This window comes from Eutrema salsugineum, unplaced genomic scaffold (genome assembly GCF_000478725.1).
Source record: "Eutrema salsugineum unplaced genomic scaffold, Eutsalg1_0 scaffold_12, whole genome shotgun sequence".
Lineage (NCBI taxonomy): Eukaryota > Viridiplantae > Streptophyta > Magnoliopsida > Brassicales > Brassicaceae > Eutrema > Eutrema salsugineum.
In genome coordinates this window covers 82,632-154,720 of record NW_006256895.1, presented here as the reverse complement: position 1 = coordinate 154,720, position 72,089 = coordinate 82,632, and the positions used below count along the sequence as shown (strand labels likewise).

Here is a 72,089-nt window from a genome sequence, read left to right as displayed (position 1 = left end):
TGGTTATCATCATCGATTTTGTCATTATTCCCTCAAAATGTATTTGACCTTTGAAAACACTTTTTGAAACTCAAAGAATTTGAAAAGTTTTAATAAAAATCGAAAAATTTGAAAAATTTTAAAGAAAATGCAGAATGCAAAGGCTCATGCAAGAAAAGGTGGTTAGAAAGGGATGAAATACCCCCCCCCCCCCTCAGACTTAAATTACACTACCCCCAATGTGAAATTAATCAGGCAAAGATGAGAAATAGAGTATGTAAAGATTAAAAAGATTGGGAAAAGAAAACTAACCTGGTGGTGGTGATGGATATTGAGGTGGTTGTGGTGGTGATGCTTGATCAAACTTGGATGCTAGGGATCCAAAACTGATTTGATCAATATGGTGGTGGTGGAAGTGGCCAAGGTGAATGGAGGTGGCCAAGGTGGCCGGCTGTGCTGGCCGCGGGTCAGAGCATCGCGGCCACGGTGGGACGCGTGCTGGCCGCGGGCCAGATCTTCTTGGCCGTGGTAAAACGCCTGCTGGTCGCGGCTGAACCTCCTTTGGCCGCGGTCAGCTCCTTTTCTTCTTATTTTTTTTTATGGCATACTAAGGCCTGTCTAAAATGAAAGAATCAAAACTTTAATAGAAAAAGAAAGCTAAACAAAAACAAATAAGTACCTAAAATGGGTTGCCTACCATCAAGCGCTTTGGTTTATAGTCCTTAGCTAGACTTTGCAAAGAAAAAGACTTAGTTCAAATAGGATCTTGTCCTAAGACAAGTACTTTTCGAAATCCTTCTGTTCTGTCTTGCAGGTTCTTCATCACTCCAGAGTTCTTCTGGTTCAAATGCCTGGGTTTTATGCTCTCCTCTTTTGCTCTTAAGTGGTGTAGCTTCGTAGAAGATGTCCTTGTCGATATTGGCAAAGGAAACTCGCCTATTGGGCCAATCCATGATGGCTCTAGCAGTTGTTAAGAAAGGCCATCCAAGAATAATTAGATAAGTGTCATCTTTGGTCTTCACTATGTGTAGATCGACAGGTGCAATGCAATCTCCAATCCTTAGAGGAATGTCTCGGGCTATCCCTCTTGGTGTTGCACTTGAATCATCTGCTAAGCTAATCTTTGTCCTGGTACTTGAGATGTGCTTAATGCCAAGTCTCAAGCAGTTGCTTTGGACATCATGTTAATGCAAGTTCCAGAATCACAAAAAATATTGAGGAATATTTCACCTCTAATGTCACAAGAAATAAGAAACTGACCTTTGTCTTGAACTTTGTGCAGAGTTCAAACAGGTCTTTCCTGTGGATGATCTGGTGCCTCAAATGAAAAATAAGAATTACAATAGAACTTTTCAGCATCGAACTCGATGATTGAATCTATGTATGGCATTTCGATCCTCTTAGGTGATTCATCCTCCACATCTATGACATCTGGTTCTTCTTCTGTGATCTTCATGCATGGGATGTAAGCTCTTCTAGGTCTGCCGAGTCTTGGTGATGTGAGCTCAGGGAGGGATGGAGGTTTCTTTCGGATGGGGAAGTTGCTCCCGTGGACAATTCTCTTCCTGCCGCGGGTGAAGCTCTCGCGGCTGAGGTGAGGATGGGCCTGGCCGTGGCTGAAGTCCTCGCGACCGCGGTGAGGAACTCCGAAGGTTGCTCAGCTGCTTCTCCTTCTTGCTCTTCCAGGATGTCTTCAGGGTTATTCTGGGTGTCCATTGTGGGATCTCCTGCATCAGAATTGGTTGGTTCTTCTTCTTTTTGCTGACCATTAACAAGAGAATCCTTCTTATGATTCTCAAAGATATTCCTCACAACAAGGTTTGTGTCTCCTTGGCACTTAGAGAGATGCTTGATGTCAGAACGGGTTTCCATGCTCTTGTGCTCAACCTTGCTCAGGCGAAATTCAATCACTTGAAGTTCACCATCTGTCTTTCCTCTGTACCATGAAGCGATTTCATTGGCCTCCTTGATCTCTAGATTAGCAGCCTTGGCATCAATGGATCCTTGAAGGATATCATACTTCTGTCTTGGCTGCTCTTCCTCAAAAGCATCTATCTTCCTCTTTAGGGCAGCAATGTCTTGAGAGTGCAGATCTTCTAGCGATTTCACATGGTGAGTGAGGTCATCGATCTTCTTGTACAAGTTAGCTTCCGTAACAACTTGAAAATCAAGGTATTGATTCAGCATAGCTCCTAATAGATTCAGTTGGAACCTAAATAGATCAGCCTCAGCGTTTTGGTGCAGAATCTGATGAGGAAGAGGATGAGATGGTCGACGGTTCACCAGGTGTGGCGAATAGCGCTCATCTCGGTGGTGTGGAGGTTGCGAGTCTCCATGGTGGTGGTTCGGATTAGGGTTCCGAAGATGATAATCAAAATCTTGCCTGGAGGGTTCTTCACATGCGCAGAGAGCTTCACACAGGTCGCAGGACCTTCACTCGGGGTTAGGGTTTTTTCTTGGATGATCCATGCTTCAAAGGTTTCTGAAACTAGGGCAAACAGAAGAGAGAATAAGCAGAAAAAGAAAAAGTTAGGGTGTTTATGAAGTTGGTTTACTTCCTATGTTGCTTTGGCAGAAACTCGACATATATATTGTCGTCTACGGCTTTAACCTCCCAGGTTTAGACCTCCAGGGACTTCATGCCTCCCCGGCAACGGCGCCAAAAACTTGATGGGCTTGCGGGCCTATGGTTGTTTTTTAACAAGCCCGTTGGTCCTCTAAAAGTTTTAAATTTATAAAACCCTAGTGTCTGCAAGTGCACAGATGTACGTTGTAGGACTTAGGGTGTCGATCCACAGGGAGGAGGTCTAATCTGCGAGAAACAACAAACTGGGAAGTAAGCAAACTCATAAACCAATAAATTTTTTGGGGTTTTTGGTTAAGATCCTAAACTAAACCTAATCTAGTATTCACAAGAAATGCAATGCAGGATGAATTGTTAAAAGAACATCTAAAGCATATCGACTCAAACTAAAGACTCTTAAACTCATAGGTGGCGATTTAGAATTCTCCGGGTTACTCTAATCGATGTATGATGGCATTTCCAATTAGCTTCCGGGCGATTTATCTTCATCTGTTTCTGGGAATCTGCATTGAACTAGAATATACATATGTATGATTAATCAACTGTCGTCACCTTAATCAACTAATCGCTTAGATCTAGCAAATAACTCTCGCTCTCATGCTAAACTTAAGATCATGCACTGGACATTGAATTTGTCTGCTCACATCTTCTCTGTAGGTAGCTCTCAACTCCTATAGCGACTATGTTCTTCTCAAGCTAGGTACGGATGATCTGATACAGCACTCTCGTGGCTCTGATCGATCCTAGGCTCAGAGAATAGGTCATGAGTCTACTATCATGCTTTCCGAACAACTTAGAAGAGATGAGATCCAGAATATGGCTAAGAACAATAGAAATCCTAATCGATATATGTGCTTACCGATATCTTCAAACAACTTGACTCTCTGGGACTAATCTACATGATGCAATGAATGATAAAAGACATAGAAGAATGCAAAAGAATGAAACAGTAAAGTTAATAAGATAAAAAGGAAAAAGAACAATGGATCTGGGGACGAATCCCCATCTCCGTCGCCTAACCCTAGAAAAACAAATTTTGGTGGCTCAAAATCTCATTACAGGAGCACACACCCGTTTAGGGCTGCTAAACAATGTATTTATAGGTCCTAAGGTCTTCCAGGTTTCATTTAGGGCTTCTCTGACGAGAAATGGCAAAGTGGGCTTTGATGTTGGGCCTTGTGGCTCGTCCTAAGGTCCACCGGGGGTGAGAGTCTTACAGGGCAGGTAAAACATGTGTTTCCCACGGGTGAGAGTCATCCGGGACTGGTGAACTGGGTCAACTTGTTCTCCATGTATCTTTTGATTGCACCGTTGGATCTTTTTGATGTAAAGTGCTATCGAAATCTGGTTGTCTCCTCTTGATTGTCTCCAAATTTGAGCTAGATCGGATGGTGAGAAAGTCTTCATATGGGGCTGAACTTCTGACAGTCTGACTCTGAGCTAAAAATGTGGATTTCTTCCATTTTGCCATCATATTCCCTAAGTTTCCTGAAAAGAGCTTTGAAACTACAAATACATGAAAATCATAATAAAAGTTCCTAAAACTAAGTAAAACCTTTGAAAAAGCATTTGAAATCAATGGTGAAAAGTGGTCAAAATCAGGTGTTATCACGAATCCCAGCTTAAATCCATTAGAACACTTGTTTACTTTTACTTTTCTTTTGAATTTTGTAGGTATCTCTGCAATGGGAGACCGGGAACATGTTCCGTGACTCTTGGTGATCCGCCATATCGTGTGGATGGTGACCCAAGGGATGATGACCTGAGTGATGAAGAGCTTGAAAATCTGATCAATGATGATGATGAGTTAATCGGATCAGCAAAACGTGAAGATGATGATGAACTAATAAGAAGTTTCGATTCACTCAAGAAGTTTTTGGGAGATCGAAGAGCCATTCAACCAGCCTTACCAGAGGATGGTAAACCCGAAATAAAGGTACCATATCTCAACTTAGTTCAACACCCGATGGACCATATCGAGTCGTTCTAAGAATTGTGTGCAACCATTACATCAAATGGGGATTACCACAAGTGCAGTTTTTTCCCATTCTCTTTGAGGGACAACGCCAGCTAGTGGCTAAAATCTTTGCAACCTGTGTCAATAAAAATGTCCTGTGTAAGAACACAGATAATTCCGAGGAGGAGCCAAGTGAAGATTCTTTCGAAAGCTCAAGCGAAGCCGACCCCTCTGATCATGTGAAAGCTATCACAGTTAGGAGTGGTTTAGCTTACAAAGAGCCTGAATTTCTTAAAGATCCCGAAGATGAGGAAAATGGTAAGGAAATGGAAAAAGAAAGAGAAGAGTCACGATTGAAGACGTTGAAAAAGAAGTGGTAGGAGAGAAGGATGGAGAAGAAGTAAGAGAAGATACATCCCAAGAAATCCTCGGAGAAGACCCGATCCCCCCTCCACCAGCTCGTGTCTATAAACCTAAACCGCCATATCCTAGAGCCTTAAGAGCCCCGAAGAAAGAGAAAGAAAAAAGCTAAGCTGAAAGAGTTAATCGATCAATTAAATGTGAGATTACCTTTAGTAGAAGCTTGTGCTATGATTCCCGCTTTAAGAAAATACATGAAGGGTATTCTAACGAATTCTGTAACTCTTGAAGAAGGTGTTATCATGATAACCCATGAATGTAGTTCTATCCTGCAAAGCCGGATTCCTCAAAAGAAACACGATCCTGGGAGCTTCGTACTTTCGTGCACCATCAATAATATGGCTTTTGAGTGTGCTCTCTGTAATTTGGGATCCAGCATAAACATGACGCCTCTTTCAGTTGCAAAACTTTTAGGATATCCTACTTTCCAGCCCACTAAAATTTCTCTAGTATTAGCTGATCGTTCCATTAGATAACCCGTAGGTATCTTAATAGATGTTCCCGTCGAAATCAAAAAATGTTCCATACCAACTGATTTCGTAGTTCTAGAACTAGAAAGAGAACCTAAGGATCCACTTATTCTTGGAAGACCATTCCTATCTACAGCCAGAGCCATAATCAATGTCCCAGAAGGAAAAATTGACCTTCATCTAGCCGGTCTAAGTATGCAGTTTGACATGAACAAAAGTTTCGATAAACTGACTTTGGATGGCAAAATTTGTTGGATTGATGAGATAGATGGAATTATTGAGGAAGTCTAAACCTTAATCTCATGAATGTTGTCAAAGGAGACTAAACCCTAATCTCATGAATGTTGTCAAGAATATGAAGCTTTTAGAAGCCAAAATAATATTTCATATCTCAGATAGCACTTGGGTTAATCCAGTTCATGTTGTCTCGAAGAAAGGAGGAGTCAGTGTCATTAAAAACGATAAAGATGAAATGATCGCTACAAGAACAGTCACTGAACTTCTTATGTGCATCGATTACCGGAAACTGAATGCATCAATTAGGAAAGATCATTTTTCCACTTCCATTCATATATCAAATGCTAGAAAGGTTATCGACAAATGCCTTTTGGATTGTGTAATGCACCTGCTACCTTCCAGCGATGCATGGCGTCGATCTTCACAGACTTTATCGAAGACTTTATGGAAGTTTTCATGAACGAATTCTCGGTCTATGGATCATCTTTCGAAAAATGCATGGCCAACCTTGGTAAAGTTTTACAAAGATGTGAAGATAAGCATTGTATTAAATTAGTAAAAATGTCACTTCATGGTACGAGACAGAATTGTGCTTGGGCACAAGATTACGGGAAAATGAATTGAAGTTGACAAAGCAAATATCAAAGTTATGACAAGCCTACAACCCCCCCCCCCAAATATGAAAGGAATTCGTAGTTTCTTAGGAAACACAAGATTCTATAGGTGTTTCATAAAAGATTTTTCTCAAATGGCTAGACCTCTTATGCGTTTGCTTTGCAAGGAAACAAACTTCGAGTTCAATGATAAGTGCTTAGCCGCGTTTCATAAATTCAAAGAAGCCCTTGTGTCCGCTTTAGTCGTGCAAGCACCTGATTGGGAACTCCCATTCGAAATCATGTGCGATGCAAGTGACTATGCAGTCAGAGCAAGTCTTGGCCAACGAAAAGATAAGAAACTGCACGTAATTTATTACATAAGCAGAACTCTAGGCGAAGCTCAATGCAATTATGCAACAACCAAGAAAGAACTTCTAGATGTCGTATTTGCATTTGAGAAATTCCGTTCTTATCTCGTAGGATCTAAGGTTATAGTTCATACTGATCATGCTGCAATCAAGTATTTAATGTCTAAGAAAGACGCTAAAACGAGATTGATAAGATGGATCCTCCTACTGCAAGAAGTCGACATCGAAATTCGTGATCGGAAAAGAGCAAATAATGGAGTCGCAGACCATCTTTCATGAATTCAAGTTAAAGAAAGATTGCCTTTAAATGATAGTTTGCCAGAAGAAAACATCTATGCAACAGATACGGTTTCCGCCAATGCCGCACCTCCATGTCAACTCATGCGACGATCAGATGCTTTTAACACCCCATGGTTTAGGCATATAGCGAATTACCTAGCAGCTGATGTAGAACCACAACAATTTTTTGGATATAGGAAGAAGAAGTTTTTGCGAGATGTAAGACATCATTTTTGGGACGAACCTTATCTCTACAAGCGATGTGTTGATGGTTTATTCTGAAGATGCGTGGCTGAAGAAGAGATGGAAGGAATCTTATTCAGATGCCATGGCTCGTCTTACACAGGACATTTTGCAACTTTCAAAACTGTTTCAAAAATCTTGCAAGCATGTTTTTGGTGGCCTACTTTGTTCAAAGACACTCGAGCTTATATATCGCGATGCGATAAATGCCAAAGGATGGGTAACATAACCAAAAGGAATGAGATGCCTCAAAATTTTATTCTCGAAGTCGAAATTTTTGATGTCTGGGTAATAGATTTTATGGGACCGTTCCCGACTTCTTACGAAAACCAATAAATATTAGTAGCAGTAGACTACGTCTCTAAGTGGGTAGAAGCAGTTGCTAGTCCCACCAATGATGCAAAAGTCGTCATGAAGTTGTTTAAATCTATAATATTCCCGCGTTTTGGAGTTCCTAGAATTGTAATAAGCGACGGAGGATCGCATTTCATCAACAAGGTTTTCGAAAATCTTCTAATAAAGAATGGTGTTACGCATAAAGTTACTTTTCAATACCATCCCCAAACTAGCAGTCAAGTAGAAATCTCAAATAGAGAAATCAAGTCGATTTTGCAGAAAACAACTGCAGTACATCGCAAGGATTGGTCTACCAAGCTTGACGATGCATTATGGACATATTGAACAGCATTTAAGATGCCATTAGGAACAACACCATTCAACCTAGTTTACGGAAAACCATGTCACCTTCCAGTAGAATTCGAGTATTAAGCGCATAAAGCGCAATGGGATATTAAAGAGATGAACATGAACCTGAAAACAGCTGGACAAAGAAGATTACTTCAACTTCACGAGTTAGAAGAAATCCGACACAATGCTTACGAAAACTCAAAGATCTACAAAGAGAAGACAAAACATATCATTATAAGAAGATTATTCATCGAATTTTTGCTCCTAACGATAAAGTTCTTTTTATCAATTCTCGTCTTAAGCTTTTCCCAGGAAAATTACGTTTAAGATGGTCCGGACCCTTCACGATAAAGGAAGTCAAACCATACAGAGCCATTGTCCTATGGGATAAAACTGGAAACTCATTTACAGTGAATGGACAGCGTGTCAAGCCATCATCGGCCAAGAAAGAGATCAGGGAGTGTCACGACCCCAGAAAAGTCTAACCGAGCAACAATGTCAAGCTAACGACTTAAAACAAGTGCTTAGTGGGAGGCAACACACTCGGTATCTTATTTATTTCCCTTTGACCTTTATTTTCTATTTTACTGCTTCGTTTTTTTGTTTCATTTAATTTCAGGTTTTTACAAAGAAAAACGACTAAAAGACGCACAAAGATCATAGACCGGAGAAGAAACAAACACCGCGATTACATAGAGATCTGCCGTGGAACATCCCTTTTCGACCAAGGTCAAGAGGTTTAGACCAGCGGGCATGTTTTCTATAACCACGGTAACATCGTTCTATGTACGATATTCTCCGGCAAGATAAGTACACTAAAACATTTCTATTTTATATTTTATTTACCATTTCTTTAAAGATTTATCACACTGAGGACAGTGTGAAATAAGTCTAGGGGAGGATGTTCATCTGTTACTAACGAAATTTGATTTGTTTTGAGTTTGTTTTGGACACACAAAGCCTTTCACAAAATTTTTCAACAATGTTTTTCAAAAAGTTTTTAAACCAGGAACATAAATAAATAATACTATGATGATTTAGACCAGTGTGCTTCTACGCTATTTCCTCGTTTTTTTGCTTTTTTGTTATTTAGGCCTAGACTAGGCAGTAGCTAGAATACTTGCACTACGAACTCCCACCAGAGGACTTCTATTCATGGAGATTCTTTCTGACTGGATATACTAGCTCATTTGATCTTGACTTAATTCTGACTTAATTTTGTCATTAAAGCATTGGATCAGGGACACAAATCATACATTCAAGACTCCTTTACCCTTTTACTACTCTTTGTTGATCCTGAATGGCTAGTTCCCTACCTTCACCCAACCTCTTTCGAACCACATGCATTCTTGTTTTTCATTGTCCTATATGCATATATGTGCAAAAACATCGGAGAGAAGAAGGATCAACGCGGTTTTCAGTCACTGAAGACGGAGACCTGCGATTTCACCAGAATGATACAACAAAAGAGAACACTTGGTTTGCCTCAGAAAAATCGTCAAAATCTTGGTACAATCTCGTCCCTTAGACTCTCTCTCTATAAAAGGTTGTTTCCCCCTTCTTTTAAATTTCCTTTCCCTTAATGCCAAACGCCGTCTACCCTGAATAATGTCCTTGATGAGAATTCACAATTACACTTAATGAATGTAGAGAGCTAGTTGACTGGAAGTTAGGTCCAAGTGTGGAGATTTTCGCATGACGGATTAACGTACTAGTTTTGCTTGTATTTTGGTGAGATTTTCTAGACTAGATCCAAATAGATGTTCCACGATAAGTTATGGTTTAGAAGGACGGTCACTGAGATATTGATTAGTTCCTGCGATTTTTAAAATTATTTCCTGGCTTGATCTAAGTTTGTTTGAGGACAAACGAAGGTTTAAGTCTTGGGGAGTTGATAACACCGTATTTTGACCACTTTTATGGATCATAATGATGTCTTATGCAGGTTTTAACTCTGTGTTCAATGGTTTTTAAAGGGTTTTCAATGTTTTAGAGTTTCAAAACACTTTTCAGGAAACTTGGGCAAGCGATATGCAATTTGAAACAAATGAGAAATTTTGGATAAATGCAGACCGTCAGAAGTATGGCAAGCGATGAAGACCTTCTCATCGTCTGATCACCCCCCAAAATTTGAGACAACATAGAGGATACAACCAGCTTTCTTATGCACTTTGTTTGGAAAAAAGCCAACGGTTAGATCTTCAGATACTCCCGATGCAATAAAGACAGAAAATGCAGTCTCAAAGGAGGACATTAGCCGGGACCACGGCCAAGCTATATTTCCCCACGGGTACAAGCATCGCGACCGTGGCCAGACAACGTTCACTTCTCAGATGACCTAATTAAAGCCCAAGTCGATTCCCTTTATTATTTTTGAAGTCCTAAGTGTCCAGGACAACTTCAGAAGCTATAAATACCCCATTGAGGTCATTTCTAAAGGTGTGGAGAGTCTGTGTACAAACTTTACAAAAAACCTAGAGAGTAGCCGTCGATTCCGAAAAAGGAGCTGCCGAGGGAGAGCATCATCGCGCTTCCACCTACAACTATGTTCTTCGTTTTTCTTCCTTGTTCTTTTTAATTTCCAGCAATCTCAATACTTTCATGATGCTTTGTTACAATATGTTTGAGTAGTTTCACATTTGGGTTTAAAGGGATTTTTCAAAGGAAATTTCATGTGTCTTCTTCTATGAATCGATAGATTTAGGATTTATAATCTTTTAGATATTCTTTGTTGGGGTCGGTTTCACCCCAAGGGATAAAACCATCTCAAAAATGACCAAGTACTTAGAGAAAACAGATTTGGCAAGAAGGAACAGCTGCCCGCCGAATATGGGCCGAGCCGTCCCACAAAAGAAGTGGGCCGAGCTGTGCTCACCAAGACGAGTGGGCCGAGCTGTGCTCACCAAGACAAGTGGGCCGAGCCGTGGAAGAAGATAAATGGGCCAAGCCGTGAGAAGAACAAAGAGTGGGCCGAGCTGAGCAAGAGGAAGAATGGGCCGAGCCACTTTTCTTCGTGTTGGACCAAGCCAGTCCTTCTTCAATGAGATGAGTCAAGATCGTAAAGGACCTAGGCCCATAAAAACCCTAGGCAAAGTGCTATGGCGGCGGCCGCACAAAGCGATAAGAAAATATTCTGAAAATCTTTCCCGAGATTTTCGGCTAGGCGGTTAATAGGCTCCATATAAATAGTCGCTGTAAACAATTCATGAGGTAATTTTTCACAACTCGAGAGCAATAAGACTAAAACACTTTTCAGAAAAAACCTTCTTTCGATCTTACTGTTCTTGCGATAAACCCTAGAAATTTTGGATCCCTTAAAGTTTTCCTTAACAAATTTTTGGTTGTACGAGTTTTGGCTCACACAATTTGGCGCCGTCTGTGGGGACTCGAAATTTTCTTACTCGATATCGTCAAGAGCTAAAGATCCGAAGAACATGGCAACCGACGCACCCGGAGACGACAACAACAAAGGGTACGTAGGGAGCCTGTCCTCGGACGGGTTCAGCTGTCCCCCTTCCTAAAAGGGGGGGGGAGTAGTTTTCATTCACTTGCTTTCACTTCGGCTAGTCTTTTATTCACTTGTTTTAGGTCGGCTAAACATTTTACTTGTTTTACAAAGCACTTTATTTTCATTGATCTTGCATTGCTTCGCAAAGTTCTACTTTGGTATCCAAACACCGTACGCCTCGTCTCGTTGCTGGCCACAACGGGACAACAAATACAAAGTTCTCTAAACGGACTTTTACCACCTTTTCTAGGACGAGGGTGCAAGTTACATCCTCTATGAATAAAAATTAAGCGCGCTATACAAATTTCAGACCAAAAACGTATTGGTCGCCACAGTTCACTATCGCACACGAGATTATAAGTCGAGACTACATCGCTTTCTCTAAAACCGAAGTGAACTCTTAAAACCCGGAAAAACACACTCACCCTCTCGGGAACGCCGGTCTATAGTCATATTCCAAAGAGAACACTATATCCTCTTGAACTTTTGCCTCGTCAATGAGAAACCCTGGGCTAACGCCTCGGCAAGAAAAAAAACAGGCTCAAGCTAAACACTTTGGCTGCAATGCCCGACTCTTCCTCATGAACGATCAGTCTCTCAAAGAGAAAAATGCCTATAAAACACATCACTTACTTGAAAAATACTTTGGCGTAAGTTGGAGATTCTTTCTCAAAACAATCTAAAACAGCTCACCTCAATGAGGACCTCTCTCAGTGATAGAATGGATAAATCTCAATGAACGGCCTGAAGTCATCTTTGGTTAATAAAAAACAAAACGCCTCGTCATTATACACGACTCGACATCATATAATGAAAACGCCTCGTCGTTATCATTAAACACGGCTCGGCATCGTCCAATGAAAAACGCCTTGTCGTTATACACGGCTCGGCATCATCTAATGAAAATGCCTCGTCATTATGGGGGAGACACGGCTCGGCCTTGCCAGAGAGGGATTTCCTTGTCGTTATTATTAAACACGGCTCGGCATTGCCAATGAGAATCGCCTCGTCGTTATCGCTAAACACGGCTCGGCGTCATCTAAACGAAGACGCCTCGTCGCCGATGCATTATCTTCGATCGTCACCTAGGCATCATTTTACTGTACTCATTGCCTAGGCATCACCTCGCCTTGTCGCCAAGGCATTATCTCGGCTCGTTGCCTAGGCATTATTTTGGCTCATCGCCTAGGCATTATCTCGGCTTCTCGCCTAGGCATCATCTTGCCTTCTTTGCCTAGGCATCATCTTGCCTCGTCGGCTAGGCATCATCTCGTCGCCTAGCCATCATTGGCTCGTTGCCTAGGCATCACCTCGCCTTGTGTCGGTTCGTTGCCTAAGCATTATATCGGCTCGTCGTCCATGCATTATCTCGGCTCGTCGCCTAGACATCATCTTGCCTCCTCGGCTAGGTGTCATCTTGTATCATCACCTAGCGATCATCGGCTCGTCCCCTAGGCATCATCTTACCTCGTCACCTAGGCATCCTCATGCCTTGTCGCCTAGCCATTAACTCGGCTCGGCAGCTAGGCATCCTCTTTCTTTATCACCTAGCCGTCATCTTGTATCATCGCCTAGCCATCATCGGCTCATCGCCTAGGCATCATCTTACCTCGTCGCCTAGGCATCATCTTACCTCGTCGCCTAAGCATCCTCTTTCCTTGTCGCCTAGCCGTTAACTCGGCTCGGCAGCTAGGCATCCTCTTCTTGCATTGTCGCCTAGCCATCATCTCGGCTCGTTGGCTAGGCGTCATCTTGGCTCGTCGCCTAGGCATCATCTTACCTCGTCGCCTATGCATCCTCTTGCCTTGGTATCCTCTTGCATTGTCGCCTAGCCATCATCTCGGCTCATCGGCTAGGCGTCATCTTGCCTCGTCGCCTAGGCATCCTCTTGCCTTGTCTCCTAGCCATCGTCTCGGCTCATCTTCTAGGCACTGTCTTGCCTTGTTGTCTATGCATCTTTTGACCTTGTTGGTTTGGCATCTCCTGACTTAATCCAGTAACAAGCCGTATCTTGATCACGTGCATCGTAACACTCTCCCCTGACAATATCTAACACGCCTTGGCATTGTAGTTTCTGGAAAAGCTTTAGTATCAGTCTTTATGCGCACCGTAGCACTATGGGTGTCTTGTCATTAAGAACAGTACAGTTTTCGCAAAACGCCTCGTCGTTTATTCGGCTCGACACAGTTTTCACAAAAACACCCCATCATTTTAAAAGAAACTCGGGGAAAAACGCTTCGCCTGTCCCCGCTATCAAATCGCCTCGCGTACAATCTCTTTCCCAAGGATATCTCATCAAGCAGCACAGTCTGCGCCACGCCTCGTCTTTAACAAAACGGCTCAGCATTATCTTTTATCTTGAAACGCCTCGTCACTAAACATATCTCGGCACTACGTAAACACCACGTCGTTGAAAACAGCTCGGCGCTATCTTTGTCAAAGTAACCTCATCATTTGAACGGCTCGGCATTTTCTTTCAAACAGCCTCGCCAAAAAAAGGCTCGCTATTATGCTTCATTGAAGAACGGCTCGACATTTTTATTCCCAAAGCGCCTCACCTGAAATTGTTTCGCAACGGCCTAACTCGATGGTTTATCCTATGGCTCAGAGCAATGAACCTCGTCACTCTCGTCTCCGAAACTGACGAGCTGGGGGGCTAACTGTTGGGGTCGGTTTCACCCCAAGCGGATAAAACCATCTCAAAAATGACTAAGTATTGGAGAAAACAGATTTGGCAAGAAGGAACAGCTGCCCGCCGAATATGGGCCGAGCCGTCCCACAAAACAAGTGGGCCGAGCTGTGCTCACCAAGACGAGTGGGCCGAGCTGTGCTCACCCAGACGAGTGGGCCGAGCCGTGGAAGAAGATAAATGGGCCAAGCCGTGAGAAGAACAAAGAGTGGGCCGAGCTGAGCAAGAGGAAGAATGGGCCGAGCCGTTTTTCTTCGTGTTGGGCCGAGCCAGTCCTTCTTCAATGAGATTAGTCAAGATCGTAAAGGACCTAGGCCCATTAAAACCCTAGGCAAAGTGCTATGGCGGCGGTCGCACAAAGCGATAAAGACTTTTTCTGAAAATCTTTCCCGAGATTTTCGGCTAGGCGGTTAATAGACTCCATATAAATAGTCGCTGTAAACAATTCATGAGGTAATTTTTCACAACTCGAGAGCAATAAGACTAAAACACTTTTCAGCAAAAACCTTCTTTTGATCTTACTGTTCTTGCGATAAACCCTAGAAATTTCGGATCCCTTAAAGTTTTCCTTAACAAATTTTTGGTTGTGCGAGTTTTGGCTCACACATTCTTTGTTTACCTTTAATCTTACTGTCTAATTCTCTGTTGGCCACTTAGAAGCCGATCTAGATATGATTTATTGCAAAATCTTTCATTGATTGTTTGGCCTAGGGTGAAACGATCAATTCTAATATAGGAGTGGAAACCTACCTATAGATGATTTATGAATGTTAATGAGTCTTGTTCAAACTATTGAATCTACTTCGTTCAGGATCAGAGGGGAAACCTACTGATCAGGATTGCGAGAGATAGTTGTTTAGTGCTGCGAAAGTGGGACATTTATACTTCTTTGCCTCGAGTTCTAGAACATACGTAGTCAATTACCTTTATCATTTACTTATTTTCGTCATAGCTTTAGTCCATGAACCCCTGTGATACCCTTGAGCCCAGCAGTTGTTTTAAATTGTTTACAACCTTCTATTTTCATTCGATTTTTACCTGCTTTTACTTTGCTTTCATTTTCAATTGCTTTTTACTTGCACATCTTAGTTTAGATTTAGTGACACCCAAAACCAAAAATCCAAATTGTTTAGTTCTAGTATGATTTAAGCATTAACGTGAATTCGTACTGAAACAATTAAGTCCCTGTGAATCAATACCCTAAGTACTACAGCGCATATCTGTGCACTTGCAGACATTTAGGGGTTATAAATTTAAAACCTAAAGCTTAGTAAAACAAACACCCCGCTGTTGCAGCATCACATTGGCACCAATCTTCTTGATTATCTTGAACGGTCCTTCAATTCTTGGCATTAGCTTGGACTTACTTTCAATCGGGAATCTTTCTTTTCTCAAATTAATCCACACTTGATCGCCAACTTCATAAGTCACCTTGTTTCTTCCTTTATTGGCTCGCTTTTCATAAAGCTTAGTATTTTCCTCAAGGTTTTTTCTGGCCTTCTCATGGATCTTCTTAACAAGATCAACTTTATTTTTCCCATCTATGCTTGTTCTCTCACTCAAAGGCAAAAGGATAAGATCCAAAGGAGAAGTTGAATTAAAACCATAGACTATTTTTTGAAATGGTGAAATATTAGAAGCAGAATGCACTGAATGGTTATATGCAAGCTAAACATGTGGTAAACATTTCTCCCAAGTTCTCAAGTTGTTTTTAATCAATGCTCGCAAGAGAGTAGACAAAGTTCTATTAACCACTTATGTTTGTCCATCAGTTTGGGGGTGACAAGTAGTTGAGAACAACAACTTAGTTCCTAACGTAGACCATAATGTTTTCCAGAAATAGCTTTGAAACTTGGTATCTCTATCAGACACTATCGTTCTAGGAATTCTAAGCAAACGAACTATCTCCTTAAAGAACAAATCTGATACATGTGATGCATCATCAGTCGTATGACAAGCTATGAAATGTGCCATCTTAGAAAACCTGTCTACAACAACAAAGATATAACCTTTTCCAGTCCTAGTTCTAGGAAAACCAAGCACAAAATGCATTGAGATGTCAGTCCATGGGTGAGAAGGAATCGGTAATGGATTATACAAACCGTGAGTTTGGACTTTTGACTTTGATTGCTTGCAACTGACACACCTGCCACAGATTCTTTCCACATCTCTCTTCATTGTGCAGGCAGTAAAAGTGTTCTTGCATCACTTTGAGTGTCTTAGCAACTCCAAAATGTCCCATCAAACCTCCTCCATCAGCTTCCCTGACAAACAGATCTCAAAGAGAGCAATCAGGCCCACACATACTGTTTCATAGAAAAGAAATCCCTTTTGTCGAAAGTAATGTCCAGAAGCAAACTTCTCACACGCCTTGTAGATTTATCCAAACTCAGGATATGTCCTATACGTTTCTTTAAGCTGTTCAAAACCCAGCAACTTAGCGTCTAAAATAGAGATGAAGACATACCTTCGCGATAATGCATCAGCAACAACATTTTCCTTACCTTGTTTGTACTTGATAACACAAGGAAATGTTTCAATGAATTCAACCCACTAAGCCTGCTTCTTGTTGAGATTCTGTTTCCCTTTCAAATGCTTGAGCAATTCATGATCTGTGTGGATCACAAACTCCTTAAGCCACAAGTAATGTTGCCATGTTTGCAAAGCTCTCACCAAGGCATACAGTTCCTTGTCATAAGTCGGGTAATTCAGAGTGACTCCTCCTAGCTTCTGACTGAAATAAGCTATGGGCCTCTGTTCCTGCATCAAGACAGCTCCAATACCTACACCAAAAACATCACACTCAATCTCAAAAGTTTTAAGAAAGTTTGGTAAAGATAAGAGTGGTGCATTGGTGAGGTTGTCCTTTAGAGTTTCAAAAGCTTTCTCTTGTGCTTCGGTCCACTTAAACCCAACATCCTTCTTGATCACTTCAGTGAGTGGAGCAGCAATGGTGCTAAAATCCCTCACAGAACGCCTATAGAAACCAGCTTCCTCACTTCACTGACGGTCTTAGGGCTCGGCCAGTCTCTTATAGCTTCATCAACCTTGATTCCATCTGCACTCACAACAAAACCTAGGTACACAAGGTTATCTGTAAAAAAGTTTCATTTCTTCAAATTGGCAAAGAGTTTTTCTTTCCTAAGAACACTTAGAACCGAACTAAGATGTTTGACATGCACATCTAGTCTCTTTCTGTAAACTAAGATGTCATCAAAGTAAACTACAACAAAATCTCGTATGAATGCTCTAAGAACATGATTCATCAACCTCATGAAGGTACTAGGAGCATTTGTCAACCCAAACGGCATAACTAACCATTCATATAAACCCATTTTTAGTTTTGAAAGTTGTTTTCCATTCATCTCCCTCTTTCATTCTAATCTGATGATAAACTAATACATTTCTTAAGTCCCAAATTAGGTTTTTGAGCTGATTTTTATATCGATAAATTAATAACTCGATAAATTAATAAAATATTGTTGTCCCAACATTATTAATTTATAGAGGTTTTACTATATGTCCAGCCTCCATAGGTAAGACACATAAGACCTCATCCTCGTACTTTCCAATGGTTATAGAGACTAAAACTTGACTTGTAACTCGCATTTCCTCATTGTCATTAAGCCACTGAAGTCGACATGGCTTCGGATGGTCTCTCACCTTCAACCCTAGCTTCTTGACCATTGTCTTATGGGATTGATAACTGAATGATTCATTACAATGAGGTAATTACAGAATATATAGACTATACATTAGGGTTTTACAATTGTCTAATCTAGTCTTTCCTTATATACTCTACACGCCCCCTCAAGATGGAGGGGCTTTAGTCACTCCAATCTTGCCTGATAGTTCAAGAAAACGTGGCCGAGGTAGCGGTTTTGTCAAGCCGTCTGCAAGTTGATCCTGGGTTGAGACATGTGTTACCCTGAGTGTGCCCGATTGAATGTTGTCACGAAGAAAATGGTAGTCTAGAGCAAGGTTTTTCATGCACGAATGGAAAACAGGATTTGCACATAAATACGTTGCGCCCACATTATCGCAATAAACCACTGGTGTTGATGAGAGTCATACACCAAGTTCTTGAAGAAGCGAGCACACCCATCGAAGTTCAGATGCAGTGTTAGCGACTGCACGATATTCCGCCTCTGTAGAAGATCTTGCCAATCCTTTTTGTTTCTTTGAAGACCAGGCAATGGGCGTTGAACCGAGATAGATAATGTAGGCATTTGTAGATACGAAATCATCCGTATCACCAGCCCAGTCTGCATCAGAATATGCGTGTAATGTCAGTGGAGAATTAGACCGTAAGAAGATACCATGATTTGACGTTCCGGCAAGATATCGTAGCACACGTTTCGCCGCTTGCCAATGAACATCAGTAGGTCGGTGCCTGAACTGAGAGAGCTTGTTGACGGCATACGCAATGTCAGGACGAGTAAACGCTAAATACTGAAGACTCCCAACAACTGTTCTGTATTCACCGGGGTCATCAAGAGTATTGCCTGAGTGTATCGACAGTTTCGGTGTGGGTGCCATCGGCGTTGTGACAGGATTGAATTGAAGCATTTTCGTCTTACTGAGTAAATCAATGATGTATTTGCGCTGCATAAGGTGAAGACCCGTAGATGTTCTTGTAGCTTCAATCCCCAAAAAGTACGACAAATCTGTGGGTTCCTTCAAGGAGAAACGTGAAGCAAGAGCATTGATGACCCGTTGTATTAGCATTACCGTACTTCCTGTCACAATAATGTCATCGACATACACCAATATGTAAACAATTTGAGAACCTTGTATGTGGATGAAAACCGAGGTATCAGCAAGCGAGTTGAGAAAACCCATCGAACAGAGATAATTCCGAAGTTCCTGATACCTCGCTCTAGGCGCCTGCTTAAGGCCATATAGGGCCTTTTTGAGACGACAAACATGGTGTGAACGGTCTGCATCTTCGAATCCTTGGAGGTTGAGAGACATATACTTCATCAGTGAGGGTACCTTGCAAAAATGCATTGTTAACATTCAATTGTTTTATACTCCAAGCGTTATTCACCGCCAACTGAAGAACCAACCGGATTGTGAGAGACTTGACGACATGACTAAATGTCTCGGCGTATTCCAGACCATACTGTTGGTTAAACCCACGAGCCACCAGTCATGCTTTATACCTGTCCAAAACACCATTCGCCTTGTATTTTAATGTAAAAATCCATTTTGTGGGAATCACATTTTGACTTGGATGTGGAGGAACCAAATCAAAAGTGTGATTTCGAAGCTGAGCATTATACTCCTCTCCCATTGCTTTTCCCCAGTTTTCATCTCGCAGGGCTTGATTTACGGTTTTTGGGTATTTGTGGTTGGGTGGAGGCTGTCGTGGCAAGTAGTCATGTTTTTGGATCTTGGTTTGGTGATATTGTTTTTGGATCTTGTGGTCATGGGATGGACATTTGGTGGTGGATTGGTCAGAGACGACTGAGTAGTCGTCGGAGGTAAGGAGACAGAAGAAGGCAATGATTCAGTGTTTTGAGGTTCAGTTGTTGGTGGGTTTGTATTTGATGGGTTTGTATTTGTGTGGATCTGGGCTGGTGAGGTATTGGGCTGAGGATTCACCAAGTTGGGCCCTGAAACATCAGTTATTGGGCTTAACTGAGAGAGATGTGGAGCAGTGTCGTCTGGTGAGGACGACGATAATGCCGATGAAGCTGTGGACGGTGTCGTGAGCTCCGGTGTGAGGTGGTGAGAATCCAAGCTCGGGGGCAATGGCATCTGAGGAGCAGCGAGTGGCGCAGAGGGTATGGGAATGAGTGTGGGCAAGGGATGAAAAGAATTTTCTGAATTCTCTCGGTCGATTTCACAAACGGGAAGCTTGATTCGTCAAATTGGACATGTCTTGAAGTGAAGACACAGCCTGATTGTTGATGCAGGCAGAGGTAAGCACTCTGAGTCGAGGAGTATCCCAGAAAAATACACAACAGAGACCGTTTCTCAAGCTTGTGTTGCGCATACGGACAAAGCCACGGGAAACAGGCGCACCCAAAGACCCTTAGCTTGAGATAGTTTGGAGGTGCCTGGAACAGTTTCGCATATGGTGAGGTGTTGTTGAGCACCGGAGTCGGCATCCGATTAATAAGATACACTGCCGTCGCAAACGCATACGTCCAATATTAGAGTGGAACCGAGGATTGATGAAGGAGTATCAACCCTGTTTCCACCAAATGACGGTGTTTACGTTCTGAGATTCCGTTGTGCTCTGGAGTATGCGGCGGTGAGGTCAAGTGTGCGATGCCATGAGCTGAGAGAAAGGACTGTAGTGCAACAAACTTGCCTCCATTATCCGAGTACAAGGTCTGAATCTTTACTCCAAAACGATTTTCCACCACAGCTTTGAATGCAATAAACCTATCTCTGACTTGTGATTTTTGTCGCAGAGGATAGAACAAGTATAACGTGTGTAGTGATCAACAAGTATGAGGTAAGACTTGTAATTATCAACCGAGAGAATGGGCGAAGTCCAGACATCTGTGTAGATATACTCAAGAGGTTTGGTCGAGGTAATTCTGTTTGCGAAAGATGGTAGTTTATGGCTTTTATTAATAAGACAATGGGAACAAGGTAAATTTTTAGACTGTGTAAGCAGTAAAGAAAACTGAGAAACAATGGTGTTTAAGATAGGAGGTGACGGGTGGCCCAGTCGTGAATGCCACGAGGAGAGCAATTTTTTTGGTGTTGGTCAGGCAAACAGGGTATGGATGGTGTGGGGATTAACTGGCCACTCGTAAAGCTCGTCTTTAGTTCTGCCTTGGAGTAATCGGGCCCCCGTGCTGAGATCCTTCACCTGAAAATGGGCAGGAAAGAATTCCACTGATACTTGATTAGTGTTGCACAATCGATAAACTGATATCAGATTCTTATGAATATTAGGAACACAGAGTATATCATTCAATGCAAGAGCACGAGATGATGTAGGGATAGTAGAGGAACCGGTATGAGAGATTGCAAGGCCCGAACCATCCGCAATTGTTACTTCTTCGCCACCAGAATAAGGTTGATGAAGAGATAAATTGTGCAAATCGGTGGTAAGATGATGAGTGGCGCCACTGTCGAGGATCCAGTTGTTGGGATTGTACGATGACGTTGTAGCCATATTAGCACGAGGCTGCCACTGCATCGGAGACGGAGTATACTGGCTCGGAGTATACTGGCTGACAGATGAGTTGTAGGATTCGCCGGAGATCTGAAACTGAGAGCATCGGCGAGCACTGTGGCCATGAACACCACACAGCTGACAGTGACCTTGGTAACCACGAGACGACGACGACTGAATCTACTGTCGTGGTTGGAATTGCTGTTGTTGCCAGGTCTGATTGTTCCTCGCAGTGTTGGTGTTGTTATTGTTGGAGCGGTTCTGACCAGAACCACAAGAATTATTGTGTTTGTTGTTGTTGGATCCCTTGTAATTCACAGCATTGGCAGAGATCGGAAGAGACGGTGCTGTGGAAATTTTCATCGACTGCAGTTTGATCTCATGATTGATCAGCTTTTCATGGATCTCAGTAAGAGATGGAGGACAATCACGGCCCTCGACTTGATCACTGATCTGCTTGTATTCATCGGGAAGTCCACGGAAAATGAAATCAATCTTGTCTTCATGATCATAAGGTTTCCCAAGCAGAGCCAATTGTTCAAAACAAACCGTAAGCCCCTGGAAATATTCATCGATGGACTTGTCACCCTTCGTCCATTGCCGGATCTGTTGTTTCAACTGGTTGCAGTGACCACGAGAGGGATTCGCATATGTCTGCTTTAGTGTCTCCCAGATTTGAGCCGACGTCTTCGCCGTGGAGAGAATCGGTTGAAGGAAACAGAGATAGCGCCAAGCAGGGCACTGTAGATGAGCTTATCTTGTCTCTTCCATAGTGTGTATTCACGGTTGGTTGTGGTGGCGCCGTTGGTGGTGAGTGTGGACGGAGGTCCAACAGTCGTTCTGTCGATGTAGCCCGCAAGGTCATAGCCATCGAGCAATGCATGAACTTGACGGCTCCACATAAGAAAGTTGGAAGCCGTTAGTTTGGTGACATTCGTCATGTTGACATTAAGAAGGTTTTGTGTTTCTGAAACAGCAATGTTTTCAGAAGAAGAGACAGACGCCATTGAAGAAGAATGAAGAAGCTGGGAAAAAAAAAAATTTTGAGCGGCGGCGAAGTTTTTTTTATTGTGTTTTAGGTATTGGGGCTCTGATACCATATGGGATTGATAACTGAATGATTCATTACAATGAGGTAATTACAGAATATATAGACTATACATTAGGGTTTTACAATAGTCTAATCTAGCATTTCCTTATATACTATACATGTCTCACTTGGTACATTGGTGCAGCTTCCACCATCGATTATAAGGTTGCACACCTTTCTTTGAACAACACACCTTGTGTGAAACAAGTTTTCCATCTGCTCTTGCTCCTCAGAATTAGTTAGAACACTAAGAGATCTTCTTTCCACTAATATATCTCCCTTCGCAGGCAGTTCCTCATTCTCTTCTAGAGATGTTTCTGAATCTTCTTTCTCTTCTTCTGACTCATACTCCCCATTCTCCAAGAGAATCATCACCTTTCTGTTGGGGCATTCATTCTCATAATTTCCTTTTCCATGACACTTGAAGCAGTTTACCTCTCGAGCTCTAGTAGACACCTCGGCTTTGCCTTTGTGATCGTTGTTGAAGGAGTTTGGTGTAGGGAAAACCTTTGGTTTCACAGTTGGTTTGTACTCCTTTGAATAACTCGACTTAGCAGTAGAAGACCCTGCTCCGTAAGTGTATTCCGAACCCCTCCTCTTGATTTATTGCTGTACTAGACGCGCTTTATGCACCATTTCTTCTAAATCTCCATATGTTTGCATCTCGATCCTGTCTTGCACTTCTCGGTTCAATCTTCTTAAGAATCTTGCCATAGTAGCCTCGCTGTCTTGTTCTATATCAGCCTTGATCATTAGGCTCTACATCTCCTGAAAGTAATCCTCAACACTTATAGTTCCCTGAGTTAACCTCCTCAACTTCTAGTGCAACTCCCTATGGTAATGAATAGGAACAAAACACTTTCTCATGATGGCTATCATCTCATTCCATGTTTCAACCGGAGTCTTTCTGTTGCGACTACGGATTCTAACTAACTGATAACAAGTAAAAAGCTCTCAAGGTGTTTATCTCTCAAAGTGTTTCACTCACTCTCAGTAAATCTTTCAACAAAGTCTCTCAAGAGTTCCTATAGAACATAAACCGATCAAATCTGATGCTTAATTCCCAAGCGACACAAAAGAAGATGAACAAATAGAAAGCTTTAAGAGATTTTCTTGTTTTTTATTTTTTTTTATATTTTAAAAAGAAAAAAAATAGACTGGATCAACACAGAAGATAGGAAGACAAGAACAAAATGAAGAAAAAGGGTGAAAGAATGAGAAGATGATACAGAGATAGAGTTAAGGACATCTAAGGGTGCTCTCATACCACTTGATATGATCCTCCCTGAATCGGCAATTTGAAGGTGGTAGAATAGATAAAGAGTCTTCAAATGAATCAAAAGACATGAGTGAAAAAAGGGGTGGATCAAAACGTCACACAGAAGTTGTGGAATAGCTTCTAATTTACCAACTTATCTCCTTGCATATGACACACCAAGTCGAGACAAGAAATGACCGAATGGATGTTACACACCAAACAATCGAGTGTTCACAAGGAACTAAAGAGAAGTTCTCTCAAAGTTTCTCTGAAGAAAGATAAAAGTGTTTGATTAAAAATGATCATGAACGATGGTTTCTACAAAGAGTTTACATTGACTTAGACCATCTCCAATCCTACTCCAAATTTTGCTCCAAAATAGAGTTTGGAGCAACATTCTCTCTAACCCTACTCCATACCTCACTCCAAAATAGAGTAAAGAATGAAGTTACTCCAAATATGGAGCAAAAAATAGAGTTTCTCCATTTTTTTTTATCATGACTCCATTTTAGAGAAAAAAATGGAGCTTGCATTGGAGTAAAACAAAACTCCATTTTGGAGTTACTCCAAAATACAGAAAATTATGAAGTTATATATTGGATATGCCCTTATAAAGAAAAGAAAACTAACTTAGTGAACAAGAAAACTTAAAGAGAATTAAACTCAAAGTTTTGAATGACTCTTAGACTCTTTCTCCGCCTAAACCCTTGAGCTTCTTTGGTCGAAATTGTTGCTGGGCTTGAGTCTTTGGATCAACAAAATGGGCTTTTGTGAAAGTAAACTCCATTGTCTCATTGAAAACCTTCCTTTAGAAAACCCATTGGGACAAAACCAAAAGGTACGGAAAAAAGAGCATAAATGGGTCCCTTGTCTATTTGTTGATTAGTCTTGGACCTGAATCAAGACCAAGATACCTTGTAATTCATCTTCTCTATCCTTGCCCAAGTACTTTAGTCGATCTCCAATATGACTAAGTAAAACTCTGATTGACTCCTTGAATCTCTTAGTTCTGGCTCGGGTCATTGGTCCATGTGACACACGAAGTGGCTCAACATCTTCAAGTCCTTTGTCCACTGGTTCAAGGTCTGATTCAAGCTCCAAGTCTTTGTTCCTATCCATGATCATATCATATATCATGGTTAAAAACCATAAAAACCATGATATATCAACTTCCCCAGACTTAGCATTTGCTTGCCCTCAAGCAAATAGAAAACCAAAAAAGATGATGAGGTTTGAAAATCACGGAAACTCAACTTCTCTATAGAGTATTTCGTTGACCACTATGTACTTTTCCGCAGACATTCGCAGCCTCCGAGATTTAATCCATTATTTCACAACATTGTCCATCAGCCTTCATCACTAGGTCTCATCGATGATCCCAATGTCAAGAACCTTCTAGACTCTTACTTTGATAAATTAACCATACAACCTCTGGTACTTTTTCTCTCCCCCAGACTTATTCTTTTCTCATTCTCTTTTGTTTTTTTTTTTTTTTTCAAAGGTGTAAGCGAATAATAGGGTCCCGGGAAATTTTCTTACCTCTCGCTTCCAACCCTTGTGTGATAATTTCTTTCTAAGAAAAATAATGGGATCCTTGGAAACACTCATAGCCCTTTAATTAGAAGAAAATCCTCTCATATTTTCTGCCTTTTTTTTCTTTTTTTTTCTTTACTGAGCATAAGGGAGAGAAGTACCATTTTTTCAGATCTCACACAGGCTCTCATTTGTCAAGTATAAACGAGGAGTCAAACCCTATGAATACCAATCATCTCAATTAGGTAAAAGAAAGAGCTCAGAAATTAGATCCAGTTTTAGTGGATTATACTAGAAATATGGTCGCCTCTAGTTAACTGGTCAGCCTTTGGATTTTTTTAGTCAGATCTAAACTGAATCTGCAGCAATGGTCACTTAGGTGAAAAGTCAGAATAATGGATCCAAGAGAAATATCATAATCTCTAACAAGTTTTGACTCAAAAATGAATTGACGCAACTGACTCTAAGCAAGACAAACACAATGTCAGCAACAACCTTCCCCAGACTTAAACAACATAGTCCCTTACCAAGTCCAAAGTTTGTAAAAGAAACGAAACGAACTGAATGGAAGTATTAAGAACAGAGAAGTTACCTGACTGCGTTAGTAATGTCGAGCGACACCAGGATTAGGTTGACACAAAATCTTTTGTTGATTGACATTGATAAACGGTTGCTCTTTGTAGGCACGGTGTCGATCGACACCAATGGTGGGTGTCGAACGATATCATGTCTATAAACGATTACAACTTACCAGAATGTGATCGGTGATCTAAAACTAGTCTTACCGCACAAATTTGTCATAATTAGCTGATTGTAGTACTTTTGCAAGTCAGTATCAATTACTCAAGTCTACTCGTATCATTGCAATACTTGAGGATCAATCCATAGGGATAAATATTACAATACCAAGAATACAAGAAACTAATTAAGCTAAGCAAATCAGGGTGATGTTTATAATTGACTAAAGAGTAAAGCAATGATCAAATCAAAAACAGGCAAATGACTAAACAAAGATTGATTCAAATAAGATAAAAGACTAAGCCTCTAGGTGTGATCATGGATTAGGGTGCATTCCATGTGAATCTATGATGTTAAAGCAATCAAGAAGACAGTTTCTTTGGCTAAGAACTCTCTAATGTCAATTAACTCACTCTTATGATAATAATCACCACGTTAATTAGCTAATCAGTATCTAATTCTCAGTAATGAAAAGACAAATTAACAAACATTACTAACCAGTTCTAATTACCATTTAATGATCTAACAAGCATTCTCATGCGAAAGATACATTAAACTCTCATTTAGCTCATTCAGGCTTTTCATCAAACACTTTAGGTGTCCTATGAACCTAGATTTCACTTTCTCAAAGAAATATGGCATTAGGAGCAACAAAGAGAGAAAGGAAAGAGGAACCAAAATGTAAACATCAAAGAATCAACATCGAAGCACCCTAGTCTATACACCCAAAAGCTTAAAAAGGAAGTTACTCACTAATCATACTTAACACTCTTAATTTTTTGCAAGATGAGATGTTAAGCATGATTAATAAGATGAAGAGAGAAATATTAGATGAAAACAGATATCTAATTGAATAAACTTCAAACAAATTGTTTCTTTCCCCCAAAGGCAAGTGTTTTCAAAGATAAAAAGAGATGATTAAGAAAATTAGGGTTAAAATGCTTATATAGCTAAGTGGGTTGAACCGAGTGTGCCCAGGACAAACTAGGTCCTGACATTGCTCCAACAGGGTCATATATGGTCTGTGGTGGTCTGTTGTGGTCTGCACCGGGTTCTTGCACTGGCTAAAATTTCACCTGGTTCAGAATTTTGGTGTGTTCGTCAGCTGCACTGGTCTGTCTCTAAGTCAAGGTGTCACCCGTGGTGAAATGTTAGATGTTGCATTTGGGTATGATCTGAGCTGAGGCGTAGACCGGTGCAAGCTGCACTGGGTGCTTGTTTGGCCGAGGCAAGTGACCAAGGCAGAATCTTGGTGTGTTCGTCACTTGTACCTGCTTCTTTCCTCGACTTAAATGTGTCCCGACGCATGTAACCAAAAGGCTGATATGTTCATGCTCATTCAGTCATAACTTTCGAGCCACTGGTCAGAATGACTCAAAAAGACCTTCGATGTAAATCCAGCTCAATTTTCAGGGTTGAATCAGTGTGTATTTCAGGGTTGAATCAGTGTGTAAGCTTCTTGTTCAGCTCGATCTTGTAGTCGCATTGGCTTAATCTGATTTTTGGCTGAGAGACATGCTTATGTTCAATTGGGTGTACTTTCTTTACCACAGCTCAAAATGATTTAATTTCAACTGCCATTTAAATTTAGCATGACTTCCTAAAACTTTGATAAATAGCTCAAAGGCCAGTTCTGAGTTGAAACCCTCCATCTTGTTTGATCTTTAAGACGCATTGGTAGAGGTAACGCATTCACTCCAAGTTTTCTTGATCCATTACACCATCTCCTTTGCTTTTTATGCACTGGCTCCAATCCTCATTGTCTCCATGTATCTTTTAGTCTCCAAAAACACCTAATAACACTCCAAACATGCATAAACACACTGGGACCTGATGCAAAACCTATAATGCCACAATTTGGACAAAAACACCAAGAAAACAATAAGAATGTGAGACAAAAAATGCTAAGTAAAATGCATGCTTCTACCTATGAAATAATGATTATATCATTATGACTGTTAGATCACTCAGACACAAAATAGAAGCAACAATACATATCATAATCACATAAATCCAACAAGGTTCATAAACAGAAAATGTTAACAGACTGACTCAAGAAAACAAAAAAAAAATGAAACGAAAAAAAAAAAAAGTGAACCAGATAGACGGATAAGCTAGTCCTCGGATAAATCATAATCTCATCCATGTGAGAGGGTCTTGTCTGTGAACCATGTATCTATCGTCTGATAGACCAATGCTTGGTGTTGCTCGACAAAGAGCCTCTCCGCACCTGATTCACATAAAACACAAAAGTTAGAGAACAAAAAACAAAAGAAATAAAAGAACTTAGGTAAAAACTCATCAGTGGATTGCCTCCCACCAAGCGCTTGTTTTTAGTCATTAGCTTGACTTGTTAGATGATCAGGTGTTGAATGCATCAACCAGAGGCACCATGTGCCCTGCTGGAATCTCGGCTTTTGCCCAGTAATGTTTCACCCTTTGTCCATTCAACGTGAACTCTTTATCTTTCAGAACTTATCAAGACAACAGCACCGTATGGTCTGACCTCTTTGATGGTAAAAAGGTCTGACCAACGAGAACACAATTTTCCAGGAAACAATTGTAAACAAGAATTATACAGCAGTACTTGGTTGTTTGGTTCAAAGTGTCTGGAGAGGATCTTTATATCATGATACGCCTTAGTTCTCTCATTGTACTGCTTTGAGTTCTCATAAGCATGAAACCTGATCTCATCCAGTTCATTCAGCTGAACCAATCTTCTCTCAGCAGCAGACGTGATGTCAAAGTTCATCATCTTTACAGCCCATTCTGCTTTGTGCTTGATCTCCACTGGAAGGTGACATGCTTTTCCATAAAGAAGATGAAATGATGTAGTCCCAAGTGGAGTCTTGAAAGCAGTTTTGTAAGCCCATAGCACATCGTCCAGCTTTGCAGACCAATCATTCCGGGTCTTGCCCACTGTCTTTTTCAGGATTTCCTTGATATGCCTATTCGAGACTCCAACATGTCCATTCGTCTGATGATGATAAGGAGTAGCTACATGATGATTCACACCATGCTTTTTCAGCATCTTCTCAAATATCTTGTTAGTAAAGTGAGATCCACCATCACTTATAACAATTTAAAGCATTCCAAATCAAGGGAAGATAATGGTCTTAAACATCTTAAGAACCACATAAGCATCACTGGTGGGACTAGCAATCGCTTCTACCCACTTAGACACATAGTCCACAGCAACCAGGACATACGTATTCCCATAGGATGAGGGAAAAGGACCCATGAAATTGATGCTCCAGCAATCAAAGACTTCAACCTCAAGGATAAAGTTTTGTGGCATCTAATTTTGTTTACTGATCTTCCCTTTCCTCTGATACACGTTGTACTGCGAGATGAAAGTCTGAGCATCCTTAAACATAGTAGGCCACCAAAAACCTGCTTGAAGAACCTTGGAGACTGTCTTGAAAGTCGCAAAATGTCCAGTATATCACATCAAGAACCTCCAATTCTAAAATACATCTTTGTTAGATCCAAATAGAACCTTCTTAACTCTCGCAAGAACTTTTTCTTAGAAGATCCTTTGAAATTCTCAGGCGTGTCTTCTGCAGCAAGATATTTTGCAATATCAATATACCACGGTCGATTAGGAACAGCCACAACAGCTAACTGTCCTTCAGAAACACCATCTCAGCCCTTAAGCAAATTTGGCCTCGACTGCGAAGGGTGTCGACCGACACTAGAGAGTGTGTCAATCGACACTAAAGTATCGTGTCACCTAGTCGTGTTGAGAAGACGCAACATACTTCATGTTTCAGGAATAATGTCAACCAACACCATGGTCACCAGATCGTGAAACTTGCAGATTTTCATTCAAATTACTTTGCAATCCAGTCTTGATGAAATAAAAATTCTCTTCAGGCAGAAAATCATCAATGGGAATGTCTTCATCAATCCTTATCTGCGAAAGATGGGGAGCAACTCTATTCTCAACATCTTTCTTGGCCTTGACCTCAATATCAAATTTCTGAATTTTAGGTTTTTTTTTTAGATTTTGTTATAAATAACCTCTTGGGCATATTGTTTTATTCAGTTTTTATTGATATTTTATAAAAAGAACTTTTGATAAGCACTGAAAATAGTATTCTCAATCCATGTTTTTGACTAGATTTTTATAGATTTTAACGAGTTCAAGAAGGGTTGGTTTATTCGGGAATTCTTAGACTAAACGAATATCCTCGCATTTATCTAGCTGTTGTTATGTCAGTTGGCTCTGATACTAAATGATAGTAGTGGAAGCTTTAAAAGATAGAATAGTAGTCTGTTGATTCTAAGAATACCCAGAAAACTAAGATGATCACGAGATTATTCCTTTTGTCTGAGAATACCCAAATAAATCAAGTCTTCTTAGATTCGTTGAAATCTCTCTAGATCTACCAAAACAAAGAGCAAAGAGACAAAATCTCAACTCTATTAATTAATAAAAAATTATATGCAATTTTAGGCCTAACCAGCTTATTTATAATACATCCAAACATTAGAAAAACCCTAAAATCATAAAAGAAAATTATCTAAATAATTAAATAAATAATCAAAATATTTAGAATATTTCCAAATATCTATCATCATCATATTGTCATCTTCATTTAGAGGAAGGATTTTAGTACTAACTTGAGGTTCCAAATTTTCTTTATCCAAAGCAACTATATGAGTCAGTTTAGAAACTCAATCTGATTCTTACTCAAAGATGATGTCTCAAACTTCATTCCCCCCCCCCCCATATTGGGAGACCCAGGCATAGTGTATTGTGAAAAATTCCACACTCCTCTAGGTATCTGGCAAATGATCCTGGACGACGTTCACCTGAACCATCATACTAATCGTAATATTCACCACCACGATCAGATCTTATATACTTTATCCTTCGCTCAAGTTGGTTCTCAACTTCAGCCTTAAACTTGTTGAATAGGTCTATAGACTCTGACTTTTCATAAATTAGAAATAAGTATATATACCGAGAAAAATCATCAATGAATGATATAAAATATTGTTGATCGTTCCAAGATGTTGTAGGGAATGGTCCACAAATATCCGTATGTATTAACTCAAGAACCTTTGTAACTCTGTATGCACCTAATTTCTTCTGTTTAGTATATTTTCCTTTAATGCAATCCACACAGACATCACAATTTGTGAAGTCAACAAAACCCAATATAGCATCTGAAACAAGTCGCTCAATTCAATTTCTAGAGATGTGACCTAAGCGTTTGTGCCACAAAATTCCTGTTCTTGCATTTCTAATTTTACATTTAGTACCCCTTGATTTAACACTTAAATTTCATCATGACAAGCTACAGTGTCAAGCATATAAAGACTGTGATAATCCATAAGTGTACAAGTTCTAAGTAAAAATGAATTAAGACAGAGTAGCGTTTCCATGCTCAGTTAAACAAGAATAACCAGATTTGTCTTCATAAGGACTAGAAACCAAATTCCTTATAAATGACGGTGCACAAAAAGTGTATTTCAATCCAAAAACGTCCAATACTAAAAAGTAATCTAAAACGTGCAATTGCCTCTACATCCACCAAAATCAATTAGCCACATGAATGTGCCTTTCAGCTTCAATTGGTTTTTGTTAGCTTAGACAACCCTGCAATAAAACACTAATGTTAGTAGTTGCACCTGAGTCTAACCACCAAGTGTTTCTGGGTATTTTAACTAATTTCATTTCAGAACAGACCATAGCAAGGAACATACATTTCTTTCCATGCCAAGCGTGATACTTTTGGCAGTCCTTCTGCATATGTCCAGCTTTCTTACAACAGAAGCAGGTATTCTTCAACCTTAATCTGCTTTTTTTTTAGATGGACGTTTAGCAACATTATATTTAACAACTTTAATTTTCTTTCTTTTCCTCAGACCCTTAGAGGTGTTAACCATATGAGCACTTTCAGACCTTTCTTGTTTCATCATATCCTTATCTTGCACACAATATGAAATAAGCCCATTAAGAAGCCATTTCTCCTTCTGTTTGTTGTAACTGGATTTCAGTTGCTTGAATTGTGGAGAAAGAGAGTTCAAGAATTAATAATACATGAGCACTTCTTCTGGAAGCTCAGTCTTGAGAGTCTTAAGTTTGAAACAGTGTTGGACATTTCCAAAATGTACTCTCTTATGTTTTATTTGCCTTGATACCTCATGGTACTAAAGTAATACATAAGTGTGCTTATTTCTGCTTCATTGTTACTTGCAAAACGCAAGTCCATCTCAACAAGGAACTGTTTGAGAAATTTGAACTCGTCATCACCTCTAAAATTTTCTGGAATAGTTTCCATAATGATCATTAAACCAATACGATTAGAATATTCTCACTTCTCATAAATCACCTTATACTTAGCAGTGCTAGTATCTATAGGAGAAGTAAATTGTTTCATCCTTAATGCAAGGCCAAGATCCATCACTCAAATAAAATCTTAACTTTATTCTTCCATTCCTTTTAGTTGAAACCAGTATGTGTTGGAATTAAACCAAAGTTTGTAGATACTGTAGAAAAATTCGCTACAAAAGAAAAAATCTTTATTAGCAACGCACTACTAAATCGAATTACATCAATAAATAAAAAAAACAAACGATTATACAACCCATCTCAAGATATTAAGTACAACATTAATATCAAGTCTTTGAATAGTAATATTAGCTGTTAACGATATTCTTGTTATAATAATCAAACACTGACAATAATACATGATAAGCAATAAAACTATTTTTGGATCAATTTACTATTCGCATGGTTATTTCAAATAATTGTCAAATGTTTATCATCACAGGTATGCATTTAATTCGGTTAAATACAAATCTACATTTGGATCGATTTAATATTCAAATGAATATACACAGACACAATACTCAATATTATTCATGAAAAAATACCTACAATAGATGTTACTTTGGCAACATATTGCATCGATTAATCTACTTCAAATATTATACTTGCGATCAAATTTATCTATTGATTTAAAACTTAATCTTATTTTCCCAGACATATAACTAGAATTTTGGGAGCGACATATAAAAGAATTATACGGCGGCATAGTGGTTGATGAAAGAAAGAAGAAAAACTGCAGTCCTATAGTTATGGGGTTCAAATTCTACGTTATTTTCCTTCGTTTAATTTTACCAGTGGACCTGCGGTCCATAGATGATGTGTTTCATTAAATCAAAAATGTAAAAGACCAAGTTACTCTCTTTCTTCAATCTAAGCGAATTTCGATTGAAAACCCTAAAATTCGTTATGAATCAGCTGCCAAGCAAATTCAGATCCGAAAATTTGCTCAAAAATCTTGAAAAAAATTCTCGAATTCAAAAATTATAAAATTTACAGCATGAGACTTTATACCAAATCTAATCCTAAATTTTTCTCCCCAAAACAATCTCCAAAAAGATTGCCAATTTTTTTTTGAAAACAACACTTTATAAGCAACAAATTTTAGATTCGGTTTTTTTCACAAATTTAAGATTCAAACATGTAATGTAATCCAGATCTAACATGAAAAATTAAACCACAGATTTCACAATACTAATATAGACATAAACATGATGTGCTACAAGGTGAGGGAACAAGTTTTACCCTTAATAAAAACAAATAAAAGCCGCAAGTGCACAGCTAATCAAATGTAGTACTTAGGGATCAAATCCATAAGAATTTGTGTGCCTACGGTTTCTAAGTTTATGTCTATACTAAATCGGTTTTAAGGGGTTGGTGTTTGTCACGGATTAAACTAAAACTAAAGAAAGCAAATGAATCTATCCTAAAAAGCAAGTAGAAAATCAAATGAAAGCAAGTCAAACTAGTAGAAATTCGAACTAAAGTAAGTAAAAATGCAGATCTAAGAAAGCAAGTAAATATCAATCGGTGAGAAGTTATTGATTAAGACACAAAAGCCGTCAATGGCTATACCTGAGATCCGCAAGTCAAGAGGTCGACTGAAAAACAGAGACAGAGCCAAGGAGCCTTTTGAAGATCTAAAAAATCCAGGAAAAGCAACAAGACATGGACGGATTCCACATTGCGGCAACTGTGGTGAAGCTGTTCATATAAAAACAAGTTGTAAAAAAGAACCAGTTGTTGTAGAAGGTCCAAAAAACAGACGTGGTAGACCTTGTAAACCACCGAGTGAGGTATTCAATGGCTTTTGTTGGCTTATTTTTGTCTCTCATTAATTTAGATAGATTTTGGAGTCATTACTTTATATTGCTTTTGTTGGCTTGTTTTCAGTTTCCGAGTCATCCAAAGCCACCACTGATGGGCTACGGGCCTAGGGTTGTTTTTCATACAAGCCCATTGGTCCATAAAGAAAGTTTTGAATTTATAAAACCCTAAAATCTGAAAGTGCAAAGATGTACATTGTATAACTTAGGGTGTCGATCCAAAGGGAGGATGTCTAATCTGCAAGAAACAACAAACTAGGAAGTAAGCAAAGTCATAACCCAATAAAAGTTTTGGGGTTTTTGGTTAAGAGTCCTAAACTAAACCTAATCTAATATTCACAAGAAATAAAATGCAATGCAGGATGAATTGTTAAAAGAATATCTCAAGCATATCGACTGAAAATAAAGACTCTTAAACTCATAGGTGGCGATTTAGACTTCTCCGGTTTACTCTAATTGATGTATGGTGGCATTTCCAATTAGCTTCCGGGCGATTTATCTTCATCTGTTTATGGGAATCTGCATGGAACTAGAATAGACATATGTATGATTAACCAACTCTCGTAATCTTAATCAACTAATCTCTTAGATCTGATAATTAACTCTCGCTCTCATAACAGAAATAAGATCATGCATTAGACATTGAATTCGTCTACTCACATCTCTCTATAGGTAGCTTTCGACTCCTATAGCGACTATGTTCTTCTGAAGCTAGGTATGGATGATCTGATACAGCACTCTCGTGGCTCTGATCAATCCTAGGCTCAGAGAATAGATCATGAATCTACTCTCATGCAATATGAACAACTTAGAAGACATGAGATCCAGAATATGGTTTAGAAACTTAGAAATCCTAATCAATATATATGTTCATCGATAACTCTTACAACAACTTGACTCTCTGGGACAAATCTACATGATAAAAGACATAGAAGAATGCAAAAGAATGAAACAGAAAAGTTAGTAGAATAGAAAGGAGAAAGAACAATGGATCTGGGGAAGAATCCCCATCTCCATCGCCTAACCCTAGAAAAACAAAGTTTGGTGGCTCAAAATCTCATTACAGGAGCACACACCCGTTTAGGACTGCTAAACAATGTATTTATAGGTCCTAAGGTCTTCCAGGTCTCGATTAGGGCTTCTCTGAAGAGGAATGGCAAAGTGGGCTCTGATTTTGGGCCTTGTGGCTCGTCCTAAAGTCCACCGGGGGTGAGAGTCTTCCATGACAGGTAAAATATGCTTTTGTCGCAGGTGAGAATCTCTCGGGCGCGGTAAACTGGATCAACTTGTTCTCCATGTATCTTTTGATTGCACCGTTGGATCTTTGTGATGTAAAGTGCTATCGAAAGCTGGTTATCTCCTCTTTATTGTCTCCAAATTTGAGCTGGATCAGACGGTGAGAAAGTCTTAATTTGAGGCTGAACTTCCGACGGTTTGACTCTGAGCTGAAAAGTGGATTTATTCCATTTTGCCATCATTTTCCCTAAGTTTCCTGAAAAGAGCCTTGAAACTACAAATACATCGTAATCATAATAAAAGTTCCTAAAACTGATTAAAACCTTTGAAAAATCATTTGAAATTAATGGTGAAAAGTGGTCAAAATCGGGTGTTATCAACCACCAAAGCCAAGAGTAAGAAAGACTCCACCTTCAGGAAGTAACTCCAACCGGTAAGTCTCTCGGGAGCGTTATTTTGAAAAAAGTGTAAATGTTGCAACTTGAAAATGTTTCTTGCATCTTGCAGGAAGCAAAAAAAAAACTAGAGAGGCCACAAGTTCTTCGAAAGCTTCCCAACAAGTAGGTGAATCAAGCTCGCAAACGCCAGTTATATGTAGTGCTTCAGAACCATCACTTTCATCTACTCAAGTGAAACCACATGTCAAGAAACCTTCAAGAGGGCGACCACTGAAGGTAAAGTAATTGGCTGTTTACATTCCAAACGGTTCTGAAACATTCTGGAGTAGTGGCGGAGGCAGCCCACAATAATGTGGGTCTGCTGACCCAGGTGAAAAAAAAAAAAGAATTATTGCACTATAAATTATCCCACGACAAAGTGATATAATTTAGAAAGGGAAGTTGCACTATAAATAAGAGTTCATCTTAAAATATTAATTTATAAGTTGTGGATCCGTTCTAAAACTAATATAATTTAGAAATGAAGCTACACATTAGTGGTTTTTTTTTTCAGGAGAAGCTGCATATCGATCAACAAAATACCCTTGGCTAAGTTGCTTGACTGTTTATTTTAAGCAATTTAAAATACACCAACCATCGATGCTTGTGATAATAGCACACGAAATTTTTAAATATTAAATTAGGATTAACATATTTTTGTTTTGGTGTACATGTAGATCGTAATGCCAAACATAATAGAACAGTTTCTGAAAAGCAAATCTCCACCATCTAATATAAATCCAGTAAAGAAAAAAAACATTCAATAGTTAAACATAATGAAACGGTTTCTGAAAATAAAATCTCCACTATCTAATATTGAATTGGATGATTTACCATATGATTCAGCAAAGTGGAAAAACATTCAAGATTATCATCCTGATAAAGAGATGAGGTACGACGCAAATACTTGAGTAGAGGACTTTGTCAACCTCGCAGTCATACTTTTAAACAAACTTAATAGGAAATTTATTGTGGTACTTTAATCCACATTGGTTTGTTCAGTATCATGATTGGTTAGAGTATAGCATAGAAGACAAAAAAGCTTTTTGCCAATTGAGTATAGCGTGACCCATGTCAATAACTTTTCTGCCTCCACCACTGTTCTGGAGTCCATACACAGATCGACCATTTGAAGTATTTGGGAATAGAGTGTATGACAGATCCAAACTAAACCTACATCATCGACAAAACCCTAAGGAAAACCAGCAAGAAGGAGATGCAGGAGATGCTCAGCAGTAGTGTGTTTTATGGTGTTAAACATTGGTGCAACTTGTTTATCAGCTCTGTTTTTAGACATTGTTTTTGGTGTGTTAAAAATTCGTGCAACTTGTTTATCAGCATTTAGACATTGTTTTTGGTGTGTTAAACGTTGGTTTTGTTTTGGCTTGTTTGGTCTTACTTATTGGATGTTGGTTTGAAGTGTTTAGACCATTATCTTTCCTTTTTAATGTTTAAACTCTAACAACAACAAAGACAATGTCTTTAATCAAATCTAACACAACAACAAAGACAGTGTCTTTAATCAAATCTAACACAACAACAAAGACAATGTCTTCACTGAAAACTAACAACAACATTGGAAATACCATAAGGACAAGATAAACTACGCTAGAGACATAAGATATTGTACTGTGCTCTTTTCCTTCAAAACCAACACTTCCTGCTTCAGAGCTTCACATTCCTCCTGAAATTGCTTGAGCTGATTCAATACATCACTCGGTTTTTCCACATTCACAGCGTTCCTGAATAACAACTCTTGCTTCAAATTTCTAATCTCCTCCTTTTGCTCTCGAATGATATCTCTTGCCTCCAACAAAGTAAGATGTTGCCACCCGTATGGCTTCTCAACATCAAACCAACAGAAAATTTTGCAAGTTCCAAATCCGTTACCAATTCTACGTCCTCTACAAGTGTAGAACCTCCGTGCAGTATTTGCATCAGTCCAAGCTTTGACAATTTTTGCTGTCTCGTTACAGTAACACAAAACACTTGTTTGATCCTTGTTTACACTCGTTGATGAGCTACGATGATCAGCCATCTACAAATAATTGAATACAAACCTCCATGAATCATAGTTATCACGATGAAAGCAACAATTGGTGGAACAGTAAATTAACTTACCTCTTCTGTCACGATTTGTTGTAATGTGCGCCTCCTCACCCTCGCTTCTAAACCCAGATATTTCGTCACTCTCGATTTACTCCTTCCCTAATCTCGAATTTATAGATTCTGGTAATTTCTCGTTTCTGGGGTTTACTCTCATGAACCCTAGATCCCCAAAATCGATATGAGAATTTTATTTCGAGTTGGGGTTTTTTAGTTAATGTTGCTTCTTTTTTATTCATTTAATTTAATTAATGAATTTTGAGATTGATTAAAAAAAATTAATTAAATTTATGCATGTTTTAAAGCAAGTTACCGGAGTTAACTATTCTGTTACAGGCTGTTCTTGTTCCGTCAGGTTTTCCGGCGACGCGAAGAAATCTATCAAAGTTTAAAGTGCTACCTTTTTGATCCCACGAGGTTTAAAATGCGATTTTCCCTATATATATTATATTTTAAATAATGATACAGTAAAAAACTTTATAAATTAATAATGTTGGAACTTTGATATTTTATTAACTTATAGAATTATTAATTTATAGATTTCAAAGAAAAAATACTATTTATTCTTATTAATTAAAAGAATTTTTTTAATGATTATAATTTTTAAAAAATTTCAAAATTATAAATAAGTTCCAAAAAGATTTCATTTAAAATAAATTAAAACATTAATAAACTCATATTTTAGTAGATTATCTCACTTATATGTTTATCTCAGATTTTTGTTTATGGTATTTTTGTTGATAGTAATTATTAATTTATAATATTAATAGAACCAAATATTTCCATAGGAGTTTTATTAAAATTATTATCTTATCGAATTGTATCATATTTTAAACCAGCCCAACTCAGACTATGAAAAATTATTAATTTATCGTGTTTATTAATTTATCGAATATTAATTTATTGAGTTTTTACTGTTGATGGTGAGGGATGAGAGAGACGAAAATGGAGAGAAATGATTTCTCTTACTTCTTCTTACACTGCTGCATATATACATATTTATAGTAAGGAAAAATATATAAAATAATGATAGCACAGTCTGCAAATATATAAAATAATGATAGCACAGTCCATCATGTAATCTTTTCTTGAAAAATCGATATAATCTTCTTTGGTAAATCTCTTGTAAGTTTATCTTTTGCCTATTCTTTGATGATATTTTAAAAACTTCGTCATGGTAAACCCTAGTGGGATAAAAACTATGATCAGAAAAAAAATGCACCTATGTGTTTCATAATACTTCTTCTTGAAGTATTTCTCTTTAAAAGTTAATCTTTGTGCGTTTTTCTTTACTGCCTTGTTAAAAACCTTGTCATGGAAAACACATTTGGATAAAAACCATGAAAAAAGAAAAAGAGTGCAGCCACGCATATTATCACAATTCTCCCCCTGTAAGCATCATCTTTAGAATATGCATTCTAATTATATACACCATCTTTTTGTTATCTTTATAAGTAGAGCCTTAGTGAACATACTTGTACAATCGTCATCTTGGATCATTGGACTTCTGGTCCATAGTAGTTCGAGTTGGTCATGCTCTCTTATTTCAAAATCTTCATTTGATCAATATAAATTGACCAAATAACTTTTTCGGATGCTTCATGCATCCTTGATCCTTCTAGGATTTTAATCAATACATTACTGAATACGATTACATCCATGACCGGAGAACATGTCTCTTATATTCAATTTTCGTTCTTTGAGAAAAAAATTTGTGTCACAAACCAGGCTTTATATCTTGTGACTTCATTTTCTCATTGTTTCGAACAAAGACCCATTTGGTCTCGAATGACATTACATCTTCAGGTGTAATAATTATGAGTCGTACGATATTTTTTTTTATTGGTTCTTATGGAATCCTTTCATTTTATTCTCTAAATTTCTTTCTCTTCAGGAGAATTTTAGATTGCATTAACCCCCCCCCCTCCCCTTTTTTAACTGAACCCTAAGTTCATTTACTTTACTCTGATAAATTTTGTTCTTCAGGAACAATAATTCTTGTGGAGTACTTTCAAATTTTATGAATATCAAGTTCATATGATATTTGGTAAGGAATATCAAATATCACTTTCTTTAGAAATGTTCAAATATGAGTTTTCTCTATGTGTGAGATCCTGCTGAGATCTTTCGAGATAAGATCTTAAATTGGGATACCTGCAAAACAAACTGAACATAATTTTCCTTTCTAAAAAGCATCATATTTTATGACTAAATCAAGGATCACTTTCACTGACCCATCTATCAGTTAATCTTAACTAAAATTATTATACCCCATAAAATAAATATATACTCATCAAGTAGAGTTCCTGGAAACATAATTATGATATCAAGAATCCTTTGGGGATTATTTTCTTTGCAATTCAAGTCACTTATTTTCTGCCAGACTTGATATTATCCTTAATGTTTGGACTGCTGGTCCGAAAATATCTCATTTTTCATATGAGTTTAACATAAACTTGATTGCCTTTTCACCATTTGGCCAATATTTTCTCTTTCTACATTCATCCATAGAGGTAGACTTATGATCCCCATTCATATCGCGCACTATCTCGTTATTGTTGACAATTATTTTGTCTTTGATTCCATCATTTCCCATAATGACATGGTTAATCGAGATATCTTTATCATTAACAATGATATAATTCAGGTACTAGATTTTAATATTAACCATATCAACGGTCTCTTTAAGAGATTCATCCTCTATCCAACGATTACATATATTTGCTCCTTTTTCTTTGAAAGATTTCTTTGGAACCAAAATAGTCTATCACATTTCTGATGTGCCACAGACTCTTTATTGATAACTCGTCCTTCAGGGACATATATTCTTATTGGATCATTTTCAGCTAGAATTGAGATGTTCTTTCATACCAATAGTATGTCTAGCAGTTAAGTAAATGAATTATCCTTTGAACTTCATGTTCGAAATCATTTATACGAGGATCCATAATTTACAAGGATAATTCATTTCCAGAAATCTCATTAGTTGTTCCATACCAAAAAATGGAGAAATTTCACCATTGTTGATCTTGTAATCTTTTGGATTACGTTATAAAAATTATCTGTAATACCCATTTCAAGTGTGAACATAATCTTCTGGATGTTTCAGTTACTTTAGATATGGGATTTTTTCATTCTTTCCCTCGAGATGATGATACTTCAAGTTCATCCATCTTGAAATGAATCTCACTTTAGGACCAACAACATATCCAGTTAGCCCATTTGGGTGAGAAATTATGCATCAAATCCTTTAGTGGACTCTTAATACCCCCCTCTGATGATGGCTTTTCTTGCCCTTTCATCTTGAACTGATTTTCAGTTATTCATGTATAATTTGGGGACTGCTTAAAGAACTCGAGCCACCATATCTAATAAATTTTTTCAACCAAAAATGGTTATTCATCTCTCATGATGGTCTCAAGACATGCTATGTACAAAAAACTTCGGTTTATTCACACAAAATTCTCAATACCTTTATTACACCGAGATGGATTAAACCGATTATGCTATATATTAGTAAACTTCTAGCTTAGTATTTTATACTATTTTGCCATCTTTATGCATGTTCTCATCATGTAATTTTCTATAGCATTTCGTTCTGCTGGAACGTTTTGTTTTTCCAGAACATCTAGCTCTTCTGGAGTGTTTTGTTCATCGGGAGCGTTTTGCTCTTCAAGAACGTTTGTCTTATCTAAAAATTTATCTCTTCAAGAGCTTCTAACTCTTCTGGAGTTTTTAATTCATGAAACTTCCACAGCTCCTAATAATTCCGGAGCTTTTAGCTTTTAACATTTCCGGAGCTTTTTAACTTTTCTGGAGCTTTTTAACTCTTCTGGAGCTTTATAACTCATGAAGCTTCCAGAACTTTTAGTTTCTAGAGCTCTATAATTCCATCGGAAGTTCTGATTTTTAAAGACATGTTTAACTGTCTTTAACCATATTGATAAAATAAATTAAATAGTTAAACATAAAATAAAGTTTAATAACTATAATGAAAAGCGGTTAGTATATATGTTAGTCGTCTTCTAGACAAAAGTTATTAAGCAGTTATTCAGGAACACTTGCATGTATATCGTCTAGATATATATTTTTCATATAGTTTTTCTGGAACTTCTTTTCATCTATGTCTCTGGGGCATTTTTTTCAAGTATGTTTTCTGGACATAATATGTTCTTCTTAGTTCTTCATGAACTTTTCTTAAATGTCTTCGGGGCATTTATTATATAGAAGTAATGATCTGAGGAGACAACTATCATATGATCATAAACCAACCATATATATATGACAAGACATAGTTTACCATAATGATTGGTTCAGAGAAGGCAACGCCTATCATCCCGACCATTGTACATAAGTATAAACGGATTAAACATAATTTAAATCTCACATTTTTGGTATATGAACGAATCATGCTGATAACGTGTTATAAACTATAACTAAAATAAGGTGAGATATATATGTGTTGATATATATATATATATTAGATTATATTTTAAAAAGATGATAGATGGTGAGGGATGAGAGAGACGAGAATGGAGAGAAATGATTTCTCTTCTTATTAACTACTTCTTCTTACACTGCTTCATACATACATATTTATAGTAAGGAAAAATACATAAAATAATGATAGCAAAGTCGCTAAGTATTGAGGCAGTGATAGAATAATTATCTGTTTCTAACAGTACTTTTGTAATATTTATTTACGGAATGTTTTTAAACTGGTTTTAAGTTATAATATTTTTTCTAATAGAGTTTATCTCTCTCTCTCTTCTCTCATTCTCATCTTTCAGAGAGAGATAGCTTTTTCTCTTATTATTGTAAATTCCGATTAATATCGGATCTAGTTTTCTGTTTATCGGATTTTTGTTTTATTTCCAACCTTTGCTAGAGATCTGCAATTATGAGATTATGGTTTGAATCTCTTTCATCTGTGTTAACTCATTTCTTCATTCTGATAAGTGGCGATTTTTGACTCATTCTAACCCGTGTATATTGATCTTTATAGGAGTTTTTGGAATCTTTTTCAGGCTGTTTCAGGTATCTAGGAGGCTTTAGGCGAAAATTGGAACAGATGGAGCTTTTAGTGCAAAAAGGAGTTGAATCTGAGCAAAAGAGCCCAATTCATACCCAGATGGACCATACTTGGTCGGGAGCAGCTGCTCCCAACTAACCCCTTTTGTGGGGCATCTGCTCCAACCTCTGGAGAAAAATAAGGAAACAGATTTTACCTAATTCTGAAACGTGCTGGAAGGGAAATGAAAGGCCATAGCCGCTTATTTTGATCATCACGCTTTATTTTTACAATTTCTAGACCTTTTGGAGTTTTTGCTTGTAAGATTTGGGAGAAAAATATCTGCTACACTTAAGAAGAATTTTGAACCCCCTTGATACCTCTGAGTTTTATTCATAATTCCTTTTCATTTTGTGCTTTTTCTTTCGCCATGTCTGAGTAGATTCTTTATCTAGATTAAGGTTTTCAGGGATTTTCATGAGTTAGTAAATTGAATGCAAATAGGGGTTAATACAGATTGTCTTCACCATTGTTATCCTTAATGCTTAGGTTAAATTGATCACTCAATCTGTGATTTTAGGTTAATCTGTTCATCAAAAGTGTAATAGGTTGCTAGAAATACTTTGGAGAGCGATTTGTCCTTAGCCAACGACAGTTTATGTTAAGGTAAATCGTAAATAGATCAAACCTGCTTGTTAATGCTTGTCTGTGATTTTCTATGTTCAAACAACAGTTTAGAATTTAGGTTGTTAGACAAAGTTGTCGATGTCACGACAGTGGGTTGATATGCATTTATGTTTGACTTCGAGACTTGCTTTTAAATCGTGCCCTGAATAGTCATTTGACTGATAACACCGTATTTTGACCACTTTTATAGATCATTTTGAAATACTTTTTCTATGTTTTTTATTGCTTTCAAGTACTTTTATCACGTTTTTTTAGTATTTGTAGTTCCAACTTCCAAGACTCTTTTTAGGAAACTTAGGGAAAAGCTTAACAAAATGGATAGAATACCAGATTTTCAGCTCAGAGTCAAACCGTCAGAAGTTCACCCCCGATTGAATGCCTTCTCACCGTCTGATCCAGCTCAAATGTGGAGATCTCAAAGATGGAAGTATCAGCTTGGCAATCCAACGGTTCAATGAAAAGATACACGAAGAGCAAGATGTCCCGTAAACCAGCCGGCAAGCAGTTCCACCTGCGGCCAACAGCCATTTCACCATGGCCAGAGGCTTCCCGGCCGCGGCCAACCATTTATTCCCTGCGGTCACGCATATCCCGACCGCAGCCAGCCAACTCTGAACTCGAAGGTTCATTTCTCAAGCCCAAAATGATTCCCTCATTTGGAGAAACTCTAAGTGACGCCCAGAGATGTCTTGAGCACTATAAATACATGTCTTAGGAACCCTAATTCGTATCATCACCTTTTACACCATCTCGTTTTCTTATTGTTTTTATGCTTTAGCTTTTGGGGAGAGATAGATTTGTCTCTTGAACCCTTGTTCTTTCTTTTTCAATTTCGACTATTGCTCTACTTTTCAATACTATGTTTTTGATTTCGTTCATCATGTCTGAGTAGTTTTATTGTTGGGTCTAAGAGATTTTCGATGGGGATATATATGTTCGATGAGGATTCCATGAGCTATTGAAGCCGAATCTTAGAGATTTTTTTCTGAATTTATTTTTACTGCATTAGAGTAGCGTCATGAACTACAATCTGATCCAGATGCTTGGTGACACGAAACTGTTCATCCGGTGTCAGATCTAGTTTGGGAGAGCAAAACAAACATAGGAGTGGAAACCTACCTATGGGCGATTTGTGAATGCTGACGAGTCTTAAACATAATGCATCTTTTCTCTTCCAGGGCCAGAGTGGAAACCTACTGGTCAGGGTTGAGAGAGATCTATGATCAGGACAGTTGCGTATTCATACGTCTTTGACTCTAGTTCGAAAAGTTTAAGCTAAGATCTTATCAAAGTTACTCTCTAGCAATGTTTTGAATCGTTCATACCCCTGAGAAAACTTCCCTGAAACCCAGCGCCTTCTTTCCTATAGATTTACACCAATTTTCATTCAAGTTTTAGTTTAGTATCTTTACTCTTACAATCGATTTTCATTTAAAAAATTAGGTTTAGCCGTTTTTCTCGTTTTTAGTCGATTTCATTAAGTTTAGTTATTAATTCCCGTATTTTCTCTTTAAGATTAGTTTTTACATAGATACCACCAAAACCCCTACAAAAATCACCTGGTTCTAGACTTCCTTACTTTATATTTCTTTCGAAAGCTTTTGCAGGAAAGATCTTCCTTCCCTGTGGATTCGATCCCTAAGTACTACAATCGATCAGTTGTGCACTTGCGGCTATTGATTTTATTTAGGGTAAAACTTGATACCCTCACACAGCAGACACATCAAGTTTTTGGCGCCGTTGTCGGGGAAGGCACGCATTTTTTTTTCAGCAAAACCCTAAGAAAGGTTGGTAAATCGACTCTAGAACCCTTTTTCTGCATATTTCCATTTTTGGTTCTTTTTGTTTCCATTCCAGAAGCAATGGACCCTATAAATCGAATCCCTACTATGAGGGAGGTTTTTACAACACTCCTCAAGCCACCAGACGCAGAGAAGAACACCAAGCCCGAGATCTTAGCTACATGGATCGATACAGCCAGCCAAATTATCCATACTACCGGCGCAAAGAGCCTGTTCGACGCCGGGAAGATCCTTATGGTCCTCCTCCGACCTATTTCGAGTCACACGCCTATCATCCTCCACCGCAGAACCCTAATCAGCAAGAGGATAACTTGAGGATCAGCAGACGTTTAGGACATCTCGAAGAAATGATAAACCAGTTCCTTGATCAGAAGATTCTCATCGAAAACACCCTGCTCAAGAGATTTGATTCAATCTTTGAAGAGTTTAACAGAAATTTCGATGATCTGGCCAATCATGTTCGAGTTCTGGAAGAACAAACCCACAAGGACGCACAAACACTAGCTGGGATGATCAACCAAGTTGCAGCAGAGCAGACAAGACAATGGTATGACATCATACAAAACTCAAGTGATATTGTCGAATCGAAGCAGGAGATCAAAGAAGTCAGAGAATCCGCCTCCTGTATAGAGAGAAGACAAACGAAGAGTTGCAGGAGATCGAGCACAGGCTGAACAAACTCGAGCTCAAGGCACGGGAGATTAATGCAAGATTGGAACAGATGCCCAACATTGAGCAAATTATGAGATTTTCTAAGAAATCTCCCAAAGATCCTGATGAAGATGCACAGAAACACCCTTGTATGAGTTCAGATGATGCTAGTCTACCAAAGAAAGAAGCTGAAGAGGTTCGTATCAAGTACAAGAAGGAAGAAGCGGACTATGAGCAAATCATGTCCGGAGCCGCGGGTCCGACCACTCTGTCCGCGGCCAAGGCTCCTTTTCCCGCGATCGCGAGGCCTCTGACCGCGGGGATTGGTCGTTCAAGTTCGCCTCCGGGATTCGAAAGAAAAATAATACATCTTCTGGCCCAACTTCAACCTCCAGCACCTAAAAAAGCAACTTAGGAAGAAAGAGACCAAGTTTCAGATGAAGAAACGGATTGGCAGGAATCATTAACTTGGATGATGGCAATGGAATGTGTTGAGGATTTAGATGACTCTTCAATCCAAGAAGACCTGAAATGCAGCAAGATAAAGATGTCATACATCGATTCAATCATTGAATACGACGCTGCAGCTTTCTTTTGTGAGTCCTATTCTGCGTTTGAAACGCCAGCCAACGCTTACAGAGAAAGGCAAGTTCGAACTCTTCATAAGGTCAAGACTACATGTCAGTTTCTCATCTCTTGTTCTATTAGAGGTGAAATGTTTAAAGATGTACTTTGTGATTCTGGAGCTTGTCTTAACATAATGTCCAAGGCAATTGCTTTGAGACTTGGTATTAAACACCTGCGCAGGACTAGAGCAAAGATTAGTCTAGCTGATGATTCCATTGCAACACCTCAAGGAATAGCTCATGACATTCCTTTGAGAATAGGAGATTGCATCGTGCCTGATGACTTCTACATAGTCGAAACAAGAGACGCAACACATCCAGTGATTCTCGGATGGTCTTTTCTAGCAACTTCTGGAGCTATAATGGACTGGCCAAACCGGAGGATTTCGTTTTCTAATATCGACAAAGATGTCTTCACAGAAGCTGTCCCATACAACAGCAAAGCAGGTTTTAGGGAGAGAGAGATTTGTCTCTTAAACCCTTGTTTTTTTCTTTTTCAATTTCGATTATTGCTTTACTTTTCAATACTATGTTTTTGATTTCGTTCATCATGTCTGAGTAGTTTTATTGTTGGGTCTAAGGGATTTTTCGATGGGGATACATATGTTCGATGAGGATTCCATGAGCTATTGAAGCCGAATCTTAGAACTTTTTCTTCTGAATTTATTTTTACTGCATGAGAGTAGCGTCATGAATTACAATCTGATCCAGATGACTGGTGACACGAAAGTGTTCATCTGGTGTCAGATCTAGTTTGGGAGAGCAAAACAAACATAGGAGTGGAAACCTACCTATGGGTGATTTGTGAATGCTGACGAGTCTTAAACATAATGCATCTTTTCTCTTCCAGGGCCAGAGTGGAAACCTACTGGTCAGGGTTGAGAGAGATAGTTTTCTATGATCATGACAGTGGAGTATTCATACGTCCGTGACTCTAGTTCGAAAAGTTCAAGCTAAGATCTTATCAAATTTAGTCTCTAGCAATGTTTTGAATCGTTCATACCCCTGAGAAAACTTCCCTGAAACCCAGCGCCTTCTTTCCTATAGATTTATACCGATTTTCATTCAAGTTTTAGTCTAGTATCTTTACTCTTTCAATCGATTTTCATTTAAGTAATTAGGTTTTGCCGTTTTTCTCATTTTTAGTCGATTTCATTAAGTGTAGTTATTAGGTCATTTTAATTCCCGTATTCTCTCTTTAAGATTAGTTTTTACGTTTTAAAGACACCACCAAAACCCTCACAAAAATCGTCTGGTTCTAGACTTCTTTACTTTATATTTCTTTTGAACGCTTTTGTAGGAAAGATCCTCCTTCCCTGTGGATTTGATCCCTAAGTACTACAATCGATCAGCTGTGCACTTGCGGCTATTGATTTCATTTAGGGTAAAACTTGACACCCTCGACACACCACATCATTGACTTCTATCTCTGAAATTCCTGCGAATTATCTTAGTCTAGTGTTTGTTTTAATTGAATTTTAATCATCGTAATTTTCTTTTACTTGTTTCATACTTTCGATCGAATCACATTCTTTCTTAGCTTTGTTTTAACCCTCGTGGTGTCATAGTGTAACACTGGTCCTATGGATTTTGAATCTTTTATATTACAATCTCAAGTTGTTCTATTGCAGTAGAAACTAGGAGATAATATCCAGTGAATCAATTTTTGGTGCTGTTGCCGGGACCAATTTGTTACCTTTGATTCTTGGCTTGAAATTCAGTCTAAGATTTTGCTAACTTGCTCTCTTTTCTCTCTTGCGTGTGTTTCAGGTGTATGACAAAGAGATCCACAAAAAGAAACTGTACCGAGAATCTAGTCACCTTATCGCCGAGCTTGCAAGAGTAGAGCGAGAAAACAGACGTCAAAAGCCTACTTCAGCCAACATGGGCGACGAAGGCAACAACGAAATGACTGCTGAACTGCAGCAGTTGGAACAGCTGCGGAAAGCACAGTAAGACAGGGAACAGCCGCAACCAGCCATCGGAGACAAGGACAATCTGCATGCTTTTTACCAAAACAGAACTGTGATTGTCCCTCCTACAATTCAGAAGCAAGACTTTGAGATCAAACCTCAGATGATCTCATTGGTGAAGCAGCACCTCTTCCATGAGCTCCCAGCTAAAATTCTGATGGACCACATCAAAAACTTTGAGGAGATTTGCAGCACAACTGGTTCGAATGTGATACTAGGCAATTTCCTGAAATGAAAGCTTTTTCCGTTCTCACTTGCGGATAAGGCTTCTTGCTGGTTGAAGCCATTACCACCTGTGTCCTTGACTACATAGACATAGTGCAGGTCAGCGTTTTTGGACCACTTCTACACCAAGTCCAAAACCGCATCTCTGAGGAACAAGATCTCATCATTCAGGCAGCAACCTGGAGAAGCTTTCTGCAAAGGTTGGGAAAGGTACAAGGAGTACCGAAGAGAGTGTCCTCACCATGAGTTCTCTGATGAGCAGATTATGGCTACCATCTATGATGGTGTCAATTGAGAGTACAAGAATGTTTTGAATGCAGCCAGCAATGGCAATTTCATGACTAAGTCCAAAACAGGTGCTTATGAGTTGATTGAGACTTGGCTGCAAGCTCCAGCAACAAATCACAAGTATATGACAGGTCGATGAAGGCAGTTAACCAGTGTGGACTCTCACAAGATTGATGAGCTGACATGCATGGTGAATCTGTTGTTGAAGGAGAACCAGAAATCAGTACACTTTGCTGATGAGAATGGCGATGCATCTCTCTCTCAAGAGTTCGGTGAAGTAGAGAATGATGATCAGATGGAGGTCAACTTTGTGAATAGGCAAGGTTATGTGCAGAATCGCGGTATGTGGCGACATAGATCCCTTTCTGTGATGATTGGGCGGAATGGTCTTGTCTAATGGTGGAGTGGTGCACTCCTCATGGATTCAGGACTGTTCTGATTTACCTTGTCAAGAAGGCTGAGTTGAACTCATCGATCTCGTTTCGGCTAGGGTCTGTTTCTTGGTACTTGCTTGTAGGGTTATCCTTGTTTGCTAGCTTGTTTTAGGATTAGGCTCTCTGTAATATTCATGTTTGTTTGATGGTGTTGTGGATCTCCTTAAGATCTATTCTCGCTGAATAATCCCAAATTACTCACTCATTTTTCTTCCTTATTTTATTTTCAGATATAGTAGATCAATTATGTCTATGTTGTTGATTGTTATATAAGCGTTTTCGAACCTGGTAGACCTGAGGTTCACCAAAAGAGTATAGTTCTAACATGTCCGATTCTCTGATTTTCTAAGAAATCTGACATAGGGATATTACAATAACTGCTAGTAATTTTCTCCTCTGATGGCTGACTGCTGCTAGGTTTTCTAAAAAAAACCTCTTTTCTCTGCCAACTCATTTATAAAGAAAAATAAAACTAAAGTTTTTTTAAACTTTCTCTACATGAACTTCTCCTCTACTTTTAGGGAATTCGTCTCTAAATTTGGGACGAGTTGATCGGTTTTACTGACATTTTATTGATAGTCCAGGATAGAGATGTTCTCCTCTACTTCTAGGGAATTCGTCCCAAATTTCTCCTACTTCGTTTAATATTGGGTTAATTCGTAATATTAGTACAATTGTGGTCGGCAGAACATCTATACCATCATTTGTTTTTATAGTAAGGAATATAGACATCACTTACATCTTAAACAATAAATGCCCGGTGGAGGAAAAAGAAGAATCAAAATGTACGAGAATCAGATGCGAAAATTATTCTTATTGGGCTAATGGGCTTTACTTTTCGTTTTATCATCTGCTTTATATAATTCAGACTTCGTCCTCTTCACACCTTCATCGCATTACACACCAACGTTGATTTCTCTCCTTCTCTATCTCTCAAATTCCTTCGCCAAAAATGGCCGATCAGCTCACCGATGATCAGATCTCCGAGTTTAAAGAAGCTTTCAGCCTATTCGACAAGGACGGAGATGGTTCGACTCTCTCAGATCTTTCTTCCTCTTCATTTTTCTTTCCTTCTATGGCAGATATTTGTCTGCGTCGTTTTGCTTGAACTGCTTAAGAATCTGTTGCTTTTCGTTGTTCGTTTCCTTAATGTTGACTCTATTTCGTCGAGATTTGGCTTCGATTTATGTAAGTTATGTGACATCTGGATCGTTTCGTAGTTTATGGTCGCAATTGGGATCTATCTCGATGATATCTTCTCAATCGAAGCAGAGTTTAGTTGATTTCATTAGATTTATAGGCAAATTTTCGTTTCTAAGTCTGTTGATGCGTCTCCATAATTCAAAGTAAATTGTAGATTAAATTGAAGTTTTGGAGTTGAAAAATTGATTGCAGGTTGCATCACGACAAAAGAGCTAGGTACAGTGATGAGGTCACTAGGTCAGAATCCAACAGAAGCAGAGCTTCAAGATATGATTAACGAAGTTGATGCTGATGGGAACGGGACAATAGATTTTCCTGAGTTTCTGAATCTGATGGCTCGGAAGATGAAGGACACAGATTCTGAGGAAGAACTCAAAGAAGCTTTCAGGGTTTTCGATAAGGACCAGAACGGTTTCATTTCAGCTGCGGAATTAAGACATGTGATGACCAATTTGGGGGAGAAACTGACAGATGAAGAAGTTGATGAGATGATCAAAGAAGCTGATGTTGATGGAGATGGTCAGATCAATTATGAAGAGTTTGTCAAAGTGATGATGGCAAAGTGAGGAACAATTCTCAATCTCTCCCTTTTTTTTTCATTGTATTGAAGAATTCTCTGATTTTTTTTTTGTTTATTCCATATTTGACTTTTGTCTGTTCATCATCATAGACATTCGTTTCTTCCTTTTAGTGTTTGTTCGTCTTTTTTTTTTGTCATTTTTCAAAATAAATTAATGTTTATGTTTGGAAAGGATTTAAAATGGTGTTTTCTTTTGTGAACTACCATTCTAATGGTCATTTGAAAAAAAGCTAGCTTCTAAGTTCATGGGAAATGTGGAAAACGGTTTATATAATGTATTTCGATGTGTGCTTTAATTATATAAGCTAAATGTGGTTAAATTTCTAGAAAAATGTCTAAAAACAAATATTTTATTCTTTCAAGTGGTAAATTACAATAATTTTAAATTTCAGGTGGTTTGAATTTAGATCAACTAGTTTCTTTGTTTTAGAACTAAAAAAAAAAAGAAGAAAAAAAATACTAAAATTAGTTTTTGTTTCAAACTTAGCACACCAATTAATTCCTAAAATAGCATAAACAGTTATGTAAAAAAAGATTTTTTATCATAATTAAATTAAAACATTATGTTTGCGTTTCCCATTTTCTATTTAAAATTTATTTTTTTCTACTAGAGAAGGGTTTTGAGTCATTTTAAAATTGAATTTGTGCTATTATTGGGAAATTCAATGTTAAATTTAAAACAAAAAATGTACTATTTTAGACAATTGTCCAAAAAAAATGTTGGTTAAATTTTTTGAGGAATGTTGTCATTATACGGATAGAAATGACAACGTTATACGGTTAAATATAATCCATTTCTATCCGATTTTCATATTATACGGTTCACATAAATGGATTATATTATTATAAATAAATAAACTTTTATACAAAAGGGGGCAGAAATAGCTCATTTTAACTATATAATACAAACAACTCTAACTATTACAATTAGAGAAATTAAATTTAGGAAATTCGAAAAGGGTAAAATGCAAAACACACAAAAAGTATGCCTATTCTATTGTGAGTTGTAAAAGAGAAAAACTCAATTATTAAACTAAAGCAAGATATGTTTAGAGGAATAAAATCATTATATGGTTATTAGTAGCGAAAGCCAGATAGATGAAGTGAGAATCTCCTAACCTTTTAATTCTGTGCATGAAATTTTGTTTTACAAACATTATTCTGTTCTTTTTCATTAATTATTGTCGAATCTTATTTGGTTACTAACTATTTTTCTTCGATTCAAAATGTGTGTGGGGCTTTAGGAGAAGACGAAAGAGGAATATGACGGCGAAGCGTAGTAGCACTACTGAATACAAAGAAGAGAACCGTCGCCGGAAAAGTCACTGCCGTATTCTCTGACTCCGGCATTTCTAATTAATTCTCTCTCTTTTATATGCTTGTGTGTAAAAATAAGAGATTTGTACCTCAACCCAATAAAAAGGATTTTAAACATCATATCTTGTGATTTTTTATGACGTCAAATGAAAAAAAAAAATTCTTGTATTGAAATATTACCTATACTGACTTCAAATATCATAAATTTTTAGACAAAAATAAAACTACCTTAAAGTTTTTTGAGTAACATTAAGAAATAAATAATAGTTTTAAAACCTCATGACTCAAGACATCACCAACGGCTCGATCATTGCAAGACAATGGTTTATTTACACCATCTAAACCTTTTTTCAACCAGAAAGTTCATATAACACGTCCAAATACAAGAAGAACAACAAGAGCCTCAAGTTTTCTTTCTCGTATTCATCCCTTCAAAGCCTAATGACTTGCTTTACGCTTTTGATGAATAATTCAAATAATGTATTTCTCTTTTTACTCATATGGACCGTTGGAGGTTCTTTGTATAACAACACTATTGATGCAATTTGTGTGACCAATAAGATTTTCACCCAATTTTTATTTATCTTTTTAGTCTGATTACTCAAAGTTTATTAGAAAAACTTTCAAGTCTAATTTCTTTATCTACCTCTCTAAAATCCTAACCTAGAAGTCATTCCTCTCCACTCTATAAATAGAGAAGCCATGACCTAGAAGAGATCAGAGAGCTATCTTGTGGTGAAGCACCTTAAAAAGAGAAGCCAATGTATAGCCATCTAGGAGGCAGATCCAGCCTGTTGAGACAGATCCGTCGACCAGTTCTGGCGTAAGAGAAAAACGGACAGGCAAATCGGATCTAGCTATAGCCACTAGCAGATCTTCATTTGGAGTTGTCATTTGAAAGTTATGTGTGTTTTTCTGAAGCAGATCTGCACAAATCAGATTTGAGAGAAGTCAACTTCGGAAGCGTTTTTCTCAGATGGTCAGCGATCTGAGAAGCTCCAGAAGACAATCTTCATACTGATACGAAGCTCTTCAATTCCTATTTTCAGATCTACCTTCAGATCTTTTTTCCGAGATATGATCAGAGAGTTGTGTCTGTTTCTTTCCGGCAAAGTTTCTGTCCACTCCAAAATCTTAGTTCTATTTTTGGAAAGTTTAATTTTCCAAGTATTTATATTTCTAGAAAGCCCATTTATGAAAAATCTATTTATAGAAACTTTTTTTGAATCACAGACCTTGGGACGCCTATTCCAACCAGTTCTTCTGACGCATTGTAACTTCAATCACAAGGCAAAGATGAGGCGGGACTTGTGGATCTATAGGTTGTCTTAGACATAGTTGTATATGTGTATGGTGAACCTAGAATTAGAGATTGATTGGTAATTAAAATGAACATAAATGATTACTTGAGAACTGTTGTATGTATTGTTGATTGGTGTTAGTTTAGACGAGTTAGAGCGTATGATTGATCCCGGCCGATGGACGAATTATTTGCTGGTCTTCACGAAGAACGTTTTGTGAAGTGGGACCACAGCTGGACCATACACAGAGGGAGTGTGGCCAGTACAGGGGCTGACGGACCTGTGAGATTTGTGGCTGACAAGTCACCAGATTTAAACAGATTTACAGTGTGACGTTCTCGTGAGTGAAAACTTGTGTGCTAGGTTTCTCTGTACTTTTGAAAGATTTATGATTTTTTTTTGTCTAATCTTAGGTTAAATAGACATATATGTGGTTTTATTTAATTTTTCGTATAGATCAAGTGGACAGGTAGGATCATTCTCACTGAGTAACTTATTAATCACTTCTCTTCTCTTTTTCTAGTGAGTTCTTCATGTAGACTCGAGTTGAAGTCGCATTGGTGCTGTTCCAAGAAAAAAAAGGTGTTTTATTTTATTTCTAAAGATATTTACGCTGCTTTATTTTTCTAAGTTTGAATTAATGTTTTCTATTAAGATGTTTTTTTTTCAGTTTTCCTAGTTTATTTTAATAAAGAATTTTCAGACATTAATTAAATATTTTATGAGTTCATATTTATATGAAAAGCTGTTAAGTGAGTGAAGAATAAGCTAAGTTAAGTTTCCGAAATTAGGGTATCTCAATTTGTCCCAATCATTTGTTCTTCACCTTTTTATCAATTGAAATCTTTCCGTTTTGCTTTACAAAATATTTCTTTTTGCTCGTGTTTATCTGTCGAGTGTTTCTCCTCATAGTGTTTGAACTTATTAGAAGATCCTTCACAGCCTTAAGTGCTGTTTCTCAATCCTCCAACTTATCAAGCTACCTGGTTAGATCCAAAGAGAGAATTTTCTCTGTTTTCTTTGTATTTAGCTCACTCCCATGGATCATACACCATCCGAGATGTATATCAATCCATGTATATAAACATGTTAAGTAGCATCATTGCGTCTTTTAAGGATGGATATGTTTAAGCCTTATTCATTGAATCTCACTCAAGCCCATCCAAAAATGCAATTAAAATATCTGTACTTCAAGGGATTCACATGTTCCTGCACCATCATCATACTATGAGATAAAGAAACTTGTTGCTGGTCTAGGATTGCTGTAAAAGATGATAGATGTATGCGTAAATAACTGTATGATATATTGGAGAGAGGATGAAAACCGCCTGACATGTTGTTTTTGTCAAAAACCTCGCTATTAGAAAACAAGTGGAAGAGTGTCAGTCCCATATAAACGGATGTGATATTTGCCGTTAACAGAGAGATTGAAAAAGTTATATCAATCAGAGCGCACGGCAGGAGCTATGAGATGGCGTGCAGAACATACAACAAATGGAGAAATTGCGCATCTTTAAGATGCAGGAGCGTGGAAGCCAAAGTTGCTGCACAACCAGCCTAAGCCAGAAGCCCTCAATGACGACGTCTGGAAAGGGCTTTTGTGTGCATTGGAGTAAGGATTCAACGAAAGAGCAGTCCAAGAAAAATCTCGAAAAACTGGAAGAGTGAGCAAGGAGGAAAAGGGATTTTCATTCACAACAACGGTGCAAAATCGATCGAAAATGAGATGGAGGAAATAGTAATTCTGTTATTCATTTTTTATGATTTTTGTATTTTTTAGAAACTAATTATTTTTTACGCAGACCAAAGCTGCTGGGGGAGTTCGTCCAGACTACCTAGCGATGATCAAGAGGCGATACACAAACAAAAAACCGATGAACTCCAAGATCCGGAGATACGTGAGGTTGTTGAGAATAGCAAGAAGTTGAAGACTGACCGTTAAAACGAACTCTCGCATCTCTCTCTTAATAGATCTACGTCCTCGAATGAGCTAGGCCAGGAAGAGATCAACAAGATCGTTCTTTTGGTAACTTATGATTATTTTTTAATAATTTTTATTTGTTTTGTAATATTTAATTTTTATAATTTTTTGTTGCAAACACGCAAAATCAAGGGAATCGTCATTGGGTTAGGTGGACTTTCGAGCATGGAGTCTTCTAGTTCCGATTACCACTACCCGCCTCCGAAGTACTAAGCTGACATCGAACGGTTGACTTAGGACGTCAGAGTACGTGATGAAAAGATCGAGGCAATGGAGCAGCGGCATGAACAGTTGGCGACTGCTTACACCGCGACTCGAGATAAGCTAGCTAAGATGAAATAAATTATGGAATCGCATTTTCCAGATTTATCTAAGTAGTTATGATTTTTTTAATTGTAAACATGTTTTTTTTATTAAGACAATTTATGTTTACTAATACAACAATAAAGACATTACTATTATTATTATTATTATTATTATTATTATTATTATTATTATTATTATTATTATTAAATAAAAGTAATTATGATACATATACAACACACATCTTATTTTCTTTTTAATAAAAAAGTACTTTTCATCTCTTTACCAAGAATCCAAACATTGTATATAGTCCCTCCCAACATGGATGGATGGACACATATCTAGACCTTTTTACCATTGGCCTAACACAATATTGGTAACACATCTTATATTTATCAATTATGTTGTAATTTTCATGTTACTACAGCCAAAACCTCACAATACAACCAATAAAACTATCACAAAAATTTCTGCAATAAATCTCCACGTCAATAAATTTACCGTTAAAACCAACACACTTACTTTACAAATCAATAATCCACTTTTTTATATCATAGCTGTTACAGCACAAATAGTAAGGTTGTGATTTTTCCCTGCAGTTTCTAAAAATAAAAAGTCTTTGTTAATTTGTTTGTATCGTTTAGAAAAGAAGCTATACCATAATTGGTAAAATTTGGTAGCTGTTATAAATATATTGATTATACATTTGGAATAACTTTCTTTCCAAGCTTCTTAGCTATTAAGTATTCATCTTCCTTGAACATTCCTCTTAGATTATTTTGTCCTTAAGTTTTTAAAATTTTGTCTCCAAGCTTCTTTACTATATATAGGTGAGCTTGGCTTTGTAAACAACATAATCTAGTGAGAGAAATAACAAGAGATCTTTGATATTGTTCTTCATTGTCTAACCCTCTCTCTAAGTCTCTTCTCTAGTATTTACATATATACGAACATCTTTCCGAAGTTGTATTTCACAACAGTAGCAGTTTTTTATAAGCGGTAAGCAGAGGCAGATCCACTTAAAAGGAAGGGGGGTCATCTGACACCCCATAAATTTTTATATAATTGATTTTGTACATAAATTTATGAAAAAAAACATTAGCATTGTTTGTAAATGCTACCAATTAAACCCCCTAAACCCAAGATCAAATCTCTGATATGACCATTTCAATATATTTTTTTCTATTTGATAAATTGACCCAGGTTAAAAAAAATCCTGATCCGCCACTGGAGGTAAGTAACTAAAAAATTTAAAGCTATATCATAATTGTACCAAACATCACAAAATGCCAAAGAAAAAGATCAAAGAAAGGATTTTGAAACTAATTTCATCTGTGCTGAAGTCAGACCCTCCTTTGATGGCAGAAGTGACGCCACTCATCTTGATGTCGCAGATTTCCTCGTTGATCCAGAAGAATCAACGGAAAGGAAATGACTGAGATCGATGTAACTTAGTACCTTTCTGAAGAAGACATGAAAAATTATAATCTAGTCTTACTTTTTCAATAAAAATATAATTTACTTTTATAGTCTTTTGTTAAGAAAAAAAGGGATGGTTTTTGTTGATGTAATATAACTTTTAAGGTCTATGTCTCGGTTTAATAATATATTTATCTTTATGATAATTGTGATCCAGAAGAAGTCGCAGTTTGAGATTCAGGATGGAGTTACTTGTCTAGCAGACAGTGCTACGACACACACACAATAATTAAAGACAAAAAGTATTTCTCCTATCTCAAAATAAAGGATTCCGCCGGATGCGTGAGTACCATATCTGGTAATGCAAAGATTATATTAAGCTCTGGAAGAGCAAGTTTTTTAATGCCAAGGAGGACTAAATTTGAAGTGCAAGATGCCTTATATTCCCCCGAGTCTCTTAGAAACTAGTTAAGTTTTAAGGATATCCGCAGTAATGGATATCATATAGAAACTATGAATAAAAATGGCATTGAATATCTTTGCTTTACATCTTTGAGTAGACATGTATTGGAGAATTACCAATAATGTCCTCTGGACTATATTGCACAAAAATAAATATGACTGAATCATATGTTACAGTAAACTTGAACTTCAAGTTTACTAGTACATTTAAATTATGGCATGAAAGATTTGGCCATCTGGGATCAGTCATGATGAGAAAGATAGTGCAAAATTCGAGTGGCCACTCATTGAAAAACCAGAAGATTTTTCAATCACGACAGTTTTCATGTAAAGCATGTTCTCAAGAAAAAAAATCATAATTTGGCCCTCGCCAGCCAAAGTTGGGAATGAGTCTCCTGTATTCTTAGAGAGAATACATGGTGATATAAGTGGGTCGATTCACCCACCATGCGAGCCATTCAGATATTTTATGGTATTAATTGACGCATCCAGTAGATGGCCACATGTGTGTCTCTTGATCACAAGAAATATGGTTTTCACAAGATTCATTGCCCAAATAATCAGGTTAAGATCGCAATTCCCTGATTATGCCATAAAGAAAATCAGGCTAGACAACGCTAGTGAATTCACTTCAGCGGCCTTTAATGACTATTGTATGTCACTGGGAATCGAGGTTGAGCATCCGATTCCACATGTTCATACACAAAATGGCATGACTGAATCTTTGATTAATCGGTTGCAGTTAATTGCAAGACCATTAATATTGAGAACAAAGCTCCCAATTACTGTAATTAGTGTATGGGGACATGCAATATTGCATGCTGGGGCATTGGTCCAGATGAGGCCAAGTGCATATAATGAATATTTCCCAATACAATTAACATCTGGCAAGGAGCCAAATGTGTCTCATCTCCGTATTTTTGGATGTGCGGTTTATGTCCTGATAGCCCCGCAGCAAAGAACAAAAATGGAGCCACATAGGAGATTGGGAACATATATCAGATATAGGTCCCCAAATATAATTAGGTATCTTGAACCGATAACTAGAGATATGTTTACGGCACGTTTTGCCGATTACCACTTTGATGAAAGTGAACTCCCCGCGTTGGGGTGAGGATCTAGAAAATCACCAAAAGATATCATATGGTGTACAAAAACTTTGGCTTATCTTGATCCTCCTACCATTCAACGCAAGGTGGAAGTTCGAAAAAAAATACATTTACAAAGTTTGGCAAACCAGTTACCTGATGCGTTCACAGATACGAGAAGAGTGATGAAGTCTTATATCCCCGTTGCTAATGCTCCATCAAAAATAAATGTTCCGGAACAATGTATTGATGGGAATAGAGCAAATGAACCGCATGTTCAATTAAAGCGCGGGAAGCCAATAGGCTCGAAGGATAAAAATCTTCGAAAGAAAAGAAAATTGGGAGACAAAGTTCTAGAAGAACCAAATGAAGAAAAATGTCTAGAAGATATTTGTGAAAAAGTTCCAGAAGAACCAGATAAAGAGGTTTGTCCTGAAGACGATCCCGATACTGAAAAATATGAGATTTCCATTAGTTTCGCCCAAAGTGGGACATTATGGGCTAGAAGCAAGATAGATGATACAAATGAAATGTTCTCTTTTTTGGTATCTAGAGAAATAAAAATGGAATGTTCTCTTTTTTGATATCCAGAGAAATAGATCATGAAGATGATCCAGATCCAAGGTCTGTGTCAGAGTGCCAGAAAAGGCCTGACTTGAAGAAATGGCAAGAGGTCATGAGAAATGAATTATTCTCCCTGAATAAAAGAAATGTCTTTGGACCTGTAGTCATTACACCTAAATATGTAATGCCAGTTGGGTGTAAATGGGTCTTTGTGAGAAATAAGAAATAAGAAAAAACGAGGTCACAAGGTATAAGGCCTGACTCGTTCCACAAGGCTTTTCTCAAATAGCAGGAATTGATTATGAAGAGACATATTCTCCAGTTATGGATACAGTCACATTCATATACTTAATGAGTCTAACGGCATCTAAAAGTTTAGAGATGTACCTGATGGATGTGGTGACTGCATACCTATATGGTTCACTTGAAGTGATATATACATGAAAATTCCAGAAGAATTAAAGATCCCAAAAAGATCAAAGATGCCGGAAACATATAGGGAAATATGTTCGGTCAAACTACACCAATCACTTTACGGACTAAAACAGTCTGGACGCATGTGGTATCATCGCTTAAGTGAATACTTGTTGAGTAAATGATACATCAACAACGCGATATCCCTTTGTGTATTTATTAAGAAATCCGCATTGGGATTTGTGATCATTGCCGTATATGTTGATGACATGAACATAATTGGAACTCAATAGGAGATTGATGAGCATGAACTCATATGAAAGAAGAGTTCAAAATGAAAGATTTTGGAAAGAAAAAACTTTGTCTAGGGCTCCAAATAGAGCATTTCCAAGACGGAATATTTGTGCATCAATCAAATTACACCAAAAGGATGTTAAAACGTTTTGATATGGATAAAGCGACTTCTTTGAGTAATCCAATGGTCAATAGATCGCTTGATGTTGACAAGGATCCATTTCGACCTTGTGAAGATAACGAAGAAATATTATGTTCTGAAGTACCTTATATGAGCGCTATTAGCAGATTAATGTACCTTGCAAATTGTACTCGACCAGATATAGCCTTTGCTACCAACCTACTTGCAAGATAGAGTGCATCATCCCCTATGCGCAGACATTGGAATGGGATAAAGCACATCTTCATTTATCTACGAGGTACGATTGACTTAAGCCTATTTTATTCAAGAAACCTTGAGATTGGTCTAGTTGGTTTTGCAGATGCAGGATACTTGTCAGATCTGCATGAAGCGCGATCGCAAACAGGATATGGTTTCACATTTGGTGGAACGGCGATCTTGTGGCGTTCTCAAAAACAGACTTTGGTCGCCACTTCTTCAAATTATGCGGAGATTTTTGCGCTTCATGAAGCATGCAGAAAGTGTGTGTGGCTAAGATCAATGACTGAACACATACAAGAATCAAGCAGAATAATCAAAGATAAAGAACCTACAAAAATATTTGAAGACAATGCTGCTTGGGTCGCCCAAATTAAAGAAAGTTATATCAAGAGTGACAGCACAAAACATATTCCTCCAAGATTTCTTCCATATACTCAAGAACTCGACAAGAATGAGGAAATCGATGTCCAATACATTTATTCAAACAACAATGCAGTAGATCTTTTCGCAAAGGCGCTTCCTACTGCAATATTCAGAAAATATATTTACAGCATTGGAATGCGTCATCTACGAAACTTGTGAAGAGAAAAATATATGTTTTTTTTTCAGGAGGAGCTTTACTGCACTCTTTTTCTTTTGTTCTGGTTTTTGTTCTAAAACGGAGTTTTCTATGATAAAGTTTTTAACGAGGCAGTATGCACCGCATCAATATAAATGGATAATCAGAGTGTTATAAGTATGTTGGTTATATTTTTGGAATGACTTTCTCCCCAAGCTTTTTAGCTACTAAGTATTCATCTCCCTTGGACATTCATTTTCCTTGGATCACTTTATCTCCAAGTTTTTAAAACTTTGTTTCCAAGCTTCTCCACTATATATGTGTGAGTTTGGCTTTATAAACAACATAATTTAGTGAAAAAAATAACAAGAAATCTTTGATATTGTTCTTCATTCTCTAACTCTCTCTCTAAGTCTATTCTCTAGTGTGTGCATATATATGAACGTGTTTTCACAACAGTAGCAGTTTTTTATAAGTGGTAAGTAACTAAACAAATTAAAGTTATATCATAGTTGGTTGGGCTTTGATGCTTTGTAAGAGCTCAAAGAGTAAGAGATGGCCCAACGAATCAACACCTTAATTTAACATGAAAATATCCAAAATATTAAAAGAATCCGTCGCGTATTTTAAATAGGTTGCTTTTTGATAATTTCCCCTGTTGCAAGTAATTCTTTCCTTTCTCTAAGATATTATATTTCATTCCATATTTTATAAACAGAACAAAAAAAGGCTCCAATGGTGTGGGACAATGGAATCCCTGTCGACTAAAAAAAATGGAAAAGGTTTTCGACCGGGCCAATAAATTGAAAGAATAGTAAATTACTATCATATATATACCAAAAAGAGCAGAGAAGAAGTGTGTGAAGAAAATATCATGCATAAAAAATGTCCTGAAGAGAAGTTATAGGATTCATGCAAATATTATACATCACGCTAATTTTCATGCTCTTGTACTATATATACATAGTAACCAAACAAACTCATTAGTCATTACAGAAAACAAAACTAACCAAAAAACAAGAAAAAATGGGGAGAATAAATATATGGGCACTAATATTGTATGTAACAGTAGTGATGATGATAATCGAAGTAGAATCAAGTCTTCACAGAGTAGGCGGCGGAAAATACAATTGGAATCAAGATGTTAACTTTACCGATTGGGCCAACCACCAACGCTTCTACTCTGGCGACTGGCTCTGTTAGTAAAGAACATTTCTTCATTCTTTTTTTTCCACTTCTAAATTTTTTGTTTTTGGAACAATTTAGAATAAAAAGTTTAAAAATTTTAAATAGGTCAAGTATTTCAGAATTAAAGGAAATACACCACTTCAATTTTAATTTTTTTTTTTGGGGTTACTATTTATATTATAGGATTTGGTTTTTTAAATTTCGAGTTTCATTCTAGACTCTTTTTTTTTCTAAAATGTGAGTTAATTTTTTTTTTTTTTATTTTGGTATAGAATACTTTCTCATTCTAAGCATTTTTACCACTCTACAATTGTTTAAATTAAAAATTGACCAATTATTTAAAATTTAAAAAGTAAAAAACACTATTTTTCAGATGTGAATTTTTGTATTCATTGAAGGTTAGTTTTTAGGTTTAAGAATTCAATTTTTTTGTATTTGTTAGGATACTGGATTGGGATTTTTCTTTATAGGGTTAGACTTTTGTTATTTAAATAATCTATTTAAGTTTTTCTAAAATGTGGTCGAATTTTATTAATTTTGAATATGAAATATTTATATGGGTTGATCTTACTCTAACTTTTCATCTAAATTTACAGATTTTGGGTTTGATCGAACCCATCACAACATCCTCCAAGTAAACAAGAGTAGCTACGAGCAATGCATCGACACTGACTTCATATTCAACGTGGCACGTGGAGGACGAGATGTATTTCAACTTCTTCAACCAAAGCCTTATTACTTCATTTGCGGTAGAGGTTATTGCATGAAAGGAATGAAGCTTGCCGTTAACGTCCTTCCTCAACCGCCGCCTTCAATTCCAAACGTTACCATCACTCCGGCCTCGACCGCCACTACTCTCATTATACCCTTAAACGCTTTAACCGCGGTTGCTATCACCATTCTCACCGCCTTCGCCTTTAAAGCTTTATAATTTTACTATGGCTATGTGTCTTCTTATCTCGTTTCTTTGTTAATTTTGGTTTTGGTGTTATCAATTGAAACCAAAGGGTCATTTCCTTAATTAGAAATATTCACTACATTACGTCGCTTCATTGGGTGTTTGTTCAATCTAAATAATCTGATCCGAACCAACCTAAACCAAACCAAAATAACCATATTTCAAGACCGTTAAATCCTATTACGGTTTAAATGGATTCATGTTTTTATAATTGAAATAAATCGAAAGCTGAAATGAAGAAGAAAACTGTTCGTTGAGAAAAAAAGAAATAAAGGGAAAACTGATCTAAAAACCTATGTTTCTTTAAGCTGGGGAAAATCTAATGTTTCTTTAAACTTATTGATCTTTTTCACTAAAATCTGAGGTCGAACCGAAACCGCACCAAACCGTCCATTACAAGGCTTTCCTTAGGAAATATCATATATTTTTAGACGAAAATAATTAAACCTTTTTTTCAAAAAAAAAAAAAAATTAAACCTAGCTTATGTCGTTTTTTTTTTCCCACTTCCTAAACTTAAGAGATATATTTTTTAGAATAAGTCATTTTGAAGCAACCGTTGATAGAGAGAGTTAAGGGGCAAAATCCTAGTGCGAGGAACAACAAGGCTAGAGAAAATAGTTAGAATAACATACCAAACCTTTAATTTTGTTGCCTAGTGAAATAAAGAGACTAGTTGTGGCTTTCTTTATAAATTTTCAGAAACTTCAGCCAAACGACATTCCACTGGTATGAGTCTCTAAGACGCAATTGAATAGCAAAAGAATTAGCTCGACGATCTCGCAGCTAGGTAGCTCGACAATATTGTAGTTAGGCAACTCATCGTACTTGCAGCAGCTAGGGAGCTCGACAATCTTGCAGTTAGGCAGCTCGTCAATCTTGTAGCTATACAACTTATCAATCTCACAGCTAGGAATTCACTACAAGAAACCATGTTATATTTTTACGAAAACATTTGGTATGAAAATCCGGCGAAACGGACCAAATCTCGTCGCGACAGTGACCAAAGAGGAAGAAGCAGCGCTCGAGAAGCATCTTGCTAGCCACCCAAACGACGTTGAAGCTCTTCAGTCACTGACGAAAATCAAACTCCTAAAGGCTCATATGCAAACCTACGACAGCGATTTCGACTCGGCAACCTAAGGATTGAAGGAGATTCTGATGAAACATTTGATTTTTATTTATTATTTTCTATTTCTTTTTATTGTTAAAACATTTAATGTTTGTATATTATTATTCGAATTCATAATTAATAATAATTTTAGTTTCAAATTTTTTAACAGAATAAATTTAATTTTTGAAATTAATTTAGTTGTTTAAAATTAATTTAATTATATTTTTATTATTATCGTAGAAAAACAGTTGAAAGTTTTCTATAATCTTTCTATCAAAAATTTCCACAATTTTCCAACCAAAATTTTCCACAATTTTCCAACCAAAATTTTTGTCAAAATTTTCCTACCAATATTGTTGTAAGAAATTTCTTATCTTTTTTTTTTCTTTTACAATTTTCGACGGTCAATTTTCTATAACAAAATTTCAATTTCATAGAAATTTGATAATAATAAAAAGTTGTTTCCTACACTTTTCCGGTGATATTTTCTGTAAATTTTCAACATGTTTTCAGCATGTTTTCTTGTAGGTAGACAACTTAACAATCTTGTCGAACTCAATCCTCTCACTATGTAATATGAATTACAAATGATTTTATCTCTTATCAAAAGGTACGTAAGTAACCTTTTACAAAACACAACTGTATGATCAAATACAATCCGAAGTGTACTCTTTTCAAGATAGCTTGTCAACTCGACGAACCAATTTGTTCCTGTAATCACTAAGGTCCAGCTTCATTAATACGAAATTCTCTTAATTTCAAATTGATTTTGACTATCTATGAGATAGGTGAATTTAACAAACCCTAATTTATCAATGAACTAGTGTAGGCAAATGTTTTTTTATTGATTAGGCTACGTAGTCTTTCAGTTTTGGAAATCATTTTTTTGTTTAGAATGAAATAGCACCAAAAAACTAAACCTTCTTAAATATAACCCCTCATTTGGAAGATGACAACTATAGTTTTCATTAAAAAGAATTAAGATAAATTAAGAGAATTAACTAAAATCGATTGGATTATCGCTGCAGATCATTTGCATGAGCCGATCATCGTTGATTTCAATCCACCGACGATTGAGAGATTTCATATCGGCGACTGGATTTGAGATTATGTCGTTCACTGCGATTGAAAAATTTGTGATTGAGATTATGTCGTTTATTGCGAGTGGGATTATATCGTTCATTTACGTGAACCGATCATTATTCATTGCGATTGAAAGATTTCATATAGCCGTTCATATCGTCGATTTCACATCTATCATCATCTCGGTGATTATATTTCCCCAATTTGAATTGAGAGTTTTCCAAAATCATCGTTGGCAAATTTCTCATATACCTTCTTTTGACTATTAGTTTTCAATTATCACAGGTTCCTTATGTTTCAAAGAGAAATGCTGAGAATGTAAGATTATGCAGAGTTGGTATTCATGTGTCATTGAATTGGGCTAAGTACATATCGATTTCAGGCATCACATCATCACATTCAGAAGATTGTTTGTTATCTTTATATATGAGAGTCGACAAGGACAAGCCGCTGCTTTTGAGGATGACATTGCAATTACTGCAATTACTGCAATTATTTGCAGCAATTTAGGAAGACCTTCCTACAATTTATTTTTAGGAAAGACTTCCTGAATATATAAGAAAGCTTCATGAAAATGTTTTAAATGACGTTTGTAAAATGCAATGGTATGAAAGTGATGTTGTGTATTGGAAATTTTTATAGAATTAACTGCAAAGAAAATGAGGTATCAAAAACATCATAATATCCTTTACAAATTACAATTAACTGAAGATAAGATGTTATTTTTCACATGTACATCCAACACCAAATTTTCTTATTGACTATTTAGGAAGACCATCCTAAATATATATGAATCATTTATGAAGTAGGAAGGTTTCTTGAATATTTCTGAATACCTTCCTACCTTCCTAAAATGTATATGAATTATTTGATCATCTAAAAACTTAAGAAATATTCAAGTGAACATAAAAATGATTTGCAACAACAAACATGTCTAAGAATTCAAGAGTACTTTGATAACATAGATAAACAGCACAAACATCTCAATTCATTCTAAAACGTGTTATTGGAACTTATGTGTCTATTTATGCAACAAATGAAATTTAGAAAGTCATCATATATAGTGAGAAAGACATTCTTAAAAGAGTTAAATGATAACGTTTATTTCTATTTATACAACAATTGAAATTTTAGAAGCCATCATATACATTTAGGAAGGCATACATGTACAAATGATAACTTTTGTGACTATTTATACATGTACTTAATTTTAGAAAGTTATTATTTACATTTAGGAAGGAATTCTTAAAAGGTAAATTTTTCTTCTTCTCAATCACACTCGTACATTATATGATTCCATCCGACCATACATACTTCTTCCCATGAAGAAGTGTTCCTTTGAGTTGACCAGAATAAGTATCACAATTTGAGAATTCCCTCTCCAGACCTGAGGAAAGACAAAGTACACTTTAGATCTAAGACCTGAGAAAACAAAACAATCACATACAAATGCCTTCGGGTTTATGAAAACGATTCAGAAAGACATTCCTAAATTTTTATGAATCAACAAATACAACTATAGACTATAATCAAACATGCTCTAACACCCAATACCCTACAATCCGCCATCAGAACCTACAAAATTTACCAATTCGACGAAATTTAACCAACAAAATTGATACCCAATCCAACAAAAATCAATTACCAATCAGAAGAATTTATCCTAACTGATGCGCAATGCTTGTTCTTCCGCTTTCAGACTCGAATGCTTCAAGCAAATCGATGAAGTTTTATCTGAGAAAATCAATTTAGGTTTTGCAAAGGTTTGAAGGAGAAAATCATTAGAGCGTGTTTTCTGGGTTTAATGAAGGCTTATAGTTGTCCCAATACAAAGGGAGGGCTCTATTAGAGAAACTTTAATTTTTTGGGGCAATTTTAGAGAATTGCCTTTTTCTCATTTTCACTTATTTGTATATATCCATATTGCTGACAAACTAATATTTAAAATGTAAAATAAATAACAAAAATAAAAACTAAGTATTGTTATCCAACCATAAAAGGAAAATTTCTTATTTAAACAGCTCTAATTAATTCTTAAAATTTCTTATTTAAACCGCTCTAATTAATTCTTATATGTTGTGGTCCCTAACAACAAAAAAAAGGTTTACACATGATATCTCATTCGTTTTTTTTAATTTGGAAAGTTATAATATATAGAAGTTATGATATAGATGCTCAAATGTGATAAAAACCCGGATAGTATCGTCATGAAACCCCATTTTTATTAACGAACTAATGAAGCCAAATCGATTTCAATGTTGGATTAAAAAATCGCCAAGATTCGTGCTTACTATATCCATGACAACAACAACATCATTTTTGAACAATATTTATTTAAACCTAAAGACAAAATTGAATGAGAAGAGGCGGAAACAAAACCCTAGCTCTCGGTTTTCTCTCTAGCGCCGCTTTGTACGGACTGTATGGACACCGATTTTCTCAAGAATTTCGCTTCTTCCTTCTTTGAATCTTGTCTCGGATACTTTGATCTCCTTTTCCCCTCGCTTGTTGCTCTGTTGTTCCATAGTTAGCCAGCTCAGTTTCTGTTTTTAACAGTGCATTTGCTTGGTCTTTCTTCTCTGGTCACCATTTTCCCGTAACTTCTCATCTCCCCTGTTTCTAGCTCACTGCTACGGGTTACTCTGTGGAATGTCAAACCATCGTGATGACCTATCCGTTCCAAGAGACCGGAGATCTCTGCAAGAGGATGAACCCATCAGGATTCCAAGATTTGACAACTCGGCTTTGCTGGCTCGTTTCCGACTCACTCTCATCGGTCGGACCTTTCACCAAGGAAGAAGCACTGAGGCTTTGCTCGCCTTCATGCCTCGGGCTGGAATCTGGGACCTGGATGGCAGAGTTCAGGGTCACGACCTTGGGAATGGTCGATTCTTTTTTGACTTCGAAACTGAGGAGGACTTGCATAAGGTCCTCAAGCGCAGACCCTGTCACTTCAATTGCTGGACCTTTTCACTAGAGAGGTGGGAATCCAACATCCGGGATGATTTCTCGAGCACTGTAACCTTCTGGATAACAATCAGAGGAGTACCTCTTCACTACTGGGTGGATGAAGCTTTTCGGAAGATTAGAGAGGCTTTGGGTCATGTCGAAGAAGTGGATGTGAAGGATAGAAGGGTCAATGTTACTGTCGATGATTCTCGGTCTCTCTTTATGGAGCGTCGAGATCAGTTTGACAATGGTGATGAGGTCTCTGTGACCCTCCAGTATGAACGCCTTTACCGTTACTGTTTCACCTGCAACATGATTTTGCATGAGGAAAGGAATTGCCCGTTGTTATCAGATCGTGAGCGTCAGGATAACATGGCTCACCGATCTGCCCTGATTTCGGCTGGTAACGAGCGACTAAGAGAGGAACCGATTTCTGATCCACACCAGCGTGAATCTCCTGCTCGGGATGTTCCTGAGCGGCTTACCCTGGGTGGAAATGATCGGAGAGAGCATCTCTCTGCAAAGAGGACCGCGATCTCTCTACCATTGGGCAAAGCTTAGATCCTGCAGCTGCAGAGATCCCCACCAAGGGAGACTCTAAGCTTTGCCCAATGGTAACCCCTTCGTCTTCCTCGTTCTCAGGCTCTGGACTCTGAACGAGAAGCTGGAAACCATCGCTCCATTATTGCTGCTGATAAGGGGAAAGCTGTCGCAGAAGAGGAAGATCCAGTTGACTCTGAGAGATCGCATAGGCGTATGTTTGAATATGGTTCAGGTTCAGGCACAGCTGTTTCTCCTCTGCAGAATGCTCTGTCTCGGGGAGCTGATGTTACTACAACCGAGCCGACTACTCCTCTAGCTCTGGCACTAGTGGACACTAAAATGACGATTGAAGGGGAGAAGAACCTCTTTGGTGAGGAGGTGGTTCCCTTCGACTGGGAGGATCTTGCTGATGATATTGCTGAAGAGGAACTCGCCATTAAGCTCGCCAAGGAGGACCGATTAAATGATCTTCCAAATGAGGAGCTTGTTGTTGATCCTGCTGATAAGGAGCTTGATGAAGATTTTACTAAGGAGGATGATAACCTGGAATTTATGGAGTAAGACCTTCGGATCCTCGGGGAGGCACTCGCTGATGCTTTTGATGGTGTGAGCCAGGAGCATACTATCTCTGAAACGCTGGTGCCCATTGTTTATGAAATCAGGGAGACCCCAGCGTCTTCTCAGTCCCCAACGAGCAGACGTTCTCGTTCTCCTAAGCAAGTTAAGGCTGCTCTCTCCGAGGCTGGTGACCCTAAAGGTAAAAAGAATCGTCAGCTCTTTACTACCGGTTCAAGAAAGCATGTGGAAGAAAGGAAGAAGATCCCCAGAAGTCCCAAAGGGGTTGGAGTTGCAATCTCTAAGAAGCTCAAGCCTTTCCACGGCAAGAACTCTCCTAAGAAGAAACCTGGATCAACTCAAGGAGGATCTAGGGGTAAGAAACCTAAGAGTTCCACAACTTTCCCTCGTAAGGAGGAGATCTTTCCTATCTCTAAATGTCTCGCTTGTAATGGTTCTAAATAGGCAAATGTCTCTCGATCTTGTGTAGGTTTGGTGGGGTCCCAGAACCCACCCAAGCCCACCATATGAGGACAATCGCAAAGACCAACAGCTCGTCGACTGTAAGAGATATGTCGGAGATTCTCTCCAAGTTTTTTATTTCTCTCTGAGACAAAGAACGATCGTTTTTTTCTGCAGAATGTGCAAGTAACTCTTGGTTTTGATAATCTCCACACTGTTGAACCTGAGGGTACTAGTGGAGGATTAGCTCTTATGTATTCTAAAGATTTTCCGGTTAAGATTTTATTCTCTGATGATTGTTTATTTGATATTGAGACTTTTATCGATGGAAGCCGTGTTTTTATGTCATTTGTGTATGGTGATCCTGTGGTTAAGAACAGAGAATATGTTTGGGAACGGTTGAGTAGGATAGGGACTAATCGAAGTGGTGCTTGGTTTATTGCTGGTGACTTTAATGAAATCTTTGGGAACCACAAAAAGAGTGGTGGCAAGCGCCTTTCTTAAGCTTCCTTCCTCCCATTTCAAGCTATGATAAATTGCTGTGGTTTTATTGACTTCCCTTACACGGGAACCAGTTTTCTTGGGTCAGTTGACGGCGAAATGGTATAGTTAGATGTCGATTGGATCGCGCCATGGGCAATGAAGACTGGCACAGTATTTTCTCTCACACTCAGGTGGAGTACATGAAGATTTGGGCTTCTGATCATAGACCCCTTCTTATTACTATACAGAAAAAACCGATGTAACCCTGTAAGAGTTTCTTATTTGATAGGAGATGGCTTGACAAACCAGGGCTGCAAGAAGCTGTGCGGGATGGATGGAACATTCCTCGTCGCGCATCAACTAACTCCCTCATTAGCCGTATTCAAAGCTGTAGGAGAGAGATCTCCAAGTGGAAGAAGGGCACAAACACAAACTCGGAAAAACTCATACTAGAACTACAAGATCAAATTGATCAAGCAAATGACGATGAAAATTGCTCCTCCGAGTACCTTCTTGAGTTAAAAAAAGAAGCTATGTGATGCATATATAGATGAAGAACAATATTGGAGAGCAAAGAGTAGAGCTTTATGGTTAAAGGACGGAGATCCAAACACCAAATTTTTTCATGCGACAACCACGCAAAGACGAGCTAGAAATAGAATCTTAGGTCTTCTTGATCAAAATGGTTTATGGGTTGACAATGAGGAAGGAATTGAGAAAGTTGCGATAGATTATTTTCAAACCCTCTTTTCATCTTCACCATCATCTAATTTGGAAAACGCTTTCCGAGATGTTCCCGTGTCCGTCACGGCTTCAATGAATGAGGCTTTGACAAAAGATGTCTCCGTTGAGGAAGTTAAACGGGTGTTATTCTCTCTGCATCCGGATAAATCTCCTGGGCCGGATGGGATGACCGCTTGTTTCTTTCAAAAGTTCTAGGACACATTTCGAGAGGACTTAGTGGCAACGGTTAAGGAGTTTTTCCGTACAAGCTCCTTTGATGAGAGAATGAATGAAACGTATCTGCCTCATTTCTAAGGGAGAGAAGCCACGCGAGATGACTGGTTTTAGACTGATTAGCCTTTGTAATGTGGCGTACAAAGTGATCTCCAAGATACTCAGCCTTCGATTGAAAAGGTTTCTTCTAGAATTAATTTTCAAGACTCAATCGGCATTCGTGGCTGGTCGTTTAATTACGAATAACATTCTTATTGCTCAGGAAAACTTTCATGCCCTCCGCTTTAACCCAACTTGTTGAAAGAAGTTTCTGGCAATAAAGACCGACATGAACAAAGCTTATGATCGTGTGGAGTGGACCTTTTTGCGGGCATTGATGGAGAAGATGAGATTTGATTCCAGATGGGTTGGATGGATCATGCACTATAGTACTTTGGTTACATATAAAGTACTCATTAATGGAATCCCGAAGGGCCAAATTAAACCTTCCTAAGGCATTCACCAAGGTGATCC

General features: G+C 37.8%; 4 protein-coding genes and 1 non-coding gene across 5 annotated transcripts; 3 read left to right on the top strand and 2 right to left on the bottom strand.

Annotated features, from left to right (window-relative positions):
* Positions 1–37,219: 37,219 nt before the first annotated feature.
* LOC112089257 lies at positions 37,220–37,654 on the bottom strand. The gene has a single exon (XM_024160325.1). The coding sequence runs from the start codon at positions 37,652–37,654 to the stop codon at positions 37,220–37,222; it is 435 nt and encodes a 144-aa protein (XP_024016093.1).
* Positions 37,655–48,838: 11,184 nt separating this feature from the next.
* LOC112089609 lies at positions 48,839–48,946 on the bottom strand. The gene has a single exon (XR_002901239.1). It is a non-coding gene; the product is annotated as a small nucleolar RNA R71 (small nucleolar RNA).
* A 1,347-nt stretch (positions 48,947–50,293) lies between these two features.
* On the top strand, positions 50,294–52,653 carry LOC18025656 (calmodulin-5). The gene is made up of 3 exons (XM_006408522.2): positions 50,294–50,447; positions 50,815–51,184; positions 52,447–52,653. Exons 1-3 carry the CDS (start codon positions 50,372–50,374, stop codon positions 52,541–52,543), a joined length of 543 nt encoding a protein of 180 aa, XP_006408585.1. The 5' UTR covers positions 50,294–50,371; the 3' UTR covers positions 52,544–52,653.
* A 9,628-nt stretch (positions 52,654–62,281) lies between these two features.
* LOC18025485 (lamin-like protein) lies at positions 62,282–63,405 on the top strand. Its single transcript, XM_006408521.2, has 2 exons — positions 62,282–62,484; positions 63,071–63,405. Exons 1-2 carry the CDS (start codon positions 62,313–62,315, stop codon positions 63,403–63,405), a joined length of 507 nt encoding a protein of 168 aa, XP_006408584.1. The 5' UTR covers positions 62,282–62,312.
* Positions 63,406–68,004: 4,599 nt separating this feature from the next.
* Positions 68,005–70,468, top strand: LOC112089085 (uncharacterized protein At4g02000-like). Its single transcript, XM_024160045.1, has 2 exons — positions 68,005–70,050; positions 70,165–70,468. The coding sequence occupies exon 1, from the start codon at positions 68,277–68,279 to the stop codon at positions 69,135–69,137; it is 861 nt and encodes a 286-aa protein (XP_024015813.1). The 5' UTR covers positions 68,005–68,276; the 3' UTR covers positions 69,138–70,050; positions 70,165–70,468.
* Positions 70,469–72,089: the final 1,621 nt, after the last annotated feature.

What these genes read in the sequence shown, in the direction of transcription:
- LOC112089257 (XM_024160325.1), bottom strand. Translation starts at nt 37,654, where the DNA reads ATGGCTGATCATCGTAGCTCATCAACGAGTGTAAACAAGGATCAAACA.
- LOC18025485 (XM_006408521.2), top strand. Translation starts at nt 62,313, where the DNA reads ATGGGGAGAATAAATATATGGGCACTAATATTGTATGTAACAGTAGTG. An exon ending in CTACTCTGGCGACTGGCTCT is followed by an intron (nt 62,485 to 63,070) that starts GTTAGTAAAGAA and finishes CTAAATTTACAG; the next exon opens with ATTTTGGGTTTGATCGAACC.
- LOC18025656 (XM_006408522.2), top strand. Translation starts at nt 50,372, where the DNA reads ATGGCCGATCAGCTCACCGATGATCAGATCTCCGAGTTTAAAGAAGCT. An exon ending in ATTCGACAAGGACGGAGATG is followed by an intron (nt 50,448 to 50,814) that starts GTTCGACTCTCT and finishes AATTGATTGCAG; the next exon opens with GTTGCATCACGACAAAAGAG. An exon ending in GTCAAAGTGATGATGGCAAA is followed by an intron (nt 51,185 to 52,446) that starts GTGAGGAACAAT and finishes GTGGGGCTTTAG; the next exon opens with GAGAAGACGAAAGAGGAATA.
- LOC112089085 (XM_024160045.1), top strand. Translation starts at nt 68,277, where the DNA reads ATGTCAAACCATCGTGATGACCTATCCGTTCCAAGAGACCGGAGATCT.